Genomic DNA, 72,089 nt, shown 5'->3' on the forward strand with positions numbered 1-72,089 from the left:
AATGGCAACCCACTCCAGTGTTCTTGCCTGGAGAATCCCAGGGACGGGGAGCCTGGTGGGCTGCCGTCTACAGGGTCGCACAGAGTCAGACACGACTGACGCGCCTTAGCAGAAGATGGCTAAATAACTATAGATCATATTAACACAATTGGCCATTACACAGCAATTAAGAGGAATGAACCAGACTAACAAAGATAAACACAGATACATAAACAACATTATATATTTATATACATATATGAAATGTAAAAAAGTATATAATGTTGCTTATGGATGTAATGTATGGTATATGTAATGTAATATGTAATATACAGTAAGAATATAAAAACAAACATAAGAAGAATTAACAACAAATTCAACATAATGATTATCTCATCTCTGGGGAGAAAAGAAGGAAATGAAATCAAGATGGATACTAACGAAGGAATTTTCAACTCTACCTGTACTGTTTTATTTCTTTAAAAAAGAAATCTGGGGCACTCCCTGGTGGTCCAACGGTTAGGACTCAGTATTTTCACTGTCGGGGCCCCAGGTTCCATCCTTAGTTGGGGGAACTAGGATCCTGCAAGCCATATGGAACTTGGGTGTGGCCAAGAAAAAAAACCTGAAGCAAACACTGCAAAATACTATTGGACAAAGCTAGATAGTAAAAGTTCTATAGGTATTCATCTATGCTTTATCCTTGAAATATGTAAGAACACAAAAAGATACAACATTATAGTATAAAAAGTTCAGTATTACTACAATACATGTTATCACTAACAATTACGTTCTCTTACACAAATCTATAAGACTGTCAGGTAAATATCCTGAAACCTTTAGGAAATGCTTACAATCTATATATTGGAAGTGATTTGAAAAGTATCTGACATTTTCTGGGTCTGAGTATGTTAATACATGACAGTAAAACAGAACCGAGGGACTTTCCTGGCAGTCCAGTGGTTAGGACTCCGTGCTTCCAGTGCAGACAGCATGGGTTCTATCTCTGATCAGGGAACTAAGATCCCACATGTTGCATGGTCAAAACAACAAAATTGAAAAAAAAAACAAAGAAAGAAAAACAGAAATGACAGAACTACTATAGTCATTAACACTGAAATTATAAAGATATTCAAGTCCCATTAAATCACATTAAAGATATTTAATAATGAGGCAACAAACGATTATGTTCTCTGTATCTTCTAATCTTTTATAAATGGCATTACTTTTATAATCAGAAAAAAAAAACTGTAAGGGAAAGATACCAACAATCTATATCTTGATTATGTTTTTCTTAATTATTTAAAAATTTTCTTCATAGAAATGTTTTTCTTTTTCCACCTTTTTCATTTCATTCCAAATTCCTAAGGAAATGAACAGCTCTGAGGCATGAAACTTCTGTTCAAAATTATAAGTAATATACACACATCAAGAAGTTCTTAAAAACTGACGAACTAGAAAACAATTTTAAATATGATGCAAAAGAAGCAAAGGGCCATGAAAAATCTATGATTTTCGCACCTACTGCATTCCATATCTTCAGGCCAAGGAACACCAAACATCTCCATGAGCTTCGAACACTCACTGTAAGCCCGCTGACAGAGCCTACGGCAGGGAAGTGTGACACGTCCGTATTCCATACAGATAGGAGCATAGAGTGCACAGAGAAATGGCCGGAAGTCCCGAGAGCAATCCAAATTCACCATAGGGTGGAATGGCTAGGAAAAAGTTCAAATCAAATCATTAGATGAAGAGTTGTATACAAGTTAAAGTTTCCTTCATATATAATATGGCAATATTCTTGCTTTTTCTGTTTTAGAAGACTTCTGAAGGCAATTAAAATTTTCTGAAGGGAAGCTTTTCTTTTTTTCAACAAAACCCTCTTCACCCAGAATCACCTAGAGATTCTGATATGGTTAAGTATGAGATGTATTGCAGAATCCATATGGATATTTTAATTATTACAGGTGATATTAATGAAAAGGCCTGGCTAAGAACGATAAATAACAATACAGTCCATTTTACAAAGAAAAATCCACAAAAGATACGTGTCAAATGCTCAGAAACCTAATTACTGCTTGGTAATGGGATTACAAGAGATTTCAATTTTCTTTTTCTTATGTACTTCAATTTCTGTATTTTTGTCAACTAACATATATCAATAGGAGAGGAGGGACAAAAAATGAAAGGAAAGGGTAGGAGAGGAAGTTCAGTTCAGTTGCTCAGCCGTGTCCGATTCTTTGCAACCCCATGAACCACAGCACGCCAGGCCTTCCTGTCCATCACCAACTCCCACAGTTTACCCAAACTCACGTCCATTGAGTCGGTGATACCATCTAGCCATCTGTCCCCTTCTCCTCCTGCCTTCAATCCTTTCCAACAGGAGAGGAAGAGTAGTCGTTATTATACACGGTAGTACATGTTTTGAGGTGGGAGGTAAAGGAGGAGATATCACTTTGGTCTCATATTTTCCTGATCTTTTTACATTAAAAGAAAATTTTAAAAACATACACGAGTTCTTTGAACTCTGAAATCATACGATATAAACACAGCTAACACTGTAAGCTGGTATTAAAGAAACAAAAAGAAAAAATAGTGGCCCCAAACATAAAACCATACTAAAATTATCATCATAACCACAGGAATAGATCAATTATCCCAAGAAATGTACATCTGGACTTCTGACTACCAAATATTTTTTTCACATGTTTATATAACCAGTTTCAGAGTCATTGCTGATTTTTAACTAATAACATATTCTCACCACAAGGCCTTTCCACTAAGACTCAATCAATTTATTTCTACATTGATATAAAACATTATCCAGAAGCCTTCTATACACAACGCAGTCACAAAACCAAGAGTCACTTAGAGAAACTGGTGTTAAAAGAAGTTAACTGTATAAGAGATGTGATAACTGATACATAACTGTATGTGATGATCACTTTATCACTTAATATCACGATCACTATATATAATATATATTAATATATAAATATAACACTATATATAATATTATATATACTATATATAATAAATATAACACATTTATATATAATAACATAAAACAAACTATATGCAATTAGCATTTCCAAGCAAGAAGAAATAATTTTAAATTAATAAATTAAATCAATATTTCCATCAAGAACAACTTCAAAATATAGGAAAAGCTTTAAAGTATCTATTGAAGGCTACTAGAGAACTATTCGGAGAAGGCAGTGGCAACCCACTCCAGTACTCTTGCCTGGAAAATCCCATGGACGGAGGAGCCTGGTAGGCTGCAGTCCATGGGGCTGCTAAGAGTCGGACACGACTGAGTGACTTCACTTTCACTTTTCACTTTCATGCATTGGAGAAGGAAATGGCAACCCACTCCAGTGTTCTTGCCTGGAGAATCCCAGGGACGGAGAGCCTGGTGGGCTGCCGTCTATGGGGTTGCACAGAGTCAAATACGACTGAAGCGACTTAGCAGCAGCAGCAGCAGAGAACTACTAAAGGAAAAGAACTAGACAGACCAGGAATCTGAGAGCAGGGAAGCATACAGAGGTGGCTTGATAAGTGCAGCCACTTCTCCAAGGAGGTATCTGTTGAACCTGGGTGTAAGGCAAGAGACTGACAAGCAAGTTTTGCCCAGGCTGATGCTAGAGAACCAAGAAACCAGCAGGGCTCTGGTAGTCGTGCAAGACCATAGACAGTACATGTATATATATAACTGAATCACCTTGCTGTACCCCCTAAAACTAATACAACACTGTTAATCGATGATGCTCCAATATAAAATAAAAATTAAAAAAAAAAAAGACTACAGACAAAATTCAAAACAAAAGTGACAGATGGGTGAACAGGGAAGTTTCTAGGTTTGGGCCCTTCAAGATATTTGAAAATTCTGGAGATGCACAGGGCAGGAGGTTAAAAAGCTAAGCACGAAGCCTCTGAAAAGCAGAGTGGAGATTTTGGCAGTGTCATCAGTATGAGGAAACATAAATTAGAGGCTCAAGTCCAAGTAGGGGACATGAGCATAACTCACTCACAGCTGGAAGCTCCTCCCCTGAGTGACCACACTTCAGCAGTGGGGGCAAACGACAGGGAGGCAGAGACCGATCAAAACTGAAACCCAGCCTCAACTCAGCTCAGTCCCAAGACTGTACACGAGAAATATGTTTGAGAAAACAAAAGATCAAGGATTCCAGAAAATTGGAATCGATCATAAGAAGGACCAAATGGAAATTCTCTAAGTGAAATACATAAATGATCAAATTAAGAGCCCATTAGATATATCAGAAGAAAGAAATGGCAAAATGGAAAACAAGGCAATAGAAAATATCCAAACCAGAAGCACACAGACCAAAAACTACTGAAAAATACAGAAAAAAGCATATTAGATGTGTAAAACACATGAAAACGTTTAGGATATACATAACTGGAACCTCAAAAGAGGGAAGAAAGAATAAACAGGCAATATATAACAAGATGAGGGTCAAGAATTTGTCAAAACTGATTAAAGACAATCCATAGATTCAAAGGAGAAGGCAATGGCACCCCACTCCAATACTCTTGCCTGGAAAATCCCATGGATGGAGGAGCCTGGTGGGCTGCAGTCCATGGGGTCGCTAAGAGTTGGACACAACTGAGCGACTCCACTTTCACTTTCCACTTTCATGCACTGGAGAAGGAAATGGCAACCCACTCTGGTGTTCTTGCCTGGAGAATTCCGGGGACAGGGGAGCCGGGTGGGCTGCCCTCTATGGGGTCACACAGAGTTGGACACGACTGAAGTGACTTAGCAGTAGCATAGATTCAAAAAGTTATGCAAATCCCCAGAAGAATACATACAAAAATACACCTAAGCATATAGCATTTAAACTGTGGAAAACCAAAGAAAAATATCATAAAAATAACCAATGGGGAAAAAAAGACACCTTACCTTCAACAGAACAACTACTGCTGGACTTTGGAGTACTAGAAAACAACAGAATGATTTATTTAAAGAGCTAAGAGAAAACAACTGCTCACCATAATACTATGGTCAACAGAAATACCCTTTAATAAGTGAAAGCAAAGTAAAGACATTTTCAGACAGACAAAAACAGAAAAATGACTGGCCCAAACCTACACTAAAAGATAAAAGTAATCTAAGATGAAAATTCAAAATGAATCAAAATCCACAAAAGAGGTGAATATGTGGGAAAATAGAAATGAATATTCTCTGTAAAAATAAAAAATAATGCCTTAAAAGACATATAAAATACAAAATAATTATGTGTGATAATAAAATTATAAAGATAGGGGTCAGGGGAACACTAATGGGAGAGTGATCAAAGTTATTATTTTTATTAGAATACTGTAAGTCAAGAGTATATATCATAATTTCTGGGGTAAGCAATAAAAGAATGCACAACTAACTAGGTAATAGAGAGAGAAATCGAATAATACAAAAGAAACAAGATAGGAGAGAGAAAAAGGCAAACAGTTTGGAAAAATTGAAATCAAATAATAAGGTGGTAGATATTAAGCCAAGTACATCACCAATTGCATTATATATAAATGAACTACCAACTACATAAGAGAGTAAGATTGCTGGACTAGGTATAAAAAAAATTTGCTGATAGGAATGTAAAACAAGGCAACCACTATGGAAAAAGTTTGGCAACTACTCAAGCAGTTAAACATAAAACTGCCACATGATCCAGCAATTCCACTCCTAGGAATATACCCCCAATAATTTTAAATCATGTTTAAGCAAAAATAATCCTGCTTGTTTAACTTATATGTAGAGTACATCATGGGAAATGACAGGCTGGACAAAAACACAAGGCGGAATAAAGATTGCTGGGAGAAATATCAATAACCTCAGATACGCAGATTACACGACCCTTACAGGAGAAAGCAAAGAAGAACCAAAGAGCGTCTGGATGAAAGTGAAACAGGAGAGTGAAAAAGTTGGCTTACAACTCAACATTCAGAAAACTAAGATCACGGCATCCAGTCCCATCACTTCATGGCAAATAGGGAAACAATGGAAACAGTGTCAGACTTTATTTTGGGGGGCTCCAAAATCACTGCAGATGGTGACTGTGGCCATGAAATTAAAAGACGCTTACTCCTTGGAAGAAAACTTATGACCATCCTGGATGGCATATTAAAAAGCAGAGACATTACTTTGCCAACAAAGGTCTGTCTAGTCAAAGCTATGGTTTTTCCAGTGGTCATGTATGGATATGAGAGAGGGACTGTGAAGAAAGCTGAGTGCCGAAGAATTGATGCTTTGGAACTGTGGTGTTGGAGGAGACTCTTGAGAGTCCCTTGGACAGCAAAGAGATCCAACCAGTCCATTCTAAAGGAAATCAGTCCTGAATATTCATTGGAAGGACTGATGCTGAAGCTGAAACTCCAATACTTTCACCACCTGATGGGAAGAACTGACTCATTGGGAAAGACCCTGATGCTGGGAAAGATTGAAGGCAGGAAGAGAAGGGGATGACAGAGGATGAGATGGTTGGATGGCATCACTGACTAAATGGACAGGAGTTTGAGCAAGCTCCAGGAGTTGGTGATAGACAGGGAGGCCTGGCATGCTGCAGTCCATGGGGTCGCAAAGAGTCAGACATGACTGAGCAACTGAACTGAACTGAAGCAAAAATGTGCATATGAATGTTTATAACAGAGTAGTGTTATTCATAATAACCAAAAAGAGCAAAATAAAGCAAAAGCAAGCAAAGGAAAGGAAATAATAAAGAAGAGAAATCAATAACACTGAAATTAGAAAATCAACTTTGAAAAAAAATCACTCAACCCAAGAGCTGGTTCTTTGAAAACTTCAGTAAAATTGATAGGCTTCTAGTAAGAATGATTTAAAAAGACAGAGAGAAACACAATATCAAGAATGAAAAAAAGGGTATCACTAGATACTCTACCGACATTAAAAATATAATAAGGAAGGACTTCCCTAGTGGCCCAGTGGTTAAGAATCCGCCTGCCAATGCAGGGGACAAAGCTTCGATCCCTGGTCCAGGAAGATCCCTCATGCTTCAGAGTGACATGCCCATGTGCCACAACTACTGAAGCCTACACACTCTAAAGCCCAGGCTCTGCAACAGAAGCCACCACAATGAAAGGCCTAAAAGGAAAGAGTAGCCCCCACACTCTGCAACTAGAAAAAGACTACACGCAGCAATGAAAACCCATCACAGCCAAAACTTTCACTTTCAAAAAAAATGTTAAAAATATATAAATAATATTACAAACAACTCTATGCATATAAACCAGACAATTTAGATGAAGTAGACCAATTCCTCTGAAGTCAGACTACCAAAACTCACCCAAGATGAAACTGATAAGCTGAACAGTCCTATAACTATTCAACAAATTGTAGTTTAAAATCTCCTGAAAAAAGATATTCAGGCCTGATGCTTTCATTGGTAAAATCTAACAATTTTAAAAGAATACCAATTCTACACAATCTCCTCCAGAAAACAGCAGAGAACTAACCTGAACAAATTCTATGAAGTCCGGATTACTTAACAATCAGTTCAGTTCAGTTGCTTAGTCATGTCCAACTCTTTTGAGACCCTGTGGACTGCAGCAAGCCAGGTATCCCTGTCCATCACCAACTCCTGGAGTTTACTCAAACTCATATCCATTGAGTCGGTGATGTCATCCAACCATCTCATCCTCTGTCGTCCCCTTCTCCTCCTGCCCTCAACTTTTCCCAGCATCAGCGTCTTTTCCAATGAGTCAGTTTGCATCAGGTGGCTGAAGTACTGGAGTTTCAGCTTCAACATCAGTCCTTCCAATGAATATTCAGGACTGATTTCCTTTAGGATGGACTGGTTGGATCTCCTTGCAGTCCAAGGGATTCTCAAGAGTCTCCTCCAACACCACAGTTCAAAAGCATCAATTCTTTGGCGCTCAGCTTTCTTCATAGTCCAACTCTCACATCTATACATGACTACTGTAAAAACCATAGCTTTGACTAGACGGACCTTTGTTGGCAAAGTAATGTCTCTGCTTTTTAATATGCTGTCTAGATTGGTCATACTTTTCTTCCAAGGAGTAAGAGTCTTTTAATTTCATGGCCACAGTCACCATCTGCAGTGATTTTGGAGCCCCCCAAAATAAAGTCTGTCACTGTTCCCCCATCTTTTTGCCATGAAGTGATCACAGAGAGCAACTGAGCGGCTAACACTTTCCCTTTTCAGGGGGACTCAAGTCAATCCATAACAACACTGTTTATGGATTGGAGATTCAACATCTGATCTCTAGATTTAATAACATTTCTGTCAAAATCCAGTAACAATTTTAGTAGTTAAAGATAAGCTTATTCTAGATTTTATAGAAAAAAAAAAAAAAAGAAGTAGAATAAATGAAATAATTTTGGGAAAAAAAGGGGGGAAAATCATACTATCCAATTTTAACATTTACTGTATAGCTAGCAAAAATCAAGACACTGTGGTATTGGTGGTGAAATAGACACAAAGATCAACAGGACAGAATAGAGAACCCAAATATAAATCTACACAAGGACAGATAACTGATTTTTGAGGAAGAAGCAAAAGCAGTTCAAATGGTGCAAGGATAGACAGCCTTTCCAACAAATGGTGCTGAAGCTAGTGGATATTCACAGGCAAAAAAATGAAACTTACTTTATACAAATTAGACATAAAGCTACAGAACTTCAGAGACTTTGCAGACCCAATGAAGAGTTCTTATAAATGACACCAAAAACACAGTCCCTAAAAGGAAGAAAACTTGGTAAACTGGATTTTGTTAAAATTTAAGACTGCTATTCTCCTAGACTTTAAAAGGATGAAAAACCAAGCTATAGACTAAACTATTTACAAACTACATTTCAAACAAAAGATTTGTATCTGGACTATATAAAGAACTCTCAAAGCTCAAAAGTAAAAAACAATTCAATTGAAAATGAACAATAGACATGAACAGACATTTTATCAAAGAATATATATGAATGGCACATGAAAAGATGTTCAATATTATTAGCCATAAGGGAAAGGCAAATTAAAATCATGTAAGATATCACATCATATGAGAAAAGCTGAATGAAAAACAGTGAAAATACCAAATGGTGGTAAGAATGCTGAGAACATGTGTCTCTCATACACTGCTGGTAGAATGTAAAATGATAGAACTTCTATGGAAAATAGTTGAGTAGTTTCTTAAAAATTCAAATACATGCTTATCCTATAACCCAGCAATCACACTCCTGGGCATTTATTTACATGAAAGGAAAATTTATGTCTGCACAGAAACCTGTACATGAATGTTCAGAGCAGCTTTATTTGCAACAGCAAAAAGCTGGAAACAACTCAGTATCCTTCAGTGGATGATTAAACAAACTGCAGAACATCTCTGTAACGGAATACTACTCAGCAATTAAAAACAGTCACTACTGGTACATGCAGCAACTTGGGTGGATATCAAGGGTATTATGCTAAACGAAAAAAGTCAATCTCAAAAGATTATACACTGTATGAATCTATTTATATAACATTCTTGAAATGACAAAATTATAGGGACAGAGAAATTAGTGGTTGCCTGGAAATAGGAAGGGTGGCAGGGAGAAAGGAAGCACAAGGAGGATGTGGTGATAAAAACAGTTTTGTATCGTTTTGGTGTTTTGTTTTCTTTTTGCCACGCTGTGGGTCTTGTGGGGTCTCAGTTCCCCAACCAGGGATCTGAACTCATGCCCCCTGCAGTGGAAGCACAGAATCCTAACCACTGGACTGCCAGGGAATTTCCACAGTATCTTAACCAAAGTGATGGCTACATGAACTTATACATGTGATAAAAATGCAAAGACAATAAACATACATGTACATGTGCATATACAGACAAAAAAATGAGTACATGTAAAAACTGGTGAAATATGATAAAGGGCTATAGATTATACCAATGATAACTTTCCTTTTTTTTTTTAGATCACCTGTGACTTTTAAAAAATTTTATTTATTTATTTGGCTGTGCTGGGTTTTCGTTGCTGAGTGCAGGCTTTCTCTAGCTGCAGTGAGTGGGGGCTACTCTCTAGTGGCGGTGTGCAGGCTTCTCATTGCAGTGGCTTCTCTTGTTGCAGAACAGGCTCTAGGGCATAGAGGCTTCAGTAGTTGTGGTACATGGGCTTAGCTGTCCCAAGGCATGTGCGATCTTCCTGGATCAGGGATCAAGCTGGTGTCCCCTGCACTGGCAGGAGGATTCTTAACCACTTGACCACTAGGGAAGTCCAATGTCCCAGTTTTGACACTAATAGCTACATAAGATAGCAAGACCCCAGGTAAAACTAGCTACAGTATACAGAATCTCTACACTACTTTAACTTCCTGTGAGTCTATAATTACTTTAAAGTTTAGGGCTTCCCTGGTGGTCCAGTGGTTAAGAATCCACCTTGCAATGCAAGGGACACCAGTGCAATCCCTGGTCTGGGAAGATCCCACATGCCACAGGGCAACAGAGCCAGTGGGCCACAACTAATGAGCCTGGGCTCTGGAGCCTGCAAGTTGCAACTATTAAGCCCACGTTCCATGACTACTGAAGCCCATGCACTTCAGAGCCTTTGCCCTGAAACAAGAGAAGCCACTGCAATGGAGAAGCTCTTAAACCGCAACTAGACAAAGCCTGTGCACCACAACGAAAACCCAGTGCAACCAAAAAAAAAAAAAAAAAAAAACTCAAAGCTTAAAAATGCATTATATTCACATGCCAATGTATGTATAGACATACATACAAGCATATGTATGCCTGAAGTTAAGTCTCACACTTGCTTAGTCCTCAACTATACAATATCAATCTGATACCATGCTAGTAAAACCTCCATTTGTGAGCCCCATCATGAATTATAAAATTGACCTGAGTCACTATTTTGTGCTATTGCACTGAGTATAAAGCTTTAAGTGTATGCTTCTGTCACTTACTAGCTATAAGTATCTTGTGCTGTGTCTCAGCTAGCATTGATGGACACTCACTACAGGCTGGGCAGTGCTGTAAGTGCTTCACACACCTAACTTAATCTTCTCAACAATCCCATAAGGTAGGTACTATAGTTAGTCACACCATTTTATAATAAATGTGAAGAAAATAAGACACAGAAAGTTAAGTAGCTTGCCAAAGATCACATAGCTACAAAGATAGTCCCAAGAGTTAAACCCTGGCATTTTTATCCAGAGTCCTTGAGCTTATTAACCAGTTTGTTCTCTGTAACCTCTCTAAATTTCAGTTTTTCCTCTATAAAATGGTGTTAATACATATAGGTGTATTAAGGAGATCAAAGCAGTCCAATCAATCCTAAAGGGAATCAACCCTGAATATTCACTGCAAATACTGATGCTGAAGCTGAAGCTCCAATACTCTGGCCACCTGATGTGAACAGCCGACTCACTGGAAAAGACCCTGATGCTGGAAAGACTGAGGGTAGGAGGAGAAGGAGGTAACAGAGGATGAGATGGGTGGATGGCATCACAGACTCAATGGAGATGAGTCTGAGCAAATTCTGGGAGATGGTGAAGGACAGGGAAGCCTGGCGTGCTGCAGTCCATGGGGTTGCAAAGAGTCGGACACAACTTACCAACCGAACAACAACAACATATACAAATAAGAATATATAAAATAGGATACAGCACCTAGTAAATGACAGCTTAAAAAGAGATTAGGATGGGCACGAGGAACCCTGCTCAATTCCCTGTGCTCAACTACCAAGTGAAAAAGTCAACTGTCAACTGGAATGGTGTTTTTAAAACACAAAATAAAACATGCATCAATCTCTTAATCATGATTCTGGGTAAAAGAAACCAGACATAAAAAAGTAGATACTATACGTACATTTATATGAAACTCTAGAAAATGAACACTAATCCACAGGGACAGAAAGCAGATCAATGGTTGCTTCAGCAGGGAGTCAACTCAGAGGGGTGGACTACAAAGGGCACAAGGAAGCTTTTGTAGTAGAGCAGTGTCAGTCACTCAGCCGTGTCGGACTCTTTGCGACCCACGGACTGTGGCCTGCCAGGCTCCTCTGTCCACGGGATTCTCTAGGCAAGAATACTGGTGGATTGCCATTCCCTTCTCCAGAGGATCTTCCCAATCCAGGGATCGAACCTGGTCTCCTGCATTGCAGGCAGATTCTTTACTGTCTGAGCCACAGGGAAGATCCCTAGGAAGCTTTTGAGGTGATGGAAATGTACGACATCTTGATAGTGATGATAGTTTCACAGGTATATACTTCTGTCAAAACTCAAGCTGAACACTGTTAAATGGGTACAGTTAACTGTATACAAATCACACCTCAATAGAGCTATGTAAAAACAAAAAACATTAATATTTTTCAAATAATCAAGCTGCCCTGATTATAACTCTAACAATTTTTAACTTCAGCAAAGTAAAAATTAAAAGAGTTAGCCAGCATACTGCCAAGTTGAGAATATATATAAGGAACACAGACTATCAAAACTCTATAAAGGCAGAAAAAAGAATCTTCGGCTGATTGAATTTTTAAAAGATTCCTACTGAGCACTCCCCTAAGCAGTAGTACTTTTATTCACTAAATTAAGACCAGGGTATATGAAGTTTACAAACTGAAAAATAACTTTCTAAAATTAAATTTCTGGTTTCTTTAACAAAGGTGCAAGACAGGGAACCTTCTATTCTTTGTTCAAATTCAAATCAACCAAGCCTTTGTGCTCCTATTCTCTTTCTTCTTTGAAATTTCCATTCCTGTTACCATAGGAACCTGCTAGCTGACAGGCCTTCAAGCACAGCAACAGCCAAAGCTTAGCAAGGAGTGTGAAAGGGGGACAGAGTCAAAGGCCAAAATTTGACTCATGAGAATCAGAATTCCAATCTTTGTCACTCTACAAAGGGTCTGATAACCATAGAAACTGTATCCTACTGGGTTTGGGAATATTATGACTAAATTCACTAAATGTGAAACCAAATGTGGAGTGGCCTTGAAAATTCAAAAATGGTATTTATTCTACTTTAGATCCAAATTAGAGTAAGAAATTATTTTTTTAAAACTTTTTAGAGTAATTTTAAGTGATGTAAAATAAGACCTTTAAAAACTTTTTTGTAAGAATAAAATTCTAAAGAGAAAAGGTCTAAAACTTTAAGAATTATTTTATATATATATAAAAATTTTTACGTTTGTAAAATACCTTTAGTCCCATAGATTTGCTTTTCTTTTACAAATTTATTTTGTTAATGTTTTATGACAGCATATTAAATACTTTCCAATATTAGTTCAGTGAGCTAGTTTGCAGAAATATGACTTTATCACAGGAGTATATTTATCTTAAGTCAAAGGGGAGCTCCTGGAGCAACCCATAAAATTTGACTTTTCTTCAGGAAGTAAACTTTTAACATTTCAAGTATCATGAATGGTTGTGAATTACAGTCTGTCTCAAAAGATAAAACTTTACAAACCAAAGTCATCACACTTAATACTTTAATTTAAAATAAGCATTTTAAGGCATTCTTTTAAAGTGATCTATCATGCAAGAAAATCAATTAAAATTTTAAAAGCTTATTTTTTCCTAAAGTCAGAAATAACTAAATGCAATCAATTCTCCACTACTTGTGTATTTTTCACATTTTTCAACTTAGAAGTTTCCTAATTCCTGGCTGGTTTCCCTATCACACGAATAGCCTCTTCAATCCACTTCACCAGGCTGTTGTTTGCTTAGGGAAAACCACCTTATTAATACCAACCTAAATAGAAGATAATAAGTCAGTCTGCTGAATAATGCATGTATCCTAAAAATATAAGCCATGAATTTAAAGAATAAATACAATCAAAGAAATTTCATTTCCTCAAATGCCTATCCACAAAATGTTAATCACTGGCACAAAGGGGTATTAAATTATAGTATCCTCTTAAAAATAAAACAAAACAAAACCCTTCCTTTCAAGGTCAATTCAAACATCATCTGCAACTGATCCTTTCCACACATGATCCTTTTCTCTTTTGAATCCTCTCAGCACTATATGCCTATTTATGGCATTTACCAAGTTCTTCCTTAAGTTTCAATCATTCAAATAAAAACATATTTAATAAATACTAAGTCTTAGACACTGCAACTGGGAGCTAGACAAAAAAGGATAGCTGGGATTTTAAAAAATGAAGTTTCTGTACTAATTTTACTTTTTAAAAACACAATGTGTTTCTCACAGAAAAACCAGAAAACACAAACATTAAATGAAAAACATATAAAACACAAATAAATTGTGCAATCACTGTTGGTCTTGACAAAAATCCTTCCAGATCACTTACTCTACAGGAACATGAATACACTTCTTTTCTTCAACAAAAACAGGATGATACCACATATATTATTTTATTACCTATTCCTATTTTTGTCCTATTAATTAATGTATCAAGTTTGGCTTCCCTGGTGGCTCAGTAGTAAAGAATCTGCCTGCCAAGCAGGAGGCACTGATTCAATCCCTGGGTTAGGGAGGTTCCCTGGAGGAAGAAATGGCAAATCCACTCCAGAATTCTTGCCTGGGAAATCCCATGGACAGAGAAGCCTGGAGGGATACATCAAGTACAACCATTAGAATTTGACAGGCAAAGATGGAAATGAGATTATTTAGGCAGAAAGAGAATGAGAGGTCTAGAGACAAGAAAGCTGGTTTCTTTTATTCCTTTACTTTATTATACCACTTACAAGTGTAAACACATAATGCTGAAAGCTTCAAGTCACTTTGACCTTCCCCCCTCCCAAAAAAAAGAACAAAGTAAAACACTAGTGTTCAGGTATCTTTGGTACTCCTGTCAGGACTACCATTACTAACCCCAACAAACCCACAACTATTTATAATTCCAGGAGATCATGTGCTTAGGTACAGCTCTATAACTACAACCATGACGACTATCACCTCTTCTGGAATTCACAGTTTATAAAGTTCATTAACTCACTCAAACATTAGCCATGAAATTAAAAGACGCTTACTCCTTGGAAGGAAAGTTATGACCAACCTAGATAGCATATTCAAAAGCAGAGACATTACTTTGCCAACAAAGGTTCGTCTAGTCAAGGCTATGGTTTTTCCTGTGGTCATGTATGGATGTGAGAGTTGGACTGTGAAGAAGGCTGAGCACCGAAGAATTGATGCTTTTGAACTGTGGTGTTGGAGAAGACTCTTGAGAGTCCCTTGGACTGCAAGGAGATCCAACCAGTCCATTCTAAAGGAGATCAGCCCTGGGATTTCTTTGGAAGGAATGATGCTAAAGCTGAAACTCCAGTACTTTGGCCACCTCATGCAAAGAGCTGACTCATTGGAAAAGACTCTGATGCTGGGAGGGATTGGGGGCAAGAGGAGAAGGGGACGGCAGAGGATGAGATGGCTGGATGGCATCACTGACTCGATGGACATGAGTCTGAATGAACTCTGGGAGTTGGTGATGGACAGGGAGGCCTGGCGTGCTGCAATTCATGGGGTCACAAAGAGTCGGACACGACTGAGTGACTGATCTGATCTGATCTGATGTGTTAGGTACTATGTTAGCTGCTGGCCCTACAAAGATGAATAAGGACCTCAATAGCAAGTTCTGCTTTCGAAAGCAAATGTCCTTCAGTAGGACCTGAACTAAAAAATGAGGACAAGTTCGTACCCAATACAATGGCTATTATTCCAAAACAAAAACCCAGAAAATAACTAGTGTTGGTGAGGATACAGAGATACTGTATCCTTGTGCATCGCTAGCAAAAATGTAAAATGGAGCAGCTGCTATACGAAACAGTTCGGCAGATCCTCAAAAAATTAAACAGAATTATCACATTATCCTAAAATTTCACTTCTGGGAATACCCCCAAAAAATTTAAAGCAAAGACTGGAACAAATATTTATACATCTGTATTCACAGCAGCTATATTCATAATAGCCAAAAAGTGGAAGGAACTCAAGTGTCTGATGAATGAATAATTAAACTAAATACTGGGCATAAACATACACTGAAATACTATTCAGTCTTAAAAAGGAAGGAAATTCTGACATTTGTTACAACATGGATGAATCTTGAAGACATTGTGCTAAGTGAAATAAGCCAATAACAAAAGGACAAATTTTTTTTTTTTTTAAGGACAAATATTTTATGATTTCACTTAAAAGAGGTACTGGAGTAGTCAAATTCAGAGAGAAAGAAAAAAAGTAGAATGGTGGTTGCCAAAGGTTGAAGGGAGGGGAGAACAGGGAATTATTGTTTAATAGGTATAGTATTTCAGTTTCAGAAGCTGAAAAAGTAAAGGATAGTGGTAATGACATACCAAGGTGACTGTACTTAATGCCACTAAACTGCACACTTAAAAATGACTGGAATGGGGGAATTCCTTGGTGGGCTCGTGGTTAGGACTCCAAACTTTCACTGCCGGGGACTGGGTTCAATCCCAGGTTAAGGAACTAAGATCCCACAAGCTGCATGGTATGCAAAAAAAACAAACAAGAAAAGGTTCAAATGGTAAATTTTATGTTATATATATTTTGCATACATGCATGCTAAGTCACTTCAGTCATGTCCAACTCTTTGCAACACTATTGATTATAGCCTGTCACACTCCTCTGTCCATTGGATTCTTCAGGCAAGAATACTTGATTGGGAAGCCATGTGCTCCTCCAGGGGATCTCCCTGACCCTAGGATCGAACCCACATCTCTTGCATTGGCAGGTGGTTTCTTTACCACTAGTGCAACATGTATGCTATGCTAAGTCACTTTAGTCGTGTCTGACTCTGTGCGACCCCATAGATGGAAGCCCACCAGGCTCCCCCATCCCTGGGATTCTCCAGGCAAGAACACTGGAGTGGGTTGCCATTTCCTTCTCCAATGCATGAAAGTGAAAAGTGAAAGTGAAGTCGTGTATATTTTGCCACAATTAAAAAAAAATTCTGAGGAATATTTATCTATAAGTGATACTATGAAATAGCCAGGATATATTAAGTAAAAAGACAAGGTAGAGAAAACAAACAGTATGACACTATATCAAAAGAGCATGAAAGAATATATAGCTATAGACAGATATTATATAGTTTCTATAATTACTATAATTTTTAATGGAAAGATAAACAAAAAGCTTTAAAAGAACAACTACCCTAAAGGGAAGAAAAGAATAAGGTTAGGATGCAGCTGGTAAAGAATCCACCTGCAATGCAGAAGACTCCAGTTCAATTCCTGGGTCGGGACGATCCCCTGGAGAAGGGATAGGCTACCCACTCCAGTATTCATGGGCTTCCCTGGTGGCTCAGATGGTTAAATAATTTGCCTGAAATTCGGGAGATCTGAGTTCGATCCCTGGGTTGCAAAGATCCCCTGAAAGAGGGCATGACTACCCACTCCAGTACTCTTGCCTGGAGAATCCCTGTGGAAAGAGGAGTCTAACAGGCTACAGTCCACTGGGTCTCAAAGAGTCAGACATGAATGAGTGACTAAGCACAAACACAGTCCAGAAACTAGACTCCTCTGAATGTACCTTGTCATATATATATCAAGTTTCTAAACATGATTATAAAATAAATTTAAACAAAAAAAAAATTTAAGTTGGTCCTCAAAATCAAAATGAAAGACAAACCTAAACTGTGTATTGAGTTAAACCAAATAGAGGAGTACTTAACTCTAAAACACAGTAATCTGACTGGACATCCTTGGTGAAATACATCCTACTGCTAAGTCGCTTCAGTTGTGTACAACTCTGTGTGACCCCCTAGACGGAAGCCCACCAGGCTCCCCCGCCCCTGGGATTCTCCAGGCAAGAACACTGGAGTGGGTTGCCATTTCCTTCTCCAACGCATGAAAGTGAAAAGTGAAAGGGAAGTCGCTCAGTCGTGCCCGACTCTTCGAGACCCCGTGGACTGCAGCCTACCAGGCTCCTCCGTCCATGGGATTTTCCAGGCAAGAGTACTGGAGTGGGGTGCCATTGCCTTCTCCGGAAATACATCCTAAGGACATAAGAAATACAAAGAAAAAAAAAAAAGAAATACAAAAAAATTTTACAGTGCTTTCAGTAATGATACTGCTAGTAGTAATACTGATATTATTCAGGAATTATGTAATGTCTGTATATCATAAGGTTTCAGTATGAGAAGAAACAAAAATTTGAAAATATTAAATAAAAACTCTCTAATATTGTTTAACTACAAGTTATCAGTATAAACTCATGCTGAACTTTTTTTTTAAAAAAGTATTTCCTAGCTCCATCTTTGAAGAGACCTAAAACAGTCGGACACGATTGAGCGACTGATCTGATCTGATAAATTACTAACCTAGTATCAATAGGCATAGCACCCAGATAGCAGTCTGTGAAAACCAGTGAAAATTCTTTCCAACTAAAAGGAACCAGCGCTCCCTAAAGAAAGTGATAATTCAAGTTCTGAGGCAGAATTTTATGAAATGAGGTAGGATCATACTAGAAAGCAAGGAAGCTATCAGAAACCACTAGGGTAGTATCAAGAACACTTAGGAGCTATCTTGAAGAGGCACTCACTACCAAAGACAGAACAGACTGAGCCACAGCAAAATAGTAACTGCAATGGACTGGAACACATAAAGTATGGAAAAAATCCATGAGTTTATAATGATACTTGAAAGGAGAACAGTGATATTTAAAAGAAGAAAGATCTCATTAGTTACTTTTGAAAGATTCTTGTGAATCAATTTATTATCCTAAAAACTAACAAAGGAGAACAGCTGCATATTTACTGTCCTTTTTATATAAACTGAACATAAGATAACTCAACAGTCCAGTAATCAAAATGAGGAAGTTTCTGTTTATAAAGTATTCTAGCTGAGAAATGAAGAATGACAGAATATCACCATTTTACAAACCCCTCATAAAATTCTTGACCTAGGGAATGATCGATGGCTGCTAAAATTATACACAGTAACAATCAGATGTTACAGTGCCTTGGAAGTATTCTTTCAAAACAAAAACAGAGGACCATGGTCAGTAACACCACAGGGATGCAAACGGCAAAATAAAATTTGAGAAAATCTGTAGGGCAAGTGTATTACAAGAAAAAAGGAAGAGGGGAAACAGAAGGAGAAACTATAAATTAAGAGACATATCAATTGAGTAATGCATGAACCCTGATTTGAAAAGCCAACTATTAAAAAACTGAAAGTCTAAGCATAATTTGGGCTTCCCTGGTGGCTCAGATGGTAAAGAATCTGCCTGCAATTTGGGAGACCTGGGTTCAATCCCTGGGTTGGGAAGATCCCCTGGAGGAGGGCATAGCAATCCACTCCAGTGCTCCTGCCTAGAGAATCCCATGGACAGAAGAGCCTGGTGGGCTACAGTCCATGGAGTCGCAAAGAGTTGGACATGACTGAGAGACTAAGAACAGCACAAGGGTAATTTGAACATTAATATGAAACATATATTTGAAAATATATTTGAACATATATTTGAACATATATTTGAAAATATATTCGAGCATATATTTGAAAATACTGAGCAAGTGATATGTTTACATATTTTGAAAGAGTCCTTACTTTATAGAGATATATATGGAAATATTTATGGATGAAATTATGGTGTGTGGCATTTGCTTCAAAGTAACCCAGCTGGGTGTGCAGTCATAAATGAAACAAGACTAGTATAAGCTGATAATTTTTGCAGCTGGATGATGGGTATATGGCGTTCCATGTATGTCCACATAATTGAAATCTTCCATAATAAAAAGTTGCAGGGAGAAAAGGCTAAAATTTGAGCTTGGATAACTGGGAAACTAGTTCAAACATGCTTTGTTCTTAATGAGCCATAAAGGATACCAAAAACGTTCAGGCTTTGAAGATCTCTGTTTCCACTAGGATCTATGCACCTGCCAGTTTCTCATGCTGTAAGAAAATCTTTAATGAGAATTACAAAAGAAAACAGGAAATGGAGGCAAATAGAAACCTTTCCAGATGCTTTTTCCTCTGATTATCCTATACAGGTTTAGTTAAAAAAAAAAAGCAATCAACCTCCCAAAGAAATTAAAGACTGCTTATTCCACAATCTAACTAAAATTAAACAGACTGACAGGCAGCAAAGAATGATGCTCTGTATTTGAAGAGCATTTTACCTTTTTAAAGTTCTTTAAAATACACATAAATTGTACCATTTGATCTTAACAAAAACTTTGTAAAAGGGACAGGGAAAATACTTTCTAGAAGAAATGGACACAAGGGAGTCACAAGACAAGGCAGTGACAGAATACAAGCCTTCTATTCCTGTTTTAGTGCTTCTTCCAATAAACTGTACCCGTCCTATTCAACGGGGCTTAATTATTCAATATAGAAAAAAAAAACTGCTCAGATCTCTTTCATTACCAATAAAGTCATAAATACCTGGTAACATGTAGGTTTCTAAAAATAGTTACTGACAATTTGTTGTCCATGTTGGACAGCTCCTAAAAATTTACTTGGCAATTTAGACAGTTCAAAATAGTGTGGGAAACTCAGGAATGAGCAATTTTTTTTCTATCAAAAACCACAATATTTGAGGAAAAGACAGACATCAAGTTAAGAACTTAAGAAAAATTTAATGTGTGTGTTTGTGTATAAACGCACCTTTTGTAAAGTAAGAGAAATAAACATACTAACGAGGATCTAATAAATGGACAATTCACCCCATTTATTTGAACATGTTCCAATTTCAATGGAAGTATTGAGGAAGAATTCTCTATACACAATGAAAGAACACCCAACTTGTTGACTGTGAACAATAATAAGCAAATCAGAAATATCCCAAATTCTGCCATTTCTCTCCTGGCATCCTTAGCTCAATATCATATATTATTTCATTCAAAGCACTCATTTTGATTTCACCAAACATCAGTACAGGAATGAACCCGAGGCAGGCTTGAAGCCTGGGTATGCTGAAACATACTATACCTAGGAAATGTCTTTCAACTCATCCAGTCCCACAAAGAACACTCAAGAATGTGCTAAAGTTCAGTTCAGTTCAGTTGCTCAGTCGTGTCTGACTCTTTGCGACCCTATGAACTGCAGCACGCCAGACCTCCCTGTCCATCACCAACTCCTGGGGTTTGCCCAAACTCATGTCCATCAGGTCGGTGATGCCATCCAGCCATCTCATCTTCTGTCGTCCCCTTCTCCTCCTGCCCCCAATCCCTCCCAGCATCAGGGTCTTTTCCAATGAGTCAACTCTTCGCATGAGGTGGCCAAAGTATTGGAGTTTCAGCCTCAGCATCAGTCCTTCCAATGAACACCCAGGACTGATCTCCTTTAGAATGGACTGGTTGGATCTCCTTGCAGTCCAAGGGACTCTCAAGAGTCTTCTCCAACACCACAGTTCAAAAGCATCAATTCTTCGGCACTCAGCTTTCTTCACAGTCCAACTCTCACATCCATACATGACCACTGTAAAACCATAGCCTTGACTAGACGAACCTTTGTTGGCAAAGTAATGTCTCTGCTTTTGAATATGCTATCTAGGTTGGACATAACTTTCCTTCCAAGGAGTAAGTGTCTTTTAATTTCGTGGCTGCAGTCACCATCTGCAGTGATTTTGGACCCCAAAAAAATAAAGTCTGACACTGTTTCCACTGTTTCCCCATCTATTTCCCATGAAGTGACGGGACCGGATGCCATGATCTTCATGATCTTTGTTTTCTGAATGTTGAGCTTTAAGCCAACTCTCTCACTCTCCTCTTTCACTTTCATCAAGAGGGTCTTCAGTTCCTCTTCACTTTCTGCCAAAAGGGCGGTGTCATCTGCATATCTGAGGTTATTGATATTTCTCCTGGCAATCTTGATTCCAGCTTGTGCTTCTTCCAGCCCAGCGTTTCTCATCATGTATTCTGCATATAAGTTAAATAAGCAGGGTGACAATATACAGCCTTGACGTACTCCTTTTCCTATTTGGAACCAGTCTGTCGTTTCATGTCCAGTTCTAACTGTTGCTTCCTGATCTGCATATAGGTTTCTCAAGAGGCAGGTCAGGTGGTCTGGTATTTCCATCTCTTTCAGAATTTTCCACAGTTTATTGTGATCCACACAGTGAAAGGCTTTGGCACAGTCAATAAAGTAGAAATAGATGTTCTTCTGGAACTCTCTTGCTTTTTCCATGATCCAGCAGATGTTGGCAATTTGATCCCTGGTTCTTCTGCCTTTCCTAAAACCAGCTTGAACATCTGGAAGTTCATGGTTCACGTATTGCTGAAGCCTGGCTTGGAGAATTTTGAGCATTACTTTACCAGCATGTGAGATGAGTGCAACTGTGTGGTAGTTTGAGCATTCTTTGGCATTGCCTTTCTTTGGGATTGGAATGAAAACTGACCTTTTCCAGGCCTGTGGCCACTGCTGAGTTTTCCAAATTTGCTGGTATATTGAGTGCAGCACTTTCACAGCATCATCTTTCAGGATTTGAAATAGCTCCAATGGAATTCCATCACCTCCACTAGCTTTGTTCATAGTGATGCTTTCTAAGGCCCACTTGACTTCACATTCCAGGATGTCTGGCCCTAGGTGAGTGATCACACCATCGTGATTATCTGGGTCATGAAGATCTTTTTTGTACGGTTCTTCTGTGTATTCTTGCCATCCATATCTTCTGCTTCTGTTAGGTCCATACCATTTCTGTCCTTTATCGAGCCCATCTTTGGATGAAATGTGCTAGGGTTACCTGTTCCAATTATTTTCTCCTGCTAAAAGCTGGCAAGCTGATCCAAAGTTCCTGGATCAGAGACAGGAGGGTGTCATCAGCAGACAAGTCCTTGTAAGGATCTAAGAATCCTTACTTCTATTTGCAAGTGTGCAGTGTGTTGTGTTGATTGCTGAATTTCCATATCCTATACTATTACAGAAACTTTACACTCTCAGACTATCAGGAGACTTTGTCAGTGACATCACTGTCCTGATATGACAACCAAGCCAACTATCCCCAACATTACTTCATATCACTAGAGCTTTCTCTTACTCATCTAGGTGCTCTCCCTAGAATGAGTGAAATTCAGAAAGATGCAGTCTCACTGCCAACAAAATGTCTAGCCTATATGGGCATGTTTGAAGAGAGGACAGAGGCAGCTCACCATGCCACCATTATGAAAGCCCCAGGAGCCCACAATGAGAGATGCAAGTTCATGTGAAACAAATACATCGTCTTTCTAGTACTTTCTCTACGGTCACTTAGAAATGAAATCTGGAATAGCATTAACACTTGTGGATCATCTATTCTGCATCATGCATTGTACTAGCTATTTAAATCTCTCATTTAATCCTAATAGCCATTCAAAGTGTTTTTGTTATTAGTGCCATTTCATAAATGATTTTCACAGAGATGTTGAAGTGAAGTCACTCAGTCATGTCCGATTTTTTGCGACCCCATAGACTGTACCCTACCGGGCTCCTCCGTCCATGGGATTTTCCAGGCAAGAATACTGGAGTGGGTTGTCATTTCCTTCTCCAGATCACAGAGATGTTAGGTGACTTAATTTCAAAGTCTGAAAGCTGCTACATGAAAGAGGCAAAAGTTAAACCCAAATCAGTACATAAATCTTTATGACTTATTTCTTACAACTCTATTTGCTTTCCAAAGGAGTTATACTGACTTAAAATGACAGCAGAACCAAAGATAGTCCTACTTCTTCATTTTTTTGGTGAGAGAACTGGGTAGTTTTAATACCCTACAGGGACTACCATGCCTGGAACCAAATTCCTATATTAAACCAATACCCATTTTCATATACCCAATTTAACAGTCTATACCAAATCTCTCCTTACCAGTTAGACTTTGTATAGTCAGTGGAAGAGCAGAAATATTTTATTCAACCTCTACAATATTTCCAAATATTTGGACTATACAAGTTGCCCTCTACGTTTCAAAATCTATGAATAATAATCTTTCTACAAAATTTCCCAGATAGATTTATGTTAGTTTACTTGGAAGTACTAAACCTTTGAATTTTACTATAAAATGAAGATTCCAAAACACGTAGTATTCAATTTGCTGAAAGCACTGTAACAAAGGATTAAAGACTAAAATTAAAAAAAACAAAACAAAACTGTAAAGTCTATGTACTATGTAGCTACATTAATATTAGAATATGGGAAAATGGTAAAAACTATCACTTTAAGAGAACTAACTCCAAAGTACTGTGCCAAGTACTTTATAAACGCTTCATTTTGTACCTTCCAACATGTTAACTCTATTTTACAAGCAAAGTGACAATGGTAAGAAAGTTCAAATAACTTGCCCAAAGTAATACAGATAGAAAGTGGTAGCTGCTGCTGCAGTTTATACAACTCCAAAGCTTTTACATCTCACTGTTAGTTTAGAAAGTAAAGTGAAGTCACTCAGTCGTGTCCGACTCTGCAACCCCGTGGACTGCAGCCCACCAGGCTCCTCCGTCCATGGGATTCTCCAGGCAAGAATACTGGAGTGCGTTGCCATTTCCTTCTCCAACTGCCTCCTAATTCCTATCTGGTAAACATATCTTTGTCCACAATTCTAAGACCATTATTAAAACACATACAAAATTATTTAAACCTATTACTAACTATATCCATTAATTTGTCATAGCTTCTAAAGTAAAATAATTAAAAAGTGCCTAAAGAATTATCATTAGAAAAATTCAAGTAAGGCAACAGATTTTCATGAAGTCCTAAAAGGTCAGGAACAGATAATGCACACAACAAAACCTTTATCACTGCTTGGGAGTTACTGTTCTTAAATTGATGTGAAGATAGTAAGACCAGGATACCATCTTAAGTATTTAAGACAATGTAAATACTGTAAACCCATCAGCCTAAAGGCTGAACCAAAGAACCCATTTTCAAAATCATGTTACCTTCAATATTTACTAAGTGAATTATGAATATTATTATTATAGTCTGCTCTTTAAAGTCTTATTTTCAATTAACAGAAAAAATGTAACCATAACTTGAACAATTTAAACTTCTGAAAGGCTATTACTTCCCCAGTTTCAATGTTTCAAATTTCTTCATAAAAGAATAATATCTGAAAACTAAGATAAGTAACATTCCCCAAACATGAAATCTTTAATCTATCAGAGTCTGAACCTAAATACGTAACTTTTTAATGTACATGTTTTTCCTATTGTTTATCAGAGACATTCATTAGACTGATTAAAAGGGCAATACAAGAGTAATTTTCTATGACATGCCAAATAATAGATGAAGTCTTACCTCCATTGCTAAAGCTGCCGTCTGTTGGTCATAATGATTCAGAAGATTGGGCATGAAGGTAGTGTTATAAGGCAAATCTTGGCACATCCTCAAGGTAATAGGCTCACAAGAAAACAAACTGTGCCCACCTATATGGCCCACAAACATAGTCAAGGGCCACAGATAGAAGACGATCCTACTCATAGCCATGCTTTCTTGATTGAATGAGATTCACAGATGATCAGGCCTACTCAATATGTATTTTAGATCTTTGTACACCTGCAGGTCTCAGCTTGAAAGTACTTCTTCTATCTTACTGTTAAGTTCTTCAAACAGAAATACTCTTTGCACCGTCAGAGGTTTGTTAGCTTGGTCTCACAAAAGGCATTTGTTTTTGGTTTCACAATATGGGAAAATGACATCATCTTGCCTCTTCTTTTCATTTTATTACATCGGGTACCATTTGGCCAACGTGTCAAGTTGATCAACCACATTCCCAAACAACAGATTCCATCTTAGGAGAAGAGCTATTTCTTCCTTTGATTGAAATATCTGAAAAATAATTTTTTTAAAAAATGGGAGAAATTAGCGATTTCCTCTTAAAATATTATAGGCTTGATATTAAAACTTTGATTAGCTCAGTAAAGCTGCAGGATACAAAATCAGTATACAAAAATCAGTTGCGTTTCTACACACTAACAATCAACTACTAGAAAGAGAAATTGTAAAACACTGCCTTTGGGACTTTCTGGTGGTCCAGTGATTAAAGCTGCACACATCCACTGCTGGGGCACCGGGGCACTCCCTGGTGGAGAACTAAAATTCCAAACGCCGGGCGTGTGGCTAACAACAGCAATCACAAACTTTGATGAGAGATACAATACTGCCTTACAGATAAAATACATGGGTATTTCATAAAAAAATACTATAGCTTTTCTACCTTATCATTCTTGCTATAGATATACCAGAGAATCCATAAATAGCACTTAAAGGCACTATTTCCCCCCTCAGTTGTTTATATAACATATAGTTTAATTTCCCATCTATAATGGTAGTTTTTCATTTGTCACAGGACCTAATTAATTCACTTTGAAAAACTTGCAAGCTGTTGTCCTAAATTTTATTTAAATATCTGCCACACTTAATACCAAGTTATTTAAATTTTATTATGTTTTAATCATTACATGATTCAGCAGATGGTATCTGTGAAAGGTGTAAAATATAAAGAAATCAAAAGATATGGATTGAAGCCTCTTCCCAACTATGTGAATCACTTAACTTCTCTGAGCTCAGAATTTTCCTTTCTAAAAATTGCACCTCCCTATCAAAAATGTATGAGTGAATTATAAAATAATGTACTCTATAAAAGGTAAAGCAACATCAAACTTTAGGTAGTATTATTACTGAATGACAGTGGATACAAAGACTTACTTCTATCAACCAATACTGAACTGGCCAACAGAAGATTCTAAAACTAGTATCAGGACATTTTCCCAACAATGCTTCATCCTTTTAGATAGTACAAAAATTTAGCACATAGATAGAGAAAACGTTTGACCAACAAATGCTTCATTACACACAGTCAGGCTGCAGAGAAAAGTCAACCCTAGAAAGTTACAGTGTGGGATATGAATGATTTCCAGTTAAGAGTTTCTACAAAGTTTCAAAGTCTGATTTGACACTGCCTTTCCTGGGGGCTTCCCTGGTGTCTCAGACGGTAAAGAATCTGCCTGCAATGCTGGAAACATGGGTTCGATCCCTGGGTTGGGAAGATTCCCTGGAGGAGGAAATGGCAACCCACTCCAGTATTCTTTGCCTGGAGAATTCCAGGGACAGAGGAGCCTGGCAGGCTCCAGTCCATGAGGTTGCAGAGAGTTGGATGCACTTCCACTTTCACTTTTTTTCTAGGGACAAAACTATGCATCTCTTTTGGGGCTGGGAGGGTAGGTAGAGTGGAAGGCAGGTTTGGTAGGAAAAAGTATATTCTAAAACTATCATACTTCCATTTGGTTTTGTAATCAAGTTAAGTCTGCTTTTACTTTGTTTTCGTTTCACACATGTCAAATATTTCTGTTTGAAGTACACAGCCTCGGCTGGGAAAACATGAGAAAGTCAGGTTCAGAAATTCTCAGAGACCCAGGTTAACAGGACAACTCAAATAGATATTAGAGCCCATGACAGCTTAGACCTTGAGAACTTGAACCGGCTTGGCTAAAGTAGAGAAAGAAACTGTCCTTTGTTCACTACCAATGACAGGGACCTCTGCATCCCAAGCTTTAATTACTGGGCAGAAAAAAACTATTTGGAGAAAGTAAAGCCATGGCTGAATCTTCCCAATTTCTTCCCCAATCATATGGTCTTGAGTAGGAGAAGGGAAAAGGAAAGTCTACAACCTTAGGAATTAGGAACACCAAAGTTACAAGCAATCTATAACACTGAAATCTTTAAATCAGAAATATTTGTTAAAGCTTCTTGGCCTGCCATATTTTTTCCTCCTTCAAGCTGGGCCCAGAAATGTGATGTCTGGCTATGGAAAAGTGATATTAAACACAGTCATGTATATTTAAGCTTAATTACCATACAGCACGGTAACAATTATGCATATCATTAAATGTGTCAAGTAAGCCCTGAAAGCTTCATTTGGCTACAGTATCAAAACATCCATAGAAGTTCCATTTTTGTAGTTTGCTGCTTATGCAGCATGTTCATCTGCTTGCAACTTAAAAAAAAATTAAAGGGAACATTGCTCCCTACTGAATATGTATCTAACAATAAAAATTTCATTTAGACTATTTTTCAGGCAGTACGGGTTCCAAATTTATGGTTCAAAGAAGATTACCATACAAAACTTGACGAAGAAACAAAGTAACATTGAGTTTTTTAAACCAGATGAGAAACCCCCTTATACTTTTGTCTACCCTATTTTACTTCTTTTTCTCTCAGTTATTCCTTTTGCCTCATTTACAAACAACGCTTCTCACAAACTTACAAAAGTGCTTTCCTTTATGTACTTTGACATTCAAATTTCCATATATCAAAACATTTTTGTAAAATTATTATATTAGGCTGAGGTAGGATAAAACCTTAATACAGTAAGACTGTAGTTTATGATTATTAAGATAAATAAGAAAAAACAGTAGAATGCCATGAGACAAGAAGAAAAATAGAAACAGTAAAAATATTAAGGAATTTATATTTCTTCCAAATCAGAGGTTCTCTAATTTTAATATGCAGCACATTCATAGAATCTTAGAACCATAGGTCTAAGAAATCTGAACCTCTGGAAAACGAATGATATACATGTATTCTGATGATTACCTCAGTACTGTTACAAGTGATCTATAAGTCATATTTTGAGAAATGCTATCCTAAAATAGAATGATTTAAAACAGTATAGGATATTTGCACATAATTATGTGCTTAGCAAAAGTAATATATAAAATGAATTTTTTAAAAAGCAGATAAAGAATACTACTTTAATAGAAAAATGGAAAAAGGACATAAATTTACAAAAGAAATACAAATGGCCAACAAACATGAAAAGATATTCAACTTTACTAATAAAAACATACAAACATGATATATAACATTTTTGCCAATCAGATGAGCAAAGTAACAATAACAGAACACAGTATAGGAGAGGGTGCAGAAAAAAGAATATATTCAACATTTCAACACTTGGAAATACTTGTTTTTTTTGGCTGTTCCACACCACTTGCAGAATCTTAGTTCCCCAAACAAGAACTGAACCCGGGCCAGGGCAGTGAAGTGTCTAACCACTAGACTGCCAGGAAATTCTCTATTTTCAAATACTACTGGAGGAAAAGCAAACTAGTTGGTACCTCAAAAAAACAGCTATGGACATCAAAAGCCCTTAAAATGTATATAATTTGATTCAGCAAACCTATTCTACAATTAAGAAAGTAAACACAAGTACACATGATACATAACTGAAATGTTAGTACAATATTGTTTATAAAATAAAAACCCAGAGACAATCTGAAAGTCTACCGATAAGGAATTGGTTAAACTAGGGTACAACCAACACATAACACACTCACTAAAAATGATGAGCAGGATCTATATATACTGACTTGAAAAGACAGTAACAATACAATAAGTGAAAAATAAAATTTTAAATGGTTTACAAAACAGCATATAGTCTCCCACTTTTGTCAAAAATACACATACATGGAACAGAATAAAACTACCTGAATTGTTTCAAATACAATAGGGACTTTCCTGGCAATCCAGTGACTAGGACTCCACTTCTACTTCAGGGACCTAGAGTTTGATCCCTGGTCAAAGAATTAAGGTCCCACAAGCTGCACAGCGTCGTCAAAAAACAAAAACAAAAACAAAATAAAAATAGTAAAGTATTATAAATGCTGAAATGTTATTTTAAAATCTGTTGTATGTTATTTGTGTATGGGAAAATTAAGTCTGCTAAATCTATAAATGTGTGCTGACAATAATACTAGTTGAATGAATGATTTACCGGCTGTTGAAAGTAACAAGCCAAGGGACACAAAAATGCCCTACTACAGGTAGCAAGAAAAGCAAAAAAATGATGATAAACTTAGAATGGGTCAAAAATTGATTTTCAATAACTGAAAAAAAAATCAGATCACCTCTCAGCTGAATCAAATATTATGCACAGTTAAAAAAAAAACTTTTGGTATATATTCTAAATTGCTCTTCAATAACATGATGAAATAAATGCTTCTAATCAGGATCACATGAGTATGGATAGCAACAGTCCTTTCTCCCAAGAGAACCATCCTTGAAGAAGCTGTAAGTTTCAGACAACAGGACACAGAAGATTGAGGAAACCAGGAAATACTGAAAAAATACAGCAACTGACTACATAAAGGTTAAAAGATTTTTTTTGCATTCTTTTTGATATTACATATTTTACTATAGGAATCTGCAGAATCTCAGCTGAATAAAGGGAACTGCTGGATTAACTGGAGGCAACAGTCTTGGGCGCCAATGACAGTAAAAAATGAGGGGTCTGGCAACAGTTTTTCATGCCCTAACCCTGAGAAAAGAGACATTCACTTCTTTACAGAGCAATATAAGATATGTGGGAAACTAATTTCAGATTAAGTGACCTGATGATTATTTCAGCAGAAAACAAAAAGGACTAGAGACATTTAACCCTATACTTTAATTTTTATCAATGTGTAACATCAGGAATCTGATATTCCCCAATTTACCAGTTCTCTTTTGATGATAAAAAGTAAAAGCCCCTAAAACAAGTTGAGTATTTGTCTTGAAGAACAGCAATAAAGGGGATGCAATCTTGGAAGACTGTCTTCAGAGGCTGGCTACAAAGCCAGACCCAAAGAACTCAGGTGGGAAAAGCAGGAGATGGCAACTGTGAGGAGGAAAGAAAGCAGGCAGAATCCCAGAATAGACAATGACAAAAGTGGGTCCTGGGGGCTTGTCAGCAGGGCCCTGCAACAAAAGATGTTAGCAGTTCTATTCCAATTCACACCTTCTGTACAGAAAGCTTCCTTTCATCTTTCTCAGCTTAGATTTACTTATCTTGACACACTGTAAATGTACCTAACATTTTGCGTTTCCAATTCAGAAATTAAAGGTTGCCTCAAACACACTGGCTACGGTGGGAACAGGAGGATATTCTTTTGTCTTCTTTCAGAGTTTTCCAAGACTGTTTTCCAAGACTGCATTATAAGGATTAGCAATCACTACCTCTGAAGCTTCTCTCAAGGAAATTATTATCTTGTTAGAGAGCAAAGTACACACTGAAAGCATATCACTGCTCAAAGTGCTAGATTCCTTTTCCTAAAACTCATGTGGGTTTTGCCTTTTGTTTTCCATATCTTATTTAAAAAATAAATTCATTCTCAGGATACTGTTTTCTGGTTGCTAAAGTTTATATAGCTCCATATTTAATTCATAGGGCCTAGATTCTTACTACTCTCAAGGTATCACTTTGCTACTTTATCTAATTTTTAAAGTCCGTCTAGTCATCTACTGATTACAAAAGATAATCTAATCTTCCAGTGTGCTGAGTGATGGGGCTTAAAAAAATACAGGAAAAAACAAATACATTAAAGTTCAAAATTAAAATGAATAGTAGGCATCAAAATCCAGTCCATCTTACAAATTATACATTACTTTTAAGACTAGAGAAAGCAGAAGCAGAAGATCTTTTAAAACTAAAAACAAAACTGGAAATTTAAAAGATGGCCAGAGTCTGGACTTTAAAAAAAAAAAAAAAAATCAGGTTGAAATTCCAGCCTGGTTTCCCTTTTCCATTAAAATGTGTTCAGAAAATGCTCTAATACCAAGCTCCTGATTTTATTTTCCCCCTTTAGGATGGCTGCATGTTTTGACTACAAAATTAGTTTAATGAGATAAACTTCGGGGACCAGGATTTTTTTTAGGCCTACCAGCCTAGTTGTTTTTTCTTAAATTTCATTCACAGCCATTCCTTGGATCCACCAACACTGTTACTAGTTCTCAGCATAACAAATTGTAACTCAAAGATAGATTCACCATTTCTGATGCAACAGTCAGTTAAAATTGCTTTCTTGTCAAAGAGGAGTTGTTACTTTTCAAACATTCATTCCTAACCTTCTGGAAAAGCCACTATTAAAAACCTTCACTTCTTTCCTCAAGACTCTGTGACCCTTCTTCTCCCAAATCAATACTGAACAATTCCTCTCATGCATATTTCAAAGTCTTGCTTTTCATTTGCACTACTGCTCTTTTTGTGGGCAGCTGCAGCTTTAAACGTCTCTAACTCTAGAAATTTAGGGGTTAAAAAATACTTGAGGCCAACACTGCTCTTCCCTGTGAAAGAAGGTAAAGACGCAGTAAGAACTGTTTCCTATCACGTCTCCTAAGAAAATAAAGTCAACAGCAGTCTGACATCAACAAACTAACATTCTCTGAATAAGTTTTCAGTATGACATCTCATAGTTTTACTAACACATACGAAATTTAAGTTGGGGAGAGAGATTTTTTTCCTGTCAAGTGGGCAACAGAGGACTTACCATGACTTTAAAACCCCCTCTCTTTGCCCAATGATGACACTCTCACAACACTGTGCTATACAAAGAAAGAATGTGCACTTTACTATTATCTTCACCTCAAGCCTCCCTATTTCAAATATCTCAATCATGGCTGGGGATCGCTCTAGAAAAATCCACCTAAATGTTCAAAGCACAAAATAATGCTCAGAGGAATACAGTACCTAAGATGAAAAAAGGGATGAAAGAACCTATATTCCTTTCTTCTTCTATTAATAGGGCACTGGTAGATCTAGGAGAGATGTAGAGGCAGGGAATATTAGTGGATGAGGGGGGAAAAAAAGGAGGAGGAGGAAAGAGAGGGTAGGACGGTAGGCTTTACTAATTACCTTATTTTCCTGACAGTTTCAGAGCACTTGGGGGGAGGAGGGTAGAGGAGGAACCTGTTATTTCACTAAATAAAAGGCAACACTGTAAGAAGAATTGCATCTCAATTATCTTTTATTTTCAGCTCTATCCTTGCAAGCCTGCCCACTTAAGCTTTTACATCACTTTCCTATCTTATTACCTCTATGTTGTGGTTTGGTACTTCAAACACACACTTTTTTTCTTCTTCTTCTTCTGGAGGAAAATGAAGGTATTGATTTGCTTAAAAGTACGGATGGAAAGCATTATCTTGAGGAGAAAATGGTTCTTAATAACAGAACTACGGGTTTATGTAGCCCTTTGCATGTCAGCACACCACTAAAGGCTAAAAGAAGGCTCAAGAGGGAGGGAGGTAGCATCCTCCTTGTCAAGTCTTTGTTTCCTTGCTCCTGCGGTTTTGGCTTTACCAAGTAACCCAATTGCCGTAAATAAACATTACAGGTCTCTCCAAACTACTTCTATAAAATAAGATCTTGTTTGACCAACCTAGAGCAGTCATTTATTTCTATAGCTGCTGGTCTGCTCTGCTGCTCTGTCTGCCTACATCCAGAAGGGAACCAAAATTCAAATTTTCATTTATTCTGGGCCAAAAACCAGACCTTTTTTCCTCCTTCCTAGATATTTTGCAACTTCAAGTTGACTTCTCTGCCTAAATTAGTGGCATATGCTTTTGTTCTTTTAAAAAAGAAAGAAAGAACATCCTTTTTTCTCTTATTGAGGAAGGCACCTAACTCTGAAAACGGCTTCTAGGAAGATGCTAAAATGTCTTGAAATGTTTAACAGCACCTAATTTCAGAGGCTATGGATGAACCTCTCCGCGGTACCCCAGGGCAAACACACGGAGCGTCCAAAAGGGCAGAGGGGGAAGCCTCGAGGAGGAATATGCAGACTTTGCAAAACTGACGGGAGGGAGGAGAGGGGACAACTTTCAGGAGTAGAAACAGGAGGCAGTCCAGATGCTGCGACGCCGCCCGGGACCCGGGAAGCCCCGAGGCGGGTCCCGGCGGCCCCCCGCGCCCCCGCGCCCAGCGCTCGGTGCATTGTCCTCCCAGCCAGCGGCCGCGTCCTCCACCCACAGCCCCCAGCGGCCCGGGAGCGCCACACGCCCCCGCGGCGCCGACCGAGCCCCAGGGCTGGGCCGGGGGCGGCGCGGAGGGAGCGCGGGCCACACTCGAACAGGTTGCTCGGCGCGGGCTCGGGACCGAGAGGGTTAATCCAGTCGGCGGGCATCGGTCCGCCTCAGCCCCCAGCCCGAAACTCGGGCTCCCCCGCGCCCCGCCGCCCACCCCGAGAAAGCCCCGAGACACCCCTCCACAGCGCGGCGCCCAAGGCTTTTGTTTTGGCGGCGACGAGAATAACGATCCCTGGGGAGGAGGTGCCGCGGCTGCTGGTGGCTCTTCAGCACAGGGTTAGACCGAGGAGCGGGCAGCCGCGGCGGCACCTCCTCAGTCCCCACTCCTGAGTCCTTTTCCCGCTGAGCCGGACGGGAAGGGGCCTGCACGACCCGCGCTCACCTCACACCTCGGGGACCGGCTCCCGGGGGGCTGCGGCGCCGGCCGGGGACGGCCGCGGGTCCCTCAGGTAAACGGAGCCAGCGAGGACCGCCGGCGCGCGCCTCGGAGCGACCGCGAGCTTTCGCGATCGCCGGGGCGCGCGGCCCGGCGGGGGCGGGAGGGGGGATGCGCGCGCACGTACGGCGCAGGCGCGCTGCGCACGCTCGGCCGAGCGCTCCCATTTTGAGCGCACCTTCTGGATACCCGTCCGCGGGTTTCGTTGTTCTTTACGTCGCGCCGAGGCTGATGCCTGGCCCTGTCCGGCCCCCGCGGAGCCGTTCCGCGCTCTGGAAGCTTTTCTTAAATGCCCTCAGTCCCCTTTGCAAAGCTCTCCTTCCCTTCCCTGCTGAGATAGTGCTGCGACTCTCATCCCTCAAGCCTGGAACGCTATTATTGCGAGACCACCAAAACCTGTTTCGAGAACCAGCGTGCCCCCTGGGGACCCGGGGATTGGAGATAAGAGGCGGGTGCTGATGGTGGTACTGGGTGCAGATGGAGGTAGTCAGCTTTCATATTGCAGAGCTCCAGGCTGAAGCAGCAGAGCAGATACCCTCTTTATCAACACCCACTTTAGTGAGCAGGTGGGGCTTGAGGTTATTGGTGGCATTCCCCATCTTCTTTGGGAAATGTTTCTTCTTTTTCTTCATATGTGATTTTATTTTATTTTTTTCTACATAAGCTATTTCAGAACTTAAAGATTCCTTAGAAGTCATCTAAACCTAACCTCTCATTATTCAGACGCGGAAAAGAGCGGCCCCGAAAGGTTAAAAAGACTTAACCAAAGCCAGGCAGCGTTTTAAGGGCTGAGTCTGGATTCATTCATTCCAAGCCAAAGCTGTTATCTTTGCCTCCATCATTTTATCTACCTTCCTCCTTTTCCTCCCTTTTCAACCTAGACTTCACAGGCATCATTTTGTTCTCTGGTAGCACAAGGACTTAAATACTTTGATCTTGTAGAATAGTATGACTGTACTTAACGTTATTCAACTATACACTTGGTTAAGATAGTATATTTGAATACAATTTTCTGTCTGCATCTTTGCCACCCCATGTTAGGAGACTGACCAAAAACAGCTATATAATCTGTGGTATGTCCAAACCCTTGGGACACATCTCTGTGGCCTCTTTAATTATAGGCAACTATTTTATACAAAGAAAAGTGGAAGTGTTAGTCCCTCAGTCCTGTCTTTTTTCGATCGAATGGACTGTAGCCCACTAGGCTCCTCTGTCCATGGACTTCTCCAGGCAAGAATACTGGAGTGGATTGCCATTCCCTTCTCCAGAGGATCTTCCCGACCCAGGGATGGAACCCAGGTCTCCTGCATTGCAGGCAGATTCTTTACTGTTTGACCACCAGTGAAACAATCTTTTTTAAAGGTGCTCCCTCAGTTCAGTTCAGTTCAGTCGCTCAGTCCTGTCCGACTCTTTGCGACCCCATGAACCGCAGCACTCCAGGCCTCTCTGTCCATCACCAACTCCCAGAGTTTACCCAAACCCATGTCTATCGAGTCTGTGATGCCATCCAACCATCTCATCCTCTGTCATCCCCTTCTCTTGCCCTCAATCTTTCCCAGCATCAGGGTCTTTTCAAATGAGTCAGCTCTTCACATCAGGTGGCCAAAGTATTGGAGTTTCAGCTTCATCATCAGTCCTTCCAATGAACACCCAGGACTGATCTCCTTTAGGATGGACTGGTTGGATCTCCTTGCAGTCCAAGGGACTCTCAAGAGTCTTCTCCAACACCACAGTTCAAAAGCATCAATTCTTCGGTGCTCAGCTTTCTTTATAGTCCAACTCTCACGTTCATACATGACCACTGGAAAAATCATAGCCTTGACTAGATGAACCTTTGTTGGCAAAGTAATGTCTCTGATTTGTAATATGCTGTCTAGGTTGATCATAACTTTCCTTCCAAGGAGTAAGCGTCTTTTAATTTCATGGCTGCAATCACCATCTGCAGTGATTTTGGAGCCCAGAAAGTAAAGTAAGCTACTGTTTCCCCATCTATTTGCCATGGAGTCATGGGACCGGATGCCATGATCTTCATTTTCTGAATGTTGAGCTTTAAGCCAACTTTTTCACTCTCCTCTTTCACTTTCATCAAGAGGCTCTTTAGTTAAATGATAATAAATACTGAGCTTAGACAGTCATAAATATAGTTTAACATCAGAAGATGAGCTATGGGAAATGCATCGTAAAAGAGATATGATATTTTCAATTCATTAATAAATACTAATGAAGTAATACTTTTTTTAAAAAAAGTAATGTTGATCCTTAAGCTGATTCTTATCAAGTCATTGTGTCCTGTGGAGCCAACACTGACTCTACTAAGGGTGAGTGAAGCATCTAAGAGCGTTTATGAAAATCATTGTGGACCTGCTTCAGGTACTTCTAGATCCCTTGTACCTTCAGATCCTCTAGAGATGTGCTGCTGTCACATTTTTATGCAATTTACACATGGTCTTGTGAAAACTGTCAGGCATAGAACATATCTTGGCTCCTAGTGGGAGGTGGGAATGATGTAGAAATTATCACTGAATGTATCAACATGATCACATCTCAGAAATAGACCACTGACTGAAAGAAGCAAACTACAAAGTACGTAAATTATGATAGCTCTTTAAAACAGTCACACTGTTTATGAGGCCAAACGTATATATAATAAGGATAAAAAGTGGACAAGTGGGCAGCACACTAATTTCATGACAGTGGATGCCTCTAGGCAGGCAGGGTGGAAAATGAGATCTGGGCAGCATGTAAAAGAGGCTTCAACTGTTAATCACACACAGGAAGCAAAATGTTAACATTTTTAAAAATCTCTGCAGGGAGAAAAGGGTGTTTCTTAGGCAAGTCTGTAAATGTTTCTTTATGGTTGAAATGTTTCCTTTAAAAATAATGTTGAGGGACTTCCCTGGTGGTCCAGTAACTAAGATTCCACCCTCCCAATGCAGAGGACCTAGGTTTAATCCCTGGTCTGGGAACTAGTGAAAGACAGGGAAGCCTGGCATGCTGCAGTTCATGGGGTTGCAGAGTCAAACACGACTTAGCAACTGAAGAATAACTGGGAATTAGATCCCATATACTACAACTAAAGATCAAAGATCCTCTGTGCTGCAACTAAGATCCAGTGCAGCCAAATAGGTAAATATTTTTTAAAGGAATTTTTTAAAATTTTAAATAAAAGCAATGTTAAATTTTCAAGTACACTGAGCCAATGTGCTCACTGTGAACACAATGTGAATGGTGTTGTTCAGATTTGGGGCATCAGCAGTCAGACTGATGAAGGGCTGAACAAGGAGAGGTCCAGAGGATGCTAGTTGAGAGGATCAATGAAAGGGACCTTATTTTCAGGGATAAAAATATTCAGATCTAACAGGGATAAAGTGTCAGGCTCTCTTTAACCCCATCTTTCTTTCATTCAATGTTATAACCACCAATAGAAAGTCTTTAATGAGCAGGGACTTCACTGAGACCCAACACTCTCCCATCGAGTTGTTAAAACTGGTCTCTTTCTGGATGAACCCGTTTTGAAACCATCAATGTTAACTGGTAATACATGGTAATTTAATATTACATCTACTTACCTCCCCCAGGCCTCCACCCCTGCAAAAGTCTTTGTTTATTCATCTTACATACAACCTGATCATAAAACATACAACCATACATAAAACCACTAGGCTGGAATTCAGACAACATAAGTTCTGATTTCAATTTGGCCACTTACTGATCCTTTGTCAACTTGAAAGAAAGCAGCAACCTCTGTGAGCTTTACTTTTCATTTTCTTTTTAAATGGGAGATATACGAATGCTGCCTATTTCAAAACAATGAAACAATTTAAACATGGGGTTTACATTTATTTACCTTGGAAGAGAGTACATTTTTATTTTAGGAAACATGAGATAATGAGAAATGTCTTCTTTTTTTATATTTGGTTAGCTGCTGCCCATAAGAACTGTTTTACACTTCGCAGAGGTCCCTTTCGAAATGTTGTTTTTCTCCAGCATTAGTTTATAGTTCTATCACAGTAGTTACTTCTACATTGCATTTTCAAATCCTCCTCATTAGATTTCTTTTTTTATTCTTGTATTCTCACTCTGCCTCTCGTTACATTGTAGATGCTCCATAAATTTAATTAATTAAATTAAACCAGATCGTAAAATTTCCCAAATTTGGAGTTATCCTTATTCAGGCATGCCATCTGCTGGTTCCCTGGTGTATCTGTTGGTCGGCCTGAATTCCTTAATCCAATAAATTAAAATTCATGTTGAAGCATTGCTGAGTTTGTGTGTTGGGCAGTTTTCCCACGTTCTTCCACTTCCTGTGTGCAGGTGCTATTCTTTCATTGAACCTCTCCAGAATTGTTTTTCCTGCAACCTTCTTTTACCTGTTGGCCACTCTAAAAACCCGGAGAAATGGAGTTGACGTTTCAGAACCCTGGAGTGACCAGAACGATGTAACTGGGCATACTCAGTAGGTTGGCCTGATTTGGAACACACTTATGGCTTGAATGCGGGCATTTAATGCTGTTTGTTTCAGTCTGGCTGCATCTTCGTCCTAGCATTATATCGAGAGATGACAGCCTTTCCCACCCTCTCGGCGCTCACACTTTTCCATTTTGTCCGTGTGCCCAATTTTGGAACCAGCCCTCTAGGATCTCCCGGCCAATCAAGAGACCACACATTGTTGCCTAAGAGACCCCGGATGCCAGCGGAAAGATTTATAGGTAGTGATTGGACTACTGGAAGGGGGGGGGGTGCTAGACGGAGTCACGGAAACAGGAGCTATGGCAACACCAGCGCTAGAGGCTTGAGGAGAAAGACTTGAAGAGAAAGACTTAAAGAGGTGAGAGCAGTGATCACTGCATGAAAAAGATGGAGACTCTTTTGAGAGCTCTTCTCTCAGGTCCTCCTGGGCTTCTCACGAGCCTTGGCAGTGACCCCGGGAATTACATTTTGCTCTGTGTTGTCAGTTAAATTACCAGATGCATCATATATATGAAATTAACAACCAACAAATAATTATTTCTATGCCTATCAGAGCACTAGCTCTTTGCATTGTCTTATAGTTTCTCTTTGTTTCCACCTAGTTGAATATAAGATGAATTCATATTTAAATCTAACCGTACCCTATTTCCTGATCATTTCCTGGTAATCTCTTATTTCCTCCTCTGATGATACTGCAGTGTACAATGGGTGAGCTGTGTGTTAGTGGAGAAATTAAACCGTGTTCTGCTCTGTAAATGCCAAATAAAAACCCGATTATCCTGAGTCTAACCCCAATGCTCGGTTCCTAATGTTGAGTTGTACCTTCTTTGCCACTAGCTTTAATCCTTAAACCACCTCACCTCCACTATTGTGTTCATTCGTTCGGCTGATTTAGACAAGTATTTATTGAGCACCTACTGTGTACTACTGAGATTAGGATTCAGGTGAGCACATTCAGAAAACCACATTAGCAAAGACGCACCAATTTTTGTACCACATTCTCTGATCTGAAGTTCAGTGTGTCTGTACAGATAGAGCATGAAGGGAGAGAGAGGAAGATGAGCCGAAAAGGTAGGTGTGGGTAAATTCATGGTGTACCTAGATTAGCGTGCTAAGGATTCTGTAGCCATTATCGAGTCTCTGAAGGTTTTCGAGCTGAAAAATGACTAACAGACCTTTTAAAAAATACTTCCCTGAGTAGAGTAGTGGTTAGCCAAAGCTGGAGAGTAGGGAAATGTGGAGATATGGATCAAAGGGTACAAACCTTCAGTTATAAAATGAATAAGTTCTAGAGACCTTATGTACAGCAGAGTGACTATGTGGTGATGGTGGTGGTAGTTTAGTCGCTAAGTTGTGTCCCACTCTTGCAACCCCATGGACTGTAGCCCACCAGGTTCCTCTGTCCATGGGATTCTCCAGGCAAGAATACTGGAATGGGTTGCCATTTCCTTCTCCAGGGGATCTTCCTGCCCAGGGATCATGGCGACTGTAGTTAATAGTAATATATTAAATACTTGAAATTTTCTAGAAGAGTAGATCTCAAGGGTAATCACACACACAGAAGCACACACATGCACACACACGCACACGTGCACACAACCCACACATGCACACACACACAGTAACTATGGGAGGTGATGGATATGTTACATAGTTTGATTGTGGTAAGCATTCCACAATGTGTACATATATTAAAACATCACCTTAAATATATACATTTTTATTTGTTAAAAAAAACCCTCTTGTGGTAGACTGTAATCTCCATTATAGTCAAGACTTGTCTTTAAAGCTCTAATACAGACCTAATAGATCTTTAGTGAAGTTGTGCAATGGTAACAGTGTGAAGAATGGCTTTGAAGATGGGATTGGAGGTGTGTAACCACTGGAACTTTACCAGAGGACCTATCCTTGCCTTTAAGCATGACACTAGAAGCACACACTGGGGGTAAGGGCCATAAGCCCTTTTTCTTCCCCTTTATCCAAAGAAAAATTAAAGGGGAACATACAAGGACAGCCATTAAGGGGGAAAGAGGTCATGAAAAAACAACAGCAAGGTTTCTATGTAGAAGGAGGGAAGGCAACTTGCTTTGTCTTGTTATTTTTTTGTATGTTGTATGAAAGCGTCTGAGTGGTCTATTCTGTGAACCAGTGTGGGCATGCAGATAGGCACACTGCCCGTCTTCTAGAAAGGACAGAGGAAAAAACTGTAAAAGGATAATGACCAAAACTAGGGCAGGATACCTCCATTTGCCTGCTTCAATAAGACTATTATCCGGAGGGCTCTTTTTCTCAGCCAGGCCCATCTCCTGAAAACCAAACTTTATTCAAGTTGATTTGAAAAAAACCATTTCAAATAATTTCTAGCTCTGAAGAACCAGGAAAAAAAAAAAAAAAAAAAAAATGCAAAACCTTAGGGAGGCCCTGGAAAAGCTACTTTGTCCTAATCAGAAATCGTGCTTAGAATCAGATTGTTTTCTACTCAAACTGGGATAAGAGAGTTTCTCAGCTTACAGCTGGAGAAGGCAATGGCAACCCACTCCAGTACTCTTGCCTGGAAACTCCCATGGATGGAGGAGCCTGATAGGCTGCAGTCCATGGGTTCTCAAAGAGTTACACACGACTGAGCGACTTCACTTTCACTTTTCATTTTCACACATTGGAGAAGGAAATGACAACCCACTCCAGCGTTCTTGCCTGGAGAATCCCAGGGATGCAGGAGCCTGGTGGGTTGCTGTCTATGCGGTTGCTCAGAGTCGGACATGATTGAAGCAACTTAGCAGCAGCAGCTTACAACAGAAGTTTTTAACCTGGTGTAAGCAAAATGTAATGTTAATATGCATTTTTTAAGGAGAAGACTCACAGTTTTCATCATATCCTGAAAGAGTTTTATGGCCCTGAAAAAAAATAAAAGATTAAAAACAATTGGTTTAAGGAATTCCCTGGCCGTCCAGTGGTTAGGACTCTGTAGTTTCATTGCTGAAGGCCAGAGTCAATACCTGGTTGGGGAACTAAGATTCTGCAAGCCGAGTGGCTCAGCCTAAACAAATAAATAAAATTAAAAAAAATAAAAACACAAAATTTCAATCCGTTTAATAGAAGAAAGATCAAACATGCATAAATAGCAATAAAAAAGGAAATATATGATTTTTAACTGTGCAGATCTAGACTCAGTGATCGTGCTTTATGTATTTGCCTGCTCATGTGTATTTTTATAGCAGCCAATTAATAATACTGTAATGAAATCATTTCTTACACCTTTGAAACTTAGCTGTTAGGAGCTAAGAATGTGAGGGCTCATCTGAACCTCCTTAATTCCCCCTTATTCCAGTGGAATGGTATCAGCAGGCAACTGCAGAAAGATATTATCTATGGTTTAAAACCCTGAGGTTTTAAAACATTGGCTTTATCTTCAGCTCTGATTTAAGCCTGAGAGGGAATATTACATGTTAAGTGAGAGTCACAAAATTTCAGATCTAGCATTTAGGGGAATTGTCTGTAAGTCAAAAACAAATGGTTTTTTTAATTTAAAAAATATTTATTTTTATTTATTTGTTTGGCTGTGCCAGGTTAGTTGTGGCACGTGGGATCAAAAAATTGTCCAAGTGAATTCTTTGGTGGTCCAGAGGTCCTGGGTTCTATCCTGGTCAGGGAACTAGATCCCACATGCCCTAATGAAGACCTGGCTCAGCCAGATAAATAAATAAAAATAAATATTTTTTAAAAGTTGTCTTATATTTGCTGCTATAATTTTTGGAGCCCTGGGTCGGCAGACAAATCCTGTGCAGTCCCCAACTCAGCACCACTGCTTTGGATGTGAAACATACCTTCAGAGAGGAAGAAGGCACAAAAAACAGAAACACTGAGGATATATAGTGAAAATGCCATCCATCTGCTTTCAGTATTTTTCACCTTAAAATATTTTGTTGGGCCCCCTTCAAGGACAGGCTTTGAAGAACTCTGTAAATAACAAGAAGTTCTAAGAAAGTCTATGGTAATGCTATTTTTTTTTAACTTTTAATTTTGTATTGGAGTATAACCAATTAACAGTGTTGTGGTGGTTTCACATAAACAATGAAGGGTCTCACCCATACATATACATGGGTCCATTCTCCCCCAGACTCCCCTCCAGGCAGACTGCCATTGAGCACGGTTCCCTGTGCTGTATCGTGGGTTCCTGTAGGTTATCCACTTTAAATATAGCAGTGTGTGCCTGTCCAAGTCAATCCTAAAGGAAATCAGTCCTGAATATTCATTGGAGGGACTGATACTGAAGCTGAAGCTCCAATACTTTGGCCACTTGTAGGAAGCCCCTACAAGAGGAGTCTAAGAACAGCTTAACAGTCTACTACTCAGAGCATCTACGGTACTTTGAATGATCACCGTGGCTGTAAAGCAAGGCTAAGCCAGCATCAGTTACCTGGCCTAGCTTAGTCTCATGACTGGGCAAGGGGAGGCCACGTTGATTAACCAACCCAGCAGACCCTAAACACTGAGGGAAAAGTAATCCCTCATGGAAATTAGAGTGCTTTAATCTAATGAAGGCAGACATAGGGACTTCCCTGGCTGTCCAGTGGTTAGAATTGGATCATAAAGAAGGTTGAGCATTGAAAAATTGATGCTTTTTAATTGTGGTACTGGAGACCTTTGAGACTCCCTTGGACAGCATGGAGATCAAATGAGTCAATCCTAAAGGAAATCAACCCTGAATATTTATTGGAAGGACTGATGCTGCAGCTGAAGCTCCAATACTTTGGCCACCTGATGTGAAGAGCTGACTCCTTGGAAAAGACCTTGATGCTGGGAAAGACTGAGGGCGAGAGGAGAAGGGAGGCAAGAGAGGATGAGATGGTTGGATGGTATCACCAACTCAATGGACATGAGTTTGAGCAAACTCTGGGAGATAGTGAAAGACAGGGAAGCCTGGTGTACTTCAGTCCATGGAGTTGCAAAGAGCTGGACACAACTTAGTGACTGAACAGCAACAGTCATGGTTAAGACTCAATGTTTTCAATACAAGGGATGTGAGTTCCATCTCCGATTGGGGAACTAAGATCCCACATGCCGTGAGACCACAAAAATGAAGGCAGATATATACAGTACTGGGCATCGAAAACCAGTGTATTTTCCCCAATAAACCCAAATCTGTCCATATGTAAATTCTTGGCCTTGTCCATTGTACCATTATACTTCTTAAATATGGTAGCAAGCTAGAGCCCTTGTTAGCTAGATGTCAGAAAGGTAAGAGAGGAAGAAGGAGGTCACAAGGGACAAAGATGGAGTAGTTCAGATTGCACTGTGATTTTATTAATACTCCTCTCTGACCAATATGGTATGTTCTTAGCTAAGAGTGATTCTGATTTTTCCCCCTTGATCCAATGAAAATCAAACAGAGTTCAACAGACCTGGGTCTGATTCCCTGTTTCACCACCTACTGTCTGTATAACTCTGGGCAAAGCGTGTAACTTCAGTGAGCCTCATTTTCTTCATCTGTAAAATAATCTAAAACCCACCACTTTACCGTATTGTTATGGGTTTTAATTGAGCAAACCTGTTAAGTGCCTGACATAGAAAATGCTCCCAGTAAATGTTACTCTCCCCCTTGTCCCTCGTACACCAGGCTTTAGTCCCAGTGTACTAAAAAAGATTATATGGTATTAGTATTTTTAGTATTCTGAAGATCGTATGATTCATTTCTTCTGCAGGTGTAGTTTTTCTTACAGAAGAATATCCAGTTGTTTCATGATGGCATTTGCACCTCCAAAAAACACAGATGGTCCCAAAATGCAGACAAAGATGAGTACCTGGACACCCCTAAACCATCAGCTTTTGAATGACCGGGTGAGTAATAACTATTTTATTAGTTGAAATCATGCTTTAAAGGGAAAAAAAGCATTAAAAATTTGGTAGTCAAAACATGAACAGGAATTGCTTAGGATTGTGTAGTGGATAAAAAAAATGAAGGATTTCTTCAAAATTTTAATTGAAATAAATTTAGAACAAAAAGAAAACTTTAATTGAGCCCCAGTTACATGGCCAGAGTTGGCAAGAGATACAGAGTTCCTGCTTAGAAAGAAAAATCTTACGGACTTCCCTGGTTGTCTAGGGGCTAAGACTCTGCTCCCAGGGCTGGGGCCCAGGTTCGATCACTGGCCAGAGAATTCAGTCCCACATACTGCAACTAAAGACCTTGTGTGCTGCAACTAAGACCCAGGGCAGCCAAATAAATAAATATTTTTTAAAAGAATTAGGAGATGAGAAGGCCAGGAAGGAGTGTCTACCAGCTCCCCTTCACCTCCATATCCATTGGTTTTCAGGTTCTGAGTCTTCCTCCTAGGTCTCTTCATCCAGACCCCTCTTCTCCTTTGACTTGTGCACATCCAGCTCCATGTTCTCAGTTCACACACTCACCCTCCTTCACCTGGCACATTGCAGTAACCCCTCAGCTGGTTTCACTGTCTCTAATCCATCCTCTATTCTGGTCCCAGAACGATCTTTCTAAAATACCAAACTAATCCTATGAAGCAAAACCGATAACAGACTGCTCCCAAGGATAAACTCCACCCTACCCCCCATGCACAGCACTGAGGACCCGTCATGTGTGTTAGTCACTGAGTTGTGTCCGACTCTTGGAGACCCCACGGACTATAGCCAGCCAGGCTCCTCTGTCTGTGGGATTCTCTGGGCAAGAATACTGGAGTAGGTTGCCATGACTTCCTCCAAGGGATCTTCATGAACCCACGGTTTGATCCTTGGGTTGATTTATATCGACCTTTTTATGCAGGTCTTTACATCGCCTGCATTAGCAGGTGAGTTTTCTTTTTTTAATTTATTTGGCTGCAATTTTTGTTGAAGCATGTGAATCCTTAGTTGCAGCATGTGGGATCTAGTTCCCTGACCAGAAATCAAACCCAGGCCCCCTGCATTGGGAGCATGGAGTCTCAGCCCCTGGACCACCAGGAAGTCCCAGCAGGTGAGTTCCTTAACACTGGCGCCACCTGGGAAGCCTGAATAACTTTTGTCAAATTTTATGAGAATTTCTAGGGAATTCCCTGGTGGCCCAGTGGCTCAGAGTCTGTGCTCCCAATGCAGGGGGCCTGGGTTCCATCTGTGTTCAGGAAACTAGATCCTACATGCTGCAAGAGTTTGCATGCTGCAGCTAAAGAACCCACATGGCACAACTAAGACCCAGTGCAGTCAAATAAATAAAAATGTTTAAAAATTTCATGATAATTTCTAGATGAGCAATGATGAGAGAAATAACCATTTCTATTAGAAATGATATTTATTTTGTGGTTCAGAACTCACATTTTATTCCCTCCCTCATTTTTATTTTGGTTTAGTTAGGTTCTAGTTTGTAGTAAAAGTATTTTCAAAAATCTTAGCCTGCCATATATAAAATAGATAGGCAATGGGAATTTGCTGTAAGGCTCAGGAAACTCAAACAGGGGCTCTGTATCAACCTAGAGGGGTGGGATGGGGAGGCAAATGGGAGGGAGGTTCAAAAGGGAGTGGGTATATGTATACCTGTGGCTGATTCATGTTGAGATTTGACAGAAAACAACAAAATTCTGAAAAGCAAAATCCTTCAATAAAAAAATAATTAAAATTTAAAAAACTGTCAGATTACTATGTTGTACACCTGAAACTACCATTATATTATATGTCAATTATAATTCAATAAAAATTAAATATAATATCCAAAAAAATCTTGGCCCATGTATATACCCATAAGTATGTGAATGAATGTATCAATACTTAGACACACACATGGAATTTGCATATATATACAGCAAACTGTTAATAGTGTGTGCACATGTGCTCAGTCTTGTCCGACTGTTTGCAACTCCATAGACTGTAGCCCTCCAGGCTCCTCTGTCCATGGAATTTTCCAGGCAAGAATATTTAGAGTGGGTTGCCATGCCCTCTTCCAGGGAATCTTCCCATCCCAGGGATTAAACCCATGTCTCTTTATGTCTCCTGAATTGGCAGGTGGGTTCTTTATCAGTTGAGCCACCAGAGAAGCCCAACTATCAATAGTGGTTTCCCCTAAAAAGTTGGACAACATGGAAGAGTAGGAGGGAAGTCTGCTAGAAGAGAGAGTGTTTGTTTTTTACTGTATACAGTGCAATGATATTTAACAATTAAAAATATATATAAGTAAAAGCGAGCAAAGAACAATAAGGCTGAGAATTGAAAAACACAGGTTCCAGATCAGCTGCACTAAATAATCTCCTGCTTGACTTCAGCAAGTCTCTTATGCCTCTGTCTCTACTACCTGCCTTTGGAAATTGAGTGGCTTGGATCAGTTCAGTTCAGTTCAGTCACTCAGTCGTGTCCGACTCTTTGTGACCCCATGAATCACAGCACGCCAGGCCTCCCTGTCCATCACCAACTCCCGGAGTTCACTCAAACTCATGTCCATCAAGTCGGTGATGCCATCCAGCCATCTTATCCTCTGTCGTCCCCTTCTCCTCCTGCCCCCAATCCCTCCCACCATCAGAGTCTTTTCCAATGAGTCAACTCTTCGCATGAGGTGGCCAAAGTACTGGAGTTTCAGCTTTAGCATCATTCCTTCCAAATACCCAGGACTGACCTCCTTTAGGATGGACTGGTTGGCTCTCCTTGCAGTCCAAGGGACTCTCAAGAGTCTTCTCCAACACCACAGTTCAAAAGCATCAATTCTTCGGTGCTCAGCCTTCTTCACAGTCCAACTCTCACATCCATACATGACCACTGGAAAAACCATAGCCTTGACTAGATGGACCTTTTTTAGCAAAGTAATGTCTCTGCTTTTGAATATGCTATCTAGGTTGGTCATAACTTTCCTTCCAAGGAGTAAGCGTCTTTTGATTTCATGGCTGCAATCACCATCTGCCGTGATTTTGGAGCCCCAAAATATAAAGTCTGACACTGTTTCCCCATCTATTTCCCATGAAGTGATGGGACCAGATGCCATAATCTTCGTTTTCTGAATGTTGAGCTTCAAGCCAACTTCTTTCACTTTCATCAAGAGGCTTTTTTCCTCTTCAATTTCTGCCATAAGGGCGGTGTCATCTGCATATTTGGTTTGATATTTCTCCCGGCAATCTTGATTCCAGCTTGTACTTCTTCCAGCCCAGTGTTTCTCATGGTGTACACTGCATATAAGTTAAATAAGCAGGGTGACAATATACAGCCTTGATGTACTCCTTTTCCTATTTGGAACCAGTCTGTTGTTCCATGTCCAGTTCTAACTGTTGCTTCCTGACCTGCATATAGGTTTCTCAAGAGGCAGGTCAGGTGGTCTGGTATTCCCAGCTCTTTCAGAATTTTCCACAGTTTATTGTGATCCACACAGTCAAAGGCTTTGGCATAGTCAATAAAGTAGAAATAGATGTTTTTCTGGAGCTCTCTTGCTTTTTCCATGATCCAGCGGATGTTGGCAATTTGGTTCTTCTGCCTTTCCTAAAACCAGCTTGAACATCTGGAAGTTCATGGTTCACGTATTGCTGAAGCCTGGCTTGGAGAATTTTGAGCATTACTTTACTAGCGTGTGAGATGAGTGCAATTGTGCATTAGTTTGAGCATTCTTTGGCATTGCCTTTCTTTGGGATTGGAATGAAAACTGACCTTTTCCAGGCCTGTGGCCACTGCTGAGTTTTCCAAATTTGCTGGTATATTGAGTGCAGCACTTTCACAGCATCATCTTTCAGGATTTGAAATAGCTCCACTGGGATTCCATCACCTCCACTAGCTTTGTTCATAGTGATGCTTTCTAAGGCCCACTTGACTTCACATTCCAGGATGTCTGGCCCTAGGTGAGTGATCACACCATCGTGATTATCTGGGTCATGAAGATCTTTTTTGTACAGTTCTTCTGTGTATTCTTGCCACCTCTTCTTAATATCTTCTGCTTCTGTTAGGTCCATACCATTTCTGTCCTTTATTGAGCCCATCTTTGCATGAAATGTTCCCTTGGTATCTCTAACTTTCTTGAAGAGATCTCTAGTCTTTCCCATTCTGTTGTTTTCCACTATTTCTTTTTATTGATTGCTGAGGAAGGCTTTCTTATCTCTTCTTGCTATTCTTTGGAACTCTGCATTCAGATGCTTATATCTTTCCTTTTCTCCTTTGCTTTTCGCTTCTCTTCTTTGCACAGCTATTTGTAAGGCCTCCCCAGACAGCCATTTTGCTTTTTTGCATTTCTTTTCCATGGGAATGGTCTTGATCCCTGTCTCCTGTACAATGTCACGAACCTCTGTCCATAGTTCATCAGGCACTCTATCAGATCTAGTCCCTTAAATCTATTTCTCACTTCCATTGTATAATCATAAGGGATTTGATTTAGGTCATACCTGAGATGACCTCAGAGGTCCCTTCCAGGTCTCATATTCTGATTGTGTGAAAGGGGTTAAAAATAGATGCCCAAGTTTACAGTTGAGCAGACCGTGCCCATACGATAACTTCAAGGGCTTTTCTACACTTCTGCAGCAGGGCATTGGCCAATGATCAGCGTAATTTTGAGGTCTTCTTTTTTTGTTTTGGCCACACTGCACGGCATATGGGATTTTAGTTTGCTGGCCAGGGATGGAACCCAGGCACCCTGCATTGCAAGCACGGAGTCTTAAACACTGTACCACTAGGGAAGTCCCTGGTTTTTGTTTTAATTTTGCCTTTTTTCTATTCTGTAGTAAAATGAGAAATATGAAACTGTTTCAGTCTAAAATAAACCTCATAGGAGTTTAACTTCACAAGAGGCTTTAAGCAGAGAGATTGAATTCAAATGTAGATGCCAAAATTATAGCATCATCAGATTACAAGATAATTCAAGCCTTGTGAAAACGTTGAGAGGAGGAATGTTTTATAAGTATGTATTTCTTTGCTGTCTAGTGTAGGTTTTTTTTTCCATCTAGTGTTTTAATTGAAAGTGATCAACTTTTTTTTTTTTAATATGGTTCACACATGTAGTACAGTACACATGTAGTTAAAAGGGTGTTCTGAGAAAAAGCACCTAACCACCATCCATCAGTCATCATTTAGGAGCCCCAAAATGTCTTATGCCTCCATGGTAATGATGTCACATGGTGAAATATGCAACCACAGCGTCAACAGACTAAAATAACAACCATGGGATTTTGACTTAACAGCAGGCTCTGAGTAAACTGTGATGTAAACAAACTGCAGTATTCTGCAAGGAAAGACGATTCTCTCTAATGTTTTCCACTTGAAGTGATACTGTTTCCGGGCTCTTTTTTTATTTTAATCAAAGTATGGCTGATTTACAATGTTGTGTTAGTTTCAAGTGTACAGCAAAGTGATTCAGTTATACATATATATATCTATTCTTTTTCAGATTCTTTCCCTTAAGGGTGATTACACAATATTGAGTAGTGTATGTACTATAAGTAGGTCCTTGTTGGTTATTTATTTTATATATAGCAGTTTGAATATGTTAATCCCAAACTCCCAATTTATCCCTTCAACCCTCTTCCAGATTTTTAAGATCAAAAATCTGATTGCAAATCCTTGGAATGAAGGTTTGCTCCCAACCAGAGACTAAAATTCTGAGTCTGCCTAAGGACCTGACAGTTAAATAATTTGTTCCAAATTATACTTCTTGTCAAGGGTAGAGTCAGAACCAGATCTGAGTTTGTCTAGTGTTTGTCTTTCTGCCTCTCATGCCTATCAGTTCCTGCTGCTGCTGCTGCGTCACTTCAGTCATGTCCGACTCTGGGCGACCCCATAGACAGCAGCCCACCAGGCTCCCCCGACCCTGGGATTCTCCAGGCAAGAACACTGGAGTGGATTGCCATTTCCTTCTCCAATGTATGAAAGTAAAAAGTGAAAGTGAAGTTGCCCAGTCCTGTCCGACTCTTAGCTACCCCATGGACTGCAGCCTACCAGGCTCCTCCATCCATGGGATTTTCCAGGCAAGAGTACTGGAGTCGGGTGCCATTGCCTTTTCCTACCTGACTCTAATCGCCTTTTGGTGAAGAACTGGATTTGCTTGGACTCTGCTTAGACTTGGTCATTGGCCCTCTAAAGACCCTACCTCCCACCCTCTTTATTTTATTTTATTATCAATGACTGACTTTATTTATTATTTATTTATTTAAATATTTATTTTATTTATTTGTTTGACTGCACTGGGTCTTCATTACGGCATGCAGGATCTCTAGATGCGGAGTCTTTTTAGTTGCAGCATGTGGAATCTAGTTCCCTGACCAGAGATGGAACTCGGGCCCCCTACATAAGGAGTTTGGAGTCTTAGCCACTAGACCACCAGGGAAGTCCACCTGCCACATTCTTGCTCTCCCACCCCTTCAAGTCGGTGCCCCTTTCTTTCTGATGCCTTCTGTTGTCATTGGACACCACGATGGTCCTCCCATCCTCCTTTTGAAAGGGGGTTGTCATCCTGGGACCTAATTGTTTTTTTTTTTTTCCCACTCTCAGGTCAAACCACGGGCAGCAATTCATTGAGAATGTAGGGCTTGAGGTCAGAATAGGGAAGATCAAGGTTAGGGGTCAGAATAGAAAGACCATGGTTCTAGCAGGGTTTCCTAGGTGTTAGTGATAAAGAATCTGCTTGTCAGTGCAGGATATGCAAGAGACGTGGGTTTGATCCCTGGGTCAGGGAGATTCCCCTAGAGTGGGAAATGGCAACCCAGTCCAGTATTCTTGCCTGGGAAATCCCATGGACAGAGGAGCCTGGCAGGCTACAGTCCATGGGGTCTCCAAGAGTCGGACATGACTAAGCACTCTTGCACCACATGGCTTTCTAGTGAGGAACCAAGTATACTATTCAGCTGAACATACAGTCTGGAACCAATGATTTTTTTTTAATCTATAAAGGTAACCCTTTGGGCCTCTGCTTATCCTCTCTAAAACAGAAAAATTGAACAAAAAGATCTTAAGATTCCTTTTAGCCCTAAAATTCTATGACATCTGAATCTCTTGTTGTTCAGTCAGCAGGTGTTGTTGAGAGCCTCCCCTGGAACCTGTGGATCATATAAGGGAAAGTAGCTGTAATTTACCTGGGAAGCGAAAGTGAACAGAATCACCTGGTGGGCAATAGCAAATCCTAGAAAGGCCAGGTGGAGCATGGGCTGCAAGTGGAGGAGGAGTTGAGAAGAGGGAGACCAGTGGGTACCAGAAAAATGCTGGTGCCCGAGACTTGGGAGGGGAATTAGATGCTTGATAGGATTTTGTTAGACACAAGAGAAGGGTTCAAGAAATGTGTGAATCCTGATTTTTCTCTTTTTTTGGTTATTTTTTATTTTTTCTTGGCTGCACTGAGTCTTCATTGGTGCACGAGGGCTTTCTCTAGTTGCAGCGAGTGGGGGCTACTCTCTAGTTGCCGCACGTGGACTCCAGGCCATGCGGGATCAATAGTTGTGGATCACTGGCTTAGTTGTCCCAAGGCATGTGGAATCTTCCTGACCAGGAATGGAACCCGTATGTCCTGCACTTGCGGGCAGATTCTTAACCCCTGGACCACCATGAAAGCCCTGAATCCTGATTTTTCAGTCTTCTGAAAATGTCTATAGGTTTGTTTTTTTTTTTTAATTTTATAGGTTCTCTTCTATTTTCTTTTTCTTTGTTTGCTTGTTGTGACCACAACATTGGCCTGTGGAACCTTAATTGCCCAACCAGGGATCAAACCCTCGCTTTCTGCAGTGGAAACACAGAGTCTTAACCACTGGACCACCAGGGAAATCCCCTCTTCTATTTTCATCTAGAAATTCTAAGATTATCTGTCACTGTTATTTGAGGGTCCTAGTAGCCCAGGGGGCAGTTAATTAGGAGGGAGGAGAAAATGGGATTCTTTTTCTTCTTCTCTAAAGTATAAAAAGTGTCTACCTGTGATATATGATATTCCCTGGTTAGTAGCAAAGATGGCATTTTACAGGCCTTGAGGTTGTTGTTGAATCAATTATTTCAGTCTCCATTTTGCCTGCCCTTTGAAAGCAGAATTTGAGAGTCTAAAAAAAGGAAGGAAAACAGATCTGTTAGAAGCATGAAACCAGCTCCTCATCCTCCTCCACAAAAGGGAAGAAATAGGCCTGAGCTAGTTTCTAAATAGGAATGTTCTGACAGTGTGAGAGAATTTAGAAAGTGCCAAGAGGAAGGGAAAAACATGGAGCCCAATTTTGAAAGCCGACAGAGTGCAGGGTGGGCGTGAGAGAGACAGTCACACCTGTTCCTGCTGTCTCTTGCTTCCTGGCTCCAGATCGCCCTCCTCTGCCAAACCTTCTCACTCTAGTTGTCCCTTCCTCACCCATTCAGACAGATACACAAGTGACTGAAGCTCAGGAAAACGCCTCTCCACTAATATGTAAATACACTCACATGGGAGCGATACATCCAAAGGATATTCATTTGTCACAAGCATATTCATTCCTTCCAGCAAGCTTGAGCACCTGTAATATGCCACGTACAGCACTCTGCAGTGGAGAAGTCAAGGTGAATAAGACATAATTTCTGTCCTCAATGGTATATAACAACAAACCTATACAGATAAACACTGAGCTATAAGCCCAGAGGCGCACATATGCAAACATATAAGTAATGTACACCCACTGATATGTGAACTCATGAAATAAAAAAACAGAGTTGCTCACTCATGAATTTCACAAGTTCTAATACTAGTAATGCTGAAATATTTGGAGGGAGGTTCTCCGTTTTCCTATTTTTTTCCTTTGTCAGTTTTGTCATCACCTTTCAAATTCCAAAAATGATTCCACTTTATAGTTCCATTCTTTTCTAATTTCTTGCCTTTATTTATTTATTTTTGTGTGTGTGTATAATCAAGTTTTATTAAAGTATAAAGGAGATAAAGAAAGATTCTGACATAGACATCAGAAGGGGGCAGAAAGAGTGCCTCCGCCACCCCCTGCTAGTCTTTAGCAGGAAGTTATATACCGACTGTAGTGAATAGTGAAGTCGCTCAGTCGTGTCTAACTCTTTGTGACCCCGTGGACTGTAGCCTACTAGGCTTCTCCGTCCATGGGATTCTCCAGGCAAGAATACTGGAGTGGGCTACCATTTCCTTCTCCATATTTCTTGCCTTTAAAAAATAATTTATTCTCTACAATGAATTGATTCACATGGAGAAACTGAGAAAAAAGAAAGTTTGCCCAAGTTGTAATTATAGTTACCCTTTCAGGTACAAAATCTATCTCTTTATACTCAGTTGATAAAATGGAAAAGACTGGCAATATTTAGTGATTGATCCTTTAATGATGTCTTTTTAAAATTTATTTATTTTATTTTTGACTGTGCTGGGTTTTCATTGCTGTGCACGGGCTTTCTTTAGTTTGGGCAAGCAGGGGCCACTCTCTGGCTGCAGTGAGCAGGCTTCTCATTATGGTGGCTTCTCTTGTTGGGGAGCAGGGGCTCTAGGGCATGCAGGCTTCAGTTCTTGTAGCACGTGTGCTCAGTTGCACCGAGGCATGTGGAATCTTTTGGAACCAGGGATTGAACCCGTGTCCCCTGCATAGGCAGACAGATTCTTAACCACTGGACCACCAGGGAAGTCCTAATGATGTCTTTTTAATGGGTATTTTGAACCGTGAAATATGAAATCATTCCATCTTTTTTTTTTTTAATTGTAGGTATTTGAAGAAAGAAGAGCTCTGCTTGGAAAATGGGTAACTATTTAAAGTATACTTGATTCTAAGTCAAAAAGAGAAAGACAAACACCATATGAATATCACTTATATGTGGAATCTAAACTGAACCTACCCTCAAAACAGAAACAGACTCACAGACGTAGAGATCAGACTTGTGGTTGCCAAGCGGGAGGACAGGAGGGAGCAGGACGGACCGGGAGTTTGGGGTTGGTAGATGCAAGCTATTACATTTAGAATGGCTAAGCAACAAGGTCCTCCTGTATAGCACAGGGAACTATATCTAGTATCTTGGAATAAGCCATAATGAAAAAGAACATTAACAAAGGAGTGTGTATAAATCTGTATATCTATATATCCATATCTAAGTTACTTTCACACTTCCTCAAAGGAAACACAGTCTCAAGGACCATTGTCCATGATCAAAGTACAGTAAGTCCACTATGTATGAATGAGTTCTGTCCCAAAAGTGAATTCATAGGTCCAGTTTGATCATAAATCCAACAAAGTTAGCCTTGCTGCTACTGCTAAGTCGCTTCAGTCGTGTCCAACTCTGTGCAACCCCATAGATGGCAGCCCACCAGGCTCCCCCGTCCCTGGGGTTCTCCAGGCAAGAACACTGGAGTGGGTTGCCTTTTCCTTCTCCAATGCATGAAAGTGAAAAGTGAAAGTGAAGTTGCTCAGTCATGTCTGACTCTTCGCGACCCCATGGACTGCAGCCTACCAGGCTCCTCCATCCATGGGATTTTCCAGGCAAGAGGACTGGAGTGGGGTGCCATCACCTTCTCTAATCAAAGTTAGCCTTGGTACCCAACTAACACAATTGACTACATCCCGCTGTTTGTAAGCTTGCTTCTAGACATCCTGGGCTTGAAATTAAAAAACTGTTCTACTGTACTCTACACAGTACTGTAAAGTACACAAAAGCACAGCCACCTGTAGAGGATGGACACACATGACCGAGAACACCAGACACATGAACTAATGTGATTGGACATGCGAACACACATTTGCATCTTTGAAAGTTCAAAACTCAAATGTTTGTATGAGGGGACTTACTCTATCCATCTCTAGCCAATGTGTATTACTCATCAAATTCCTCTACAGTCTCATTGAGAGTCTCTTCCACCCAAGAGAACTAGAAACATGGTCATACAAAAACATGTACACTAATGTTCACAGTGGCATTATTCATAATTGTCAAAAATGTAAACACCCAAACGTCCATTTGGTGAGAAATAGATAAACAAAACAGGGTCTAGCCAAACAATGGAATAGTATTCAGCCTTAAAATGAAAGGCAGTTCTGTTTCAAGCTACTCACAGGAATGAACTTTGAAGACACTGTGCTACGTGAAATGAACCAGATACAAAAGGACCAATATTGTTTGATTCCACTTTTATGAAGTTCTTAGAATAGGCAAATTCACAGAGAAAGAAAGTAAAATAAAGGTTACGAAGGAATCAGGATGTTATTTAATGGGTACAGAGTTTCCGCTTGAGTTTTAAAAACAGTTCTTCAGACGGATGGTGGGGATGTTGCACAACAGTGCGAGTGTGTTTCATGTCACTGAACTGTACACTTAAAAATGGTTAAGATGGTCAATTTTGTAATATATAAATTTTGCCATAAATTTTAAAAGGCAAGGGCAAGAAAAAAGAATGAAGTACTATGCTACAACATAGATAAACTTTGAACGTAGTGTGTGAGTGAAAGAAACCAGACACCGAAGCCACCTAATATATGATTTCATTTATATGAAATATTCAAAATAGACAAATCCATAGAGACAGAAAATAGATGAGTGGTTTCTAGGGGCCAGGGAGCAGGGGAGGAGTGACTGACTGTAATGGGTATGGAATTTATTTGGGGGGTAATGAAAATGTTCTGAAATTAGACAGTAGTGATGGCTTTACAGCCTTGTGAATATACTAAAATGCTGGGTGGTGTGGCGTATGAATTGTACCTTAATTAAAAAAAAACAAATCAGGATCCCTTTAAAAAAATTATACTTGGATTTCTTTAACTGTGCTGCTGCTGCTAACTTGAAATAGTCCATCTTTAAAGCATACAGTCAAAGCCTTCTTTCCTTTGAAGGGAGCATCTTTGCCCCAGAATATAGTAGTACACAGAATATCCTACCCTGTGAGTTACTGAGATTCATTTTCCCGAATGTCTTAGTCCATTCCGGGTGCTATAACAAAACACTGGTGGGGTGGGGGCTTATAAACAGCAGAAAACTTATTTCTCATAGTTCTAGAGGTTGGAAAGTCCAAGATCAAGATGCTGGCAGACTCGGTGTCTGGTGGGAACCTACTTTCTGGCTGAGAGACTCTCCATGTGTCTTCACGTGACAAAAAGTCTAAAGGTCACTCTGTAGTCTCTTTAATAAAGGACACTAAACCCATTCATGAGGGCTTCCCTGGTGGCTCAGTGGTAAAGAATCCGCCTGCCAATCAGGAAACTCTGGTTCGCTCTCTGGGTCAGGAAGAGCCCCTGGAGTAGGAAGTGGCAACCCACTCCAGTATTCTTGCCTGGGAAATCCCATCGACAGAGGAGCCTGGCGGGCTACAGTCCACAGGGTCGCAAAGAGCCGGACACAACTGAGCAACTGAGCATGCGTGCTCCCAATCCCATATATGAATGTGCTCCCTCATGACCTAATCCTCTCAAAGGCCCCACGCACCTCCCTGGGTCATTACCATAGGGTTAGGGTTTCAATTTAGGAATTAGGGGTGACATAAACATTTAATCCATCCCACTAAGACGAAGATAAAAAGCATTGTATCTTACTGTTCTTATTTGTCTGATTTAGTCACCACTTCTTCTCTGTGCTGGTCTACAAGCTCCAGTCTAAGGAGATTTACTAACCTAAAGAAAAAAAAAGTCATGTACTCAGTGTTTCTGGAAGACTTTACATATCCCCTGGAGAAGGAAATGGCAACCCATTCCAGTATTCTTGCCTGGAAAACCCCATGGACAGAGGAGCCTGTCAGGTTACAGTCCGTGGGGTCAAAAAGAGTTGGACAAGACTGGTCGACTTCACTTTACTTTTACAAGAAAAGGGGCAATATTGATTTCCTTCAGACAGGAAAACTGTCTAAAGGGTGGAAGAGATTCTTACCTGGAGAGCCTTTTGTGTCTTTTGAATTTTTAATCTTGTGAAGGTAATACCTATTCAAAATAATAATAAAATTTTATAAAATAAATTCACTAAAAATGGCAAAATGAAAAATACCCAAAATTTAAAATCTAAGTTTTTCTCATATTGTGTTTGTGTTTTTAAACTAACTTTGTTACCAACAACTTAAAAAAAAGACTTATTAAAAAAAGCAAATAGATAAAATAAAAAGAGATATCTTTAAAATGACTATATTTGCATTTTCATTCTACTTACTATGAGTGGAAATTCCTAAATTAATATAACTAGGGCCAATGTTCAGGCAGAATTCATTGGTATGGCTGACCTGCCTCTGTCTATTTTGATTGGTTGGTAGCATTGCCTGGAGAAGGCAATGACACCCCACTCCAGTACTCTTGCCTGCAAAATCCCATAGATGGAGGAGCCTGGTAGGCTGCAGTTCATGGGGTTGCGAAGAGTCAGACACGACTGAGCGACTTCACTTTCACTTTTCACTTTCATGCATTGGAGAAGGAAATGGCAACCCACTCCAGTGTTCTTGCCTGGAGAACCCCAGGGACGGGGGAGCCTGGTGGGCTGCCTGCCGTCTATGGGGTCGCACAGAGTCAGACACGACTGAAGCGACTTAGCAGCAGCAGCAGCAGCATTGCCAGCTGTTAAACATTTTTAATATCACCCTGGATAAAATTCAAGGTCTTCAAACTTTTTAAAAGATCTTGTTGAGTCTTTTCTTTTACCATAACTAATAGAAGCATATATTTGCAAAGGTCACTGATATTTGCAAAGATCATTAATTATCTCTCTACTCCAATCAGTCAAACTGCAGGGTCAGGCATGGTTTTACCGTGCTCCTTGTTGTATATTGCTTGATGCTATCAGGCACTTAATAAATACTTTCTAAATGAATAAATGATACTCACTGGTTTTTCTCTTTTGCCCAACAACAAACTTATTCCATAAATTCACTACATCATATGGTAATCTTTATACCTCCATGAAAGCCACATGAATTAAGTTTGAAGGGGATATTTCCAGTTTATTTTTATTCAGTTTTCTCTCTCCATTTTAGGTTTTAGGCTTTTTTTGTCTGTGTGTTTTATGAACAACATAACAGGTGGATAGCATAAGGAATGCATTTTCAATAAAGAAGAAAGGAGAGAAGTAAAGATTCAGGTTTTTAAAATTTTTCCTTTATTTATGGCTATGCTGGGTCTTCCTCGCTGCAGAGACTTTTCTCCAGTTGTGGTGTGCAAGCTTCTCATTGCCATGGCTTCTCTTGTTGCAGAGCATGGGCTCTAGAGCCTTCTCGTTTAAGTTGTGGCGTGTGGGATCAACACGGGCTCAGTAGTTGTGGCATACGGGCTTAGTTGCTCCGCTGCATGTAGGATCTTCCCGGATCAGGGATCAAACCCATGTCACCTGCGTTGGCAGGCAGATTCTTTACCACTGAGCCACCAGGGAAGCCCGAGGATACTGATTTTTAAACTTAGCATTACTTGGGATTTTCACTGTAGGACTCAAGTATTGGCTTTAAAGCTCAATCTCATATTAGAAGTAAAGTCACTTTTAAAAACAATCTGGATAGTAAGGGGCAAGATGTAATGTGAAACCTATTCAATGACAGACAGTCCAAAAAGTATTTTATTTTTAGCCATGTGTGCATCCTCAGTCGTGTCTGACTCTTTTGTGACTCCATGAACTGTAGCCCGCCAAGTTCCTCTGTCCATGGGATTTTCCAAGCAAGAATATTGGAGTGGGTTGCCATTTCCTTCTCCAGGGGATCTTCTCAACCCAGGGATCAAACCCAGGTCTCCCGCATTGCAGACAGATTCTTTACCAGCTGAGCCACCAGGGAAGCCCAAGATATTATAACCAAAAAGCAAAAAATAACAACCTCTTCCTTCATCTTGACCTCACTGCCTGAGAACTTTCCTTCCCTTGGTGTGAGATGAGTGGTACTAATGCCCTAGCAATGGTCCTCACATCTTGAAAGTGCAGCAAGAATCCTTGTAACAACTACTCTGAAAATGGGATTTTCACAATCCTATTGTCAAGAAATCCCTATACAACGGCATTAAAAGTAACTATAAAATATAATTATGATATGATATAAGATAGTATTGTTGCTGTCTAGTCACTAAGACCCTGTGGACTGTAAGGCCACCAGGCTCCTCTGTCCATGTCATTTCCCAGGCAAGGATACTGGAGCCCGTGCCATTTCCTTCTTCAAGGGATCTTCCTGACCCAGGGATTGACCCCCTTTCTCCTGCTTGGCAGGCGTATTCTTTTCCACTGAGTCACCAGTGATGGCCACATAAGATAGTATAGCATAAAATAATACAGCATAATGTCATATATTAATTATATATGATATTAATATTAAAAAGGAACTAACTATAAAATGAGGTATCATACATGGTACCAGGATAAGAAAATGGTCCTAGCTGCTCCCTTGTCTCACACGTTAGATCCCTGGCTATGATGTTTTGGCTCTTTTTTCTTGAAGAGCTGAAGCAAGAGATGTGGGATAGATATATATGCTATGCTAAGTCACTTTAGTCATGTCCGACTCTGTGCAACCCCACAGACGGCAGCCTACCAGGCTCCCCCGTCCCTGGGATTCTCCAGGCAAGAACACTGGAGTGGGTTGCCATTTCCTTCTCCAATGCGTGAAAGTGAAGTTGCTCAGTCGTGTCCGACTCTGAGCGAACCCGTGGACTGCAGCCTTCCAGGCCGCTCCATCCATGGGATTTTCCAGGTAAGAGTCCTGGAGTCGGGTGCCATTGCCTTCTCCAACTCAGTACCTGCTGCTGCTGCTAAATCGCTTCAGTCACGTCCGACTCTGTGCGACCCCTGAGACGGCAGCCCACCAGGCTCCCCCGTCCCTGGGATTCTCCAGGCAAGAATACTGGAGTGCATTGCCATTTCCTTCTCCAATGCATGAAAGTGAAAAGTGAAAGTGAAGTTGCTCAGTCGTGTCCGACTCTGAGCGACCCCATAGACTGCAGCTACCAGGCTCTTCCGTCCATGGGATTTTTTTTTTAATCTATTTTATATATAATAGATATATATACTACTATAGATAAAACAGATTAAAAAAAAACAAAACCAGGAACCTACTGTATAGCACAACGAACTATATCCAATATCTTATAATATCCTACAGTGGAAAAGAATCTAAAACAATATATGTGTGTGTGTGTGCATATATATATCTGAATCACTATGCTATATACCTGAAACATTGTAAATTAACAATGCTTCAATTTAGAAATTTTTTTAAAAAAGAGAAAGATACTGGGCGATTACCAAATTCATGTACAGTTAATTCTTCCATGGATTATCTACTTTTTGGATTATTCCCAGCACCTTTTAAATTCCAAGGGGATTTTCCCCAGCCGTTAAGCATTCTTCTCAGTCATCTACCCACCTTCAACTGGTAGAAGTTCAAGGAATGCAAATTCATTTTCTATTAGCCTAAATAAACACAATTAGAAAGGAGAAACCCCCGAGGCAAAGAACACCTATCAAAGCCAAATATAAATTATCTTTGACTGTTATAATCAGGGAAATTAATGAGAAACCAATGTAATTATCTTTTTAATCTCTAGAGGGAAAGGTTTGAATGTTTTCTTTTATAGATTTCTTCAGCACTTTATAATCCTAATGTTCTTTTATATTCATTCTAAATCACTGTTCTTCAATCTGAGCCTGTTCTCTTCTTGTGGGCACCCATGAAAATAATTGAGCTGAACTCAGTCCTCCCAAATGTGCTTCCTGTCCTTGTTAATGTACAAACATGGTAACTTTATGCTTTGCAATTTAATTATTTGCATATTAATGATTTACCCCTCATGCTTAGTATTTTTAACATCACTATGATATTTTATAACAGGGGTCCCCAACCTCTGGGCCACAGACCCGTTGGTACCTCCCATCAGATCAGCAGTGGCATTGCATTAGAAATAAAGTGCACAATAAATGTAATGCTATGGTTTTTCCAGTAGTCATGTATGGATGTGAGAGTTGAACCATAAAGAAGGCTGAGTGATGAAGTATTGATGCTTTTGAACTGTGGTGTTGGAGAAGACTCTTGAGAGTCCCTTGGACTGCAAGGAAATCAAACCAGTCAATCCTAAAGGAAGTCAATCCTGAATATTCATTGGAAGAACTGATGCTGAAGCTGAAACTCCAATACTTTGGCCACCTGATGCGAAGAACTGACTTAGTTGCTGGGAAAGATTGAAGGCAGGAGGAGAAGGGGACAACAGAGGACCAGATGATAGGAAAACATCACTGACTCAGGACATGAGTTTGAGCCAGCTCCAGGAGATGGCGAAGGACTGGGAAGTCTGGCATGCTGCAGCCCATGGAGTTGCAAAGAGTTGGACGTGACTGAGCGACTGAACTACAACAAAATGTAATGCTCTTGAATCACCCTGAAGCCATCCCTCTCTGCCTGTTCCCCCAGTCTGTGGAAAAATTCTCTTCTATGAAACTGGTCCCTGGTGCCAAAAAGGTTGGGTACCACTGTTTATAATATTAGGAATTTTATACATATTTTCATTTATTTAATCTTCCCAGTAACTCTAAATTTAGATATAATTATTCTCAATGTATAAATGAAGAAATTAAGAGGTTCTTAGTGAGACTCTGAATGGCCTCATTCCCAAAGCCCCCATGCATGCTTAATGCCATATTTTCTCTTATCATGTTGCTGAGCTGATCCACTATTGTGAGGCATTTGGGGTTATTTCTGATTTACTGTAGTGCTAATTATATCCCATAAAATTTTTTTCGTAACCTTAATCATCCTGGGTCCCCATGTAGCTCAGTTTCTACAGAGTAGCACGTAGCACCACCCAAAGTAATTTTAAAGATGAATACCAATTTTCATGTTGTCTCTCAAAGAAAAGTCACAGGGGATCCAATTCAGAGCTCATAACAATACTTACCAGATCCCCTTTCTTCATTCCCCAGTTCTCTCACGCTGTATAACTGCCGGAAAGGCAGTGACAGTCTAAACCGCCACAAACTGCCTTCAAGCCAAAACCCTGCAGCCCTCCTGTCTCCATATGCCCCCACTGGCTCCTTGTTTTAGAGATCACCGCAGCATCGTGGGCTGGTCCTTCCCCTGGCCCTTACCACTCTGGTCTGGCTTCTCTATCACTCTAATAACCCATCCCCAAAGGAAAGACGTCTCATTTTATGTTAGTTGGAAATATGTTAGTTGGACTGTGCAGAAACAGGCCGAGAGGAAATCTGGGAACATTCATACATGAATACATTTTATTCATTTATTTGTAAGTTAAGGTTTCTGATTTTTTTTAATTCATTTTAGAGTCCCCCCTCCCTCTTGAATGATAGTGTCCAAAGTGAGATTCATGAGCACTGAATAGATCTGGTAACAGTGAATAGTTTTTGTTTTATTTAAAAATCTTTGGTTTGGCTGCTCTGGGTCTTTGTTGCAGCACACAGGCTTTCTCTAGTTGTGGCATGTGGGCTCTTAGTTCCCTGAGCAGGTATCAACCCTAGTCCCTTGCGTTGGAAGGCAGGTTGTTTTTATTTATTTGTTTATGGCTGAGCTGGGTCTTCGTTGCTGTGTGCGGGCTTTGTCTAGTTGCCGTGAGCATGGGACCACTCCTCCCTACTTGCAGGATGCAGTCTTCCTACTGCAGTGGCTTCTCTGGTTGCAGAGCACAGGCTCTAGGGTGCTTGGGCTTCAGTCGCCGTGGCGTGTGGGCTCAGCAGTTGTGACTCTCAGGCTTGGTTGCCTTGCAGCATGTGGAATCATCCCAGACCAGGGATGGAACCCATGTCCCCTGCACTGGTGGATTCTTAACCACTGGACTACCAAGGAAGTCCCACAGTGAATGGTTTTGATCAAGAGGTACTCCAACTAATTAAAAAAAATAGATCCTATGATTATAAAGAAGCTGACTTGTCATAAGGTGTGTCAAAAATACATTTTTACTTTATATGCCTTTTTAGGTGGTCAATGTATTTTATGATTACAACTAAAGTATTATAAAATTCTGATTACTTTATAATAACTAGCAAATATCTATCAGTGAAATGCAATAACGTATAAAATACAAGTAGCCCCAGACTTCCCTGTTTTCTCTTCTCTAGTGGACTAAAGAAGAAAAACAGAGATTTAGACTCTGATAACAGCTCCTTCAGCTGCTAGCTGTTCACATAAGAACCTTTCTTTTGATTTTGGCCAGCTCTCACGTTCTCATCTTTGATCAGTCACTGATCTTGGGACTGGCTTGGGGTCATCATTGGGGAAAATTGTGAAGTAACCCAAGCATTTGTTTGGGATGCCCCAGATTGCTTTGGCATGTACTTCCTGTCTCTGGCACTCTTTTTTTTCCAGGTCCTGCTATCGACTTTTCCTCTCCAATCATATCAATCATTTTCATATTAGTAGGACTTTAACTGGGGCTTCCCAGGTGGTGCTAGTGGTAAAGAGTCCGCCTGCAAATGCAGGAGACCCAGAAGACGCAGGTTAGATCCCTGGATTGGGAAGATCCCTTGGAATAGGAAATGGCACCCCATCCCAGTATTCTTGCCTGGAAAATTCCATGGACAGAGGACCGTAGCGGGCTCAGCAAAGACTCAGACAAGAGTGAGTGACTGAGAAACACACACACACACACACACACAGGACTTTAACCCTATATACTCCCCCTTCTCAGAGATATTTGCTCGTATTGCCTTGTCTCTAATTGTGAACGCAAAGGTTTGTTTCTGGTCCTGGAGTTTTAATCACTAATGAGCTGATATAGAAACTGTGGGGGGAGACTGACTGCCCAGGTGTCTTCTCTTAAGGTTGTACTGGCTTAAGATGCTTTGGCTTAGCAACTTTTTGGCTTTACAGTGATGCAAAAGTGATAGACGTTCAGTAGACACCATATTTAAAATTTTGTATTTGGGTTTTTTTAGGAGGGGTGGCTAGCCATGTGCAGTAGGAAACTCATTTATGGTGCTGGGCAGCCAGTGAGCCACAGCTCCCAGTCAGCCACTCGGTCACAAGAGTACAGGCCAAATACACTTAAAACCATCAGTACCCAGACAGCCATTCTGGTTTCACATTCAGTGTGCTTGTGTACATGCTAAGTTGCGTCAGTCGTGTCCAATTCTGTGCAGCCCCATGGACTGTAGCCCACCAGGCTCCCCTGTCCATGGAAATCTCCAGGCAAGAATACTGGAGTGGGTTGCCATTCCCTTCTCCAGGTGTAGTAGTCAATAAATTACATGAACTAGTCAACACTTTACTCTAAAATAGGCTTTGTCGTAGATGATTTTGCCCAACTGTAGGTTCATGTGAGGGTTTTCCTGGTGTCTCAGTGATAAAGAATACCCCTGTCAATGCAGGAGACTCAGGTTTGATCCTTGGGTCAGGAAGATCCCATGGAGGAGGGCATGGCAACCCACTCCAGTATTCTTGCCTGGAGAATCCCATGGACAGAGGAGCCTGGTGGTCAACAGTTCATAGGGTCGCAAAAGAATTGGACGTGACTGGGTGACTAAACAACAGCAACAAGCATCAGGGTTCATGTAAGTGTTCTGAGCACATTAAGGTAGACTGGGCTAAGCTAGGATGTTTGGTAGATTAAGTGTATTACATGTGTTTTTAATTTATGATATATTCAATTTGTGATGGATTAATTGGGATATAGCCCCATCAGAAGTTAAAGAAGATCTATATTTTACAAGTCTATATATATTCTCAGTTTATGACTATGACCAGCTCCCAAATTTTTCTGTAATTCCAAGTTTTGAGGTCAGGTGCACATCTGTGTCCACACCGGCCTTGCTTGGGCTCACACACACAAATGTGAGAAAGAACAGGTAGGTGGCAAAACGTGGGGTGTACTCGTTGGGGAAAGAAATGCATGCAGTTCATTAGGAATAAGTTACTAAACTTTCTATGCAGTTCTTTCTCTCTCTCTGGTGTCAGACTAAACCTGGAGCTTTTTTTTTGTTGTTGTTCTGCTTTTTTTTTTTTTTTCCAGTTTGACAAATGGACAGACACTCAGAGGAGAAGAATCCTGACAAGCCTGTTAGAACGCTGCTCCCTGTCACAGCAAAAGTTCTGCTGTCGAAAGCTTCAGGAGAAAATTCCAGCAGAAGCTCTGGATTTTACTACCACGCTGCCAAGGGTGTTATCTTTACATATCTTTTCTTTCCTGGACCCTCGAAGCCTTTGTCGTTGTGCACAGGTACAGATGAAGAAGCAGTGTTGGCTGTTTTGTAAAGACAGCCTAGAAAACACTGAACCTTGAGGGAAAAAAAGAAAGCATGTGTACAAAACCGAGCACTGACAAGACGCTCACTACGTTTAGTTTGTGCAGTTTGAATTGGCCCCATCGCTTTGTGTCTGGTTGTGCATTTAGTGCTCAAAGGGGAGAAAAAGTAAGCCATCAGTAAGTGTCCATAAAACAGTATTAGCCAGTTGGGGAAATGTATACACATGTATATAATGGTCCATCAGCAGAATAGTTTTATATTGCACAGCAGAGGACCATAGTAAAACCTTGAAGTGTAGAGTGCAGGCCATTCACAAATAGAAAAGCGTGAAATAAGATGCTAATGTGATAAATACACGGAGAAGGCAATGGCACCGCACTCCAGTACTCTTGCCTGGAAAATCCCATGGAAGAAGGAGCCTGGTAGGTTGCAGTTCATGGGGTCGTGAAGAGTTGGACACGACTGAGCGACTTCACTTTCACTTTTCACTTTCATGCATTGGAGAAGGAAATGGCAACCCACTTGCCTGGAGAATCCCAGGGACAGGGGAGCCTGGTGGGCTGCCATCTATGGGGTCGCACAGAGTCAGACACGACTGAAGCGACTTAGCAGCAGCAGCAGCAGCAAGGAAGGAAGGCTTTGTGAGTGATCTATAATATTCAGAGCCTCAAAAGAAAATGTATAACTTAAAATCTTGTTTTATTTATTTTATATATTTTGTATATATATTATATATGCTTTTATAAATAAAGCAAGATTTTAAGTTGTGATTATAAAAATTAAAATTTTCCCCATAGAGAAGAAAACTGTCAATAAATAGAAACAGTAAACAGGAGGGAATTCCTGGTAGTGGTTAGGACTCAGTGCTTTCACTGATGAGGGCTCAGGTTCAACCCCTGTTTGGGAAAACTAAGAACCCACAAGCTGCTGCAGTGTGCCCCCCCCAAAAAAATTAAGATAAACAGGGGAAAAAACATATTGCCAGCAAAGGGGTAATTTTCTTATTTTTTAAAGAACAACTATAAATCTACATTAAGAAGAAAAAGAAATCAAAGCCTGGCAGAAAAATGAGCAAAGGAAGTGGACAAATAGTTCACAGAGAGAAAAGCAGATCTTTCTAAAATAGGTAAAACGCTTAGCTTCGTTTTCATGACATCTTTTGTGACTCAGATGGATTGAGTTTCTTTGTTTCTTCTTTTAGTTTCTTTTTTAGTGATCATATTTTATATTGTTGGGGGTGTGGGGAAACAAGCACCTTCATATGTTGTTGGCAGATAAATTGATGCAAACACCAAGGAGAGCAATTTGGTAGTGTTCAATTTTTAAATAAAGATTCCTGGACATTCCCTGGCAACCCACTGGTTAGAACTCTGTGCTTTCACTACCAAGGATGTGAATTTGATCCCTAGTTGGGGAACTGAGATCCTGCATACCATGCTGCTGCTGCTGCTGCTGCTAAGTCACTTCAGTCGTGTCCGACTCTGTGCGACCCCATAGACGGCAGCCCACCAGGCTCCCCCGTCCCTGGGATTCTCTAGGCAAGAATACTGGAGTGGGTTGCCATTTCTTTCTCCAATGCATGAAAGTGAAAAGTGAAAGTGAAGTCACTCAGTCGTGTCCGACTCCCAGCGACCCCGTGGACTGCAGCCTTCCAGGCTCCTCCGTCCATGGGATTTTCCAGGCAAGAGTACTGGAGTGGGTTGCCATTGCCTTCTCCAGCATGCCATGAGACATGGCTAAAAACTTTAAAAAAAATTTTTAATTAAAAAAAATAAGATTACCTTTGGCCACTAGTTCCACTTCTTGGAATTTGTCAGATGCCTATACTTCAACACATGCAAAATTTATGTCTGTATAAGAATACTGCATCATTGTTTGTAGTAGCAAAAGGTTGGAAACAATGGAAATGTCTGCTAATAGCAGACTGGTTGCAACCATCTCCGCAATATATCATCAATAAAAAAACAAAGGTGCAGAATTGTCCTACCATTTTGGAAAGAAGAAAAGAATGTACCCATATTTGTTAACCTTCTGGAATGGCACACAAGAAGCCAGTCACAATGGTTGCATTCAGGAGGGAAATGAGTGGCTAGATGACAAGGATGAGAGAGGTTTTTTTTTTTTACTTTTTTTTTTTTACCATGTGCCCCTTGGTATCTTTGTATTTAGTATTGATGTACACATATTACTTATTCTAAAAATGAAACAATTTGTTTAAAAAATAAAAGCATAGTGTTTTAAATGCCCGGTAATAGAGTATCATTCAGCCATATAATGAATTATTAGGCAGTCATTAGAAAACATGTTTTGGAAGAACAGAGATGCTTATTATGTGTAAAATGAAGAAAGCATGATTTTAAATTGCATGCAGTTTCCCAATTTTGCTTTCATATATACCTGAAAAACAGAAAGGAAAATAACTCTACCAGCTTGTTAATAATGTTTGGTCATCTCTGATTGACAGGGTTCTTGGTATTGTTTTTCTTCAAGTTTCTCAGAATTTTCCGTGTTTTTCACAATGAGAATGTTATCATTCCAGGGAGATGTGATACGAAATAGCTAGTCTTATCATCTATGTGTACCATATGTCAATCGTGGTAGATTTCAGCGTCGTATTTTATTCCAGAACTGACTGTGAGGCAATTGTTCTTTAGCTAGATTCAAAGTAAACAATAAAGTCATTGCACCAAGATGAGCTTTGAGCTGTTTAAAAATGTGGTGGGGGTTGTCTTACAATTTTGAAAGCTCTTACCTACCCTCAATTTTCCTCATTCCTGTTTAGTTTTAAACAAAAAAAAAGCAGCAAAAATCAAAAACAAAGCAAAAACTTATCTACCTCCAGTGCAGAGGGGAAACCCCAACTTAACTACCCAGGTCTAAACCAGATCTAAGTCAAAAGAGAAAAAGGGTGAGAATTAAGAAAAACTTTCTCCCCATCCCCTCCCTCCCAAACTCCACATCTTGATTGAATTAACTACCCATATGAGGATTAAGGGCAGTGTAGTTTCATTCTGGGTTGCATAAAGTGGTTGTGATCTCCGTTTCTGCCTGCAGTGTTGTATCAGATCCTCTAAGCCTTTTCCTCCATCTAGATCCTGAACCTACTATTTCTCCTGATTGTGCCCGCTTCTGCTTCCCTCTCCCCTACATGTCTTATCTTCAGCCCATAAAATAATCCTGGATATAATCAGAACTCCATACACAATGGATGGAAGGAGGGAGGAAGAGAGACAGATAAACAGATGGATGGGTAGCAAGTTCCATTACAGAGTGTTCTGCTCCTTTTGGGGGCCCTGAAACATTATTTATTATTGAGTTAACCTTGAAAAAGAGGCCAGTTTCCAAGGATGAAATGAATGTGAAGATTAGCTATCATCTCTGCAATTCCTGATAAGAGACATGGAATGCCTAGTCTCAACTTTATATATGGACTTGACTCTAGTTTCTACTAAGACTTATTTAAAACCTGGAATAAATTATTTTAAACACGACTACACATAATAGGGTCACCTCCACTGTTTGCTGGATGTATAGGATTGACCATAATGCTATGAAAATGGAATGTACTGAATACTTAAAAAAAAATTATTTATTTGGCTGCACCAGGTGTCAGTTGCAGCACGTGGGATCCAGTTCCCTAACCAGGGATCAAACCCTGGCCCCCTGCACTGAAAGCATAGAATCTTAGCCACTAGACCACCAGGGAAGTCCCCAGGATAAATACTTAATGCTCTATTGAATCTTAAAGGCTATTTAGGACACACCAATATAGTATTAGTCATTGTGTTCCCTTTATAAAATTTATATTTAGTTAAATCATAAGAATGGAGGGAAAACAGAAGAATATCATGAAAAAAATAAGCAATGTACCAACCGGAGTTTCTGTAGCCTTTATATAACTTCCATATGCAGACTTCCAGAGATCTTTAGAAAGTTCCAAGTCTTATCTGAAGCTTAGTTTCCCCATTTGCAAGGGGACAATATTAATTATACTGCCCTTCAGGTTGTGACGAGGATGGTTAATAGGTGCTCGATAAATATTAGTTGACTTGGATTCTGTCTGAATTAACATTTAAAAAAAAGAAAAAGCGGTACAGTGCTCTGTGAGAAGCTGGAGGGATGGGATGGGGGGGAGGTGGAAGTGGTGTTCAGGTAGAGGGGACACATGTATACCTATGCCACTGTACGGCAAAACCATCATAATGTTGCAAAGTAATTATCCTCCTATTAAAATAAATAAATAAAAATTTAAAAAAATCCTCCTGCCTGGTTAGGAAGCACTTCAGGTAGGAGGTAACTTAGCTGTGATTTGGAGGAAAAGGACCAAAAAGAAACTAGTTGTGAATTCCAGGCCTGGTTTATCTAGTTAAAATTATGTTTGCTCTGATTCATTCATGGGCTTCCCCAGTGGCTCAGCGGTAAAGAACCCGCCTGCAATGCAGGAAACACAGAGAAGTGGGTTCGATCCCTGGGTCAGGAAGATCCCCCTGGAGGAGGTCACGGCAACCCACTCCAGAAAAAAAAAAAAGAAGTTCTCTCAGTACCAGGGTGACAGCTCAAAACCTAGAGAAAGTGGACATATAAACTGAATAGTTTTTTCACATTGTTTTTCCAGGTGAGCTGGCATTGGAAGAACTTGACTGAACTGGATCAGCTCTGGATGCTAAAATGTTTACGGTTTAACTGGTACATCAATTTCTCCCCAACCCCCTATGAGCAGGGTGTATGGAAGAAGCATTATATTCAAATGGTCAAAGAACTCCATGTTACCAAGCCCAAGGTAAATTTGGGAAAAGAAGCAACAGAATTACTAACATCAGCTACTTAGGAATTCTGGAACTAAGTTGGGGAAGGCCTTTGGTTCAAAAGAAATATACCATGACTACAAAATTCCCTTGTTCTAAGAACTCAACAGCTCTTTTCAAGATATCCATGTTAGTTGAAAGTCATCTGACACAAACCACAGTTCCACCTAGGTTAGGACTTGGAGCTCCTCATTCTCTCTGGATTCCTGGATTTCTGTGTCTCTAATGCCTACAGAACACAATTCTGACACAATTCTGCACATTCTGTGGGTAATGTGCAGTATTTATTACCTATGGGTCATCAAATTTTACTTAACCAATTCAAGTTTTCTGTGATTCTACCAGGCAAACTGAAGTTTATGTTTCTATCACTTATAAAGAAAAGTTTTGCAATAAATTAGTAATTAGGAAAGGGCATAATGGGCATATTAAAATTCTTTTTACTTTAGAAACTAGCAATGTAAAGTCCTTACATAGAATCATAAACAGTAAATAATATGAGCATACATTTTTCTAATGGGTTTCTATGCATTATAACCAATGTTTATGTTCATTCTTATAGTCACAGTTAATTAGATAACTTATGGGAAATTTTTATGAGCTTTTTCTTTATGGCATGATCTATATACATGCAGAGTTGTGCATCGTTTTGTATAATAGAAAAGTTCCTGAAAATTATGTGTAAATTAAAATTTTTTAATTATTTTTAAAACCACAGGGATTTTTTTTTATAGAAAAGCTGCAGTGAGTCCTTTTTGAATTGAAGAATCCTTTTGAAATACGAATAGTTGGTTCTTAATATGCTCATTTACGTTTCCTGTTATTGTGTTTACTTGAAGTAGAAACCCTCTACATTTAATATAGTAATAAACTGCATAATTAATACTGTTATAATTACAATGATAAAAACAGCCTTTCTGATTTCAATGATGGCTGTTCTTCATGAGAATTTCTTTTAAAAAGAAAAATTTTCAGTGCAGTGGTGGAGGAGTTATTTTAAAAATTATAATAGTTATGACTCCTTTTATCACAAGGCTTTCCTTAACTCTCATTCAAAGTCACTCATAGGCAGGGAAAGGCTTCATAGCTGAAGCTTGGGCTGTTCTGGGGCAGAGGAGAGAAAAGTGATTAACCAGGTTGTAGAATGAAAAAAGGTTTTGAATGGGGAGGGAGGAGGGAGGAGGGTTCAGGATGGGGAACACATGTATACCTGTGGTGGATTCATTTCGATATTTGGCAAAACCAATATAATATTGTAAAGTTTAAAAATAAAATTTAAAAAAATAAAAATAAAAAAAGAAAGAAAAAAGGTTTTGAGTATTGTATGTAATACTGATTTTAATACTTGGTCTTCAACAATAACTCTTTTTCCAGAAACTATTTATGCACTTCCCTGGTGGCTCAGATAGTAAGGAATCCACCTGCAATGCAGGAGGTGCAGGTTTGAGCCCTGGGTCGGGAAGATCCCCTGGAGAAGAGAATGGCAACCCATTCCAGTATTCTTGCCTGGAGAATCTCCATGGTTGGAGGAGCCTGGTGGGCTACAGTCCATAGGATTATAAAGAGTCCGACATGACTGAGCAACTAACACACACATATTTTAAAATAATGAATAGTTCTGATATAAGAAAATTGACAAATTGTTGCTTAGTATTTAATTTCTTTAGGGAGTACTTTGTTATAGTAAATTTCAGTTTTTCTATCAAA

The 72,089-nt window shown here is 39.8% G+C and overlaps 1 protein-coding gene and 1 long non-coding RNA gene across 2 annotated transcripts; one reads left to right on the forward strand and one right to left on the reverse strand.

Moving 5' to 3' along the window:
- Positions 1-1,493: 1,493 nt before the first annotated feature.
- LOC138986987 (uncharacterized) lies at positions 1,494-34,181 on the reverse strand. The gene is made up of 3 exons (XR_011463504.1): positions 34,048-34,181; positions 25,125-25,655; positions 1,494-1,697 (listed from the first exon to the last, which is right to left on the reverse strand). It is a non-coding gene; the product is annotated as an uncharacterized lncRNA (long non-coding RNA).
- Positions 34,182-38,798: 4,617 nt separating this feature from the next.
- Positions 38,799-71,482, forward strand: LOC102273056 (F-box only protein 16). The gene is made up of 5 exons (XM_070366968.1): positions 38,799-38,929; positions 44,274-44,409; positions 54,165-54,200; positions 65,343-65,549; positions 70,193-71,482. The coding sequence occupies exons 2-5, from the start codon at positions 44,311-44,313 to the stop codon at positions 70,403-70,405; spliced, it is 555 nt and encodes a 184-aa protein (XP_070223069.1). The 5' UTR covers positions 38,799-38,929; positions 44,274-44,310; the 3' UTR covers positions 70,406-71,482.
- Positions 71,483-72,089: the final 607 nt, after the last annotated feature.

Source organism: Bos mutus, unplaced genomic scaffold (genome assembly GCF_027580195.1).
Source record: "Bos mutus isolate GX-2022 unplaced genomic scaffold, NWIPB_WYAK_1.1 CTG351, whole genome shotgun sequence".
Classification (NCBI taxonomy): domain Eukaryota; kingdom Metazoa; phylum Chordata; class Mammalia; order Artiodactyla; family Bovidae; genus Bos; species Bos mutus.

Excerpts from the sequence above, each read along its gene's own strand:
- LOC102273056 (XM_070366968.1), top strand. The coding sequence starts at position 44,311 with ATGATGGCATTTGCACCTCCAAAAAACACAGATGGTCCCAAAATGCAG. Across the intron at positions 44,410-54,164 it reads ATCAGCTTTTGAATGACCGG|GTATTTGAAGAAAGAAGAGC; the intron begins GTGAGTAATAAC and ends TTTTAATTGTAG. Across the intron at positions 65,550-70,192 it reads GCCTTTGTCGTTGTGCACAG|GTGAGCTGGCATTGGAAGAA; the intron begins GTACAGATGAAG and ends TTGTTTTTCCAG.